The sequence below is a fragment of the Primulina eburnea genome, chromosome 3 (genome assembly GCF_022965805.1).
Source record: "Primulina eburnea isolate SZY01 chromosome 3, ASM2296580v1, whole genome shotgun sequence".
Lineage (NCBI taxonomy): Eukaryota > Viridiplantae > Streptophyta > Magnoliopsida > Lamiales > Gesneriaceae > Primulina > Primulina eburnea.
The window spans coordinates 39,749,081-39,821,169 of record NC_133103.1 but is presented as its reverse complement, the minus strand read 5'-3'; the positions used below and the strand labels follow the sequence as shown (position 1 = coordinate 39,821,169).

Here is a 72,089-nt window from a genome sequence, read left to right as displayed (position 1 = left end):
TTTTTTGAAAGTCTTTCACCTGAATCACCAACAAATTCAAGACATGGAGGCTAGGTTATTATTTCTTTTATTTCTTTAAAAATAAACTTAACCTAAATTTCATAATTAACATTAATGTGCTTGATTAATTAATTGGGCTAGTCCAACTAGTTTAATTAATTAATCAAAGTCCATTACTAACTTTAATTATTTAATATGTTGGACTTGTACTCCTACAAGCCCGTTAAACATATTCTCATTATATTTAATTTAATAATTAATAAACTCAACTTTTGAGTTTAATAAATTAAATTAATTATAAATTCAACATTTGAATTTATTATATAAATTGTAAATTCAACTCTTTGAATTTTATCACCTCCAAAATTTAATATTTAATAAACCCAACTTTTGAGTTTAATAAATTAAATTATCAAATTTTATAAATTCAACTCCTTGAATTTATTCTCTCCAAATTTCATAAATTCAACTCCTTGAATTTACTATATCATAATATAAATTCAAATCCTTGAATTTATTTTCTTATGGGAACAAACAATCCAGTACTTGTGTGACCCTCAATGGTTCAGGGATACAGTTAGCCGTGAGTTCACAACTCTTTGTGATTCAGGACATAATCCTTTATTCGGGCTTACCCTAGTTAGCCCCATTCTTTTCATCAACACCTTGATTAAGAATGTGTAGTGACCCGTTCCAGAATCACCTACTAGTTGAGAACTAAGCATGCAATTAACCTAATAACAATAATCAGAGATAACAGCGGAAAAGTCAACAAAATAATGGTTATACAACCCAATCGAAGTCTAGAATAACTCAAAATAAAATATCCAATACAACCATATCGAATCAAAATAATACCGATAAACTAAACCAACCAGCTACTCAACGTCCTCCTCCTGCTCCTCCTGAGCTGTCCAACCTGAGGCCTGCCCCGTGGGAATGGGGTGTCCAAGAATAAACAAAACCGAGGACGTGAGCGATAAGAACGCCCAGTACAAAAGTATGAGTATACAGACCTATATGAAATGCACATGCTATGATCATGATACCGGGGTAGTCAAGAAACAGGAGTCACAAAAGGATCTCAACAATGCTCAGTCTAGAGGCGCCAAGTGGATAGTGCCGCGCGGTCCAACCTCTGGGTCACTGCATCCACTACAAGACAGACGTGGACCTAAAATGTCCCGGACCACCGAAGCCCTCCCGACCCGTCGGCCACTGTGTACTCTCGGTGTCCATGCGTCCACAAGACAGGGCTGAGCGGCCCCAAGATATAGCTTATCTCGAAAGAGATACAGCTCAACAGTAAAGGCTATCTCGAAGGAGGTACGGCTCAACATGAAATGCAACGTGCAGTAATAAACGTGACATAATAGCATGCATCATATGACATATATCAATGCACCACATAATCATGCAACACATATAAGAATGTATACTCAACCAGGATATCTCGGATAGTACTTTCGTACCTCTATCACAGCAATCCTAATTCACTGGAACAACCAGACAACAGGTCTAATCCAAGCCTATTCATCAAGTGAAAACCATCACTAAACTTATCTACCAGACTTAACTAGATAATCCTGAGATAAATACTGATAAAATTCCAAACCTTCGTCCGTCGCTAGCCCGCTGATGCCGCTAGCTCCCAACTAGAGCACAGCTCTGCTACAAGACCAGCAGCTCCCCGCTAGTGCCCAAATCTCGGAACAAGACTAGAACCTGTCAGAAACGACTGAAATGCTATGGAATTCTCTGAATTGGCGAGTCAAAATGAGGAAATCCGACCACTATTTATAGGCCATGTTCGGATCGTCCGAACCCTCTTCGGAACGTCCGAACTCTTACGTGTCCATCGGCTCTTGACAGCTCATGATCGGATCCTCCGATCATACACTTCGGACCGTCCGAACATGCACGTGTCCAGCTGCTCTTGACACCTCATGATCGGATCCACCGAACCCACCTCGGACCTTCCGAACTCTTCGGTGCTTCCGAACCATCTTCGGTCCGTCCGATCATGACTCGGTCAAAATTACACATTAAACCTTCTTAATTACCATTACTCCGTTAATTACCCAATTTGGAATTCGGGCTACTACATTCTCCCCCCCTTAAAAACGATTTCGTCCTCGAAATCTAGGCAAGAGAATAAAACACCATTGTAATACACTGCAAATATTCTTTATTACAACTGTATAACAATTACATCCCAGGCTGATCCTGGTTCAGCGCAAAAACCTGACCTTGGGCACGAGGTCGAAGATTCGAACTACCCATTGCCTGACCCTGTCTCCTCTGCTGAACAGTCGTCTGGGATCCAGAACCGGATCCTGCTCCACCTCGCAACTGAGGACAATTCTTCTTAATATGCCCCATCTCTCCGCACAGATAACAAGCTCCTGCGGCTACTCGGCATTGCTCCGATGGATGGTTCTTCCCACAATGCACACAAGCATCCTTCTTCTCACCAAAGCGAACATCACCGCTAGACCTTGATCCAGATCCAGAAGAAGAAGAACCTGACTTCTTGAAAGACTGAGGTCGAGGGCTCAAAGTATGCGAAGGTCTAGAAGAAAAAATAGCCCTACCACGCTGGAGACTGATCTCTGCCTGGCGACACCGGTTCACCAACCCATCGTACGAAGTAGGATTATCACAGACAGTGACTCGATCAAAGATCTCCTGATTAAGGCCCTGGAGGAAATAATCATACTTGGCTTCAGAACTGCCACTGATATGAGGAGCGAAGGGTAACAACTCAAAGAATTTCTGCTGATACTCATCAACAGACATACTCCCCTGCTTAAGGTTCAGGAGCTCAATCGTCTTGGCCTGGCGAAGGGCTGGAGGAAAGTACAGCTGCATGAACGCTGCACGGAAATCGACCCAAGTCGCTCTACCCTGCGACTGAACTATCGGCGCAGAAGTTGATCGCCACCACCTGCGAGCACGGCCCTCGAGAAGAAAACTAAGGGTCTCCATCTTCTGCTCATCGGTGCACTGGAATGCGCGAAAACAACTCTCCATGCGCTCTAACCAATCTTCCGCATCATCGGGAGTCTCACCGCCAACTAAAGGCTTAGGCCCCATCTGCATGAAACGATGCATATCGAAACGCCTAGGACCATCCCAACGATGACGATGCTCACGATGACGTCTATGATCGTCCTGGTCACCCCATCGACCTACACTCCCCTGACTACTCCCGTCACCAAAGTGGTCAGCCATTGCTACAACATAGAATGGGGAAACTAGTAAATTGGTCAACGGAAATCCCAAAACAGAAATCTATATCCCAAAATCGTATGCATGCTCTGATACCATAAATGTAGTGACCCGTTCCAGAATCACCTACTAGTTGAGAACTAAGCATGCAATTAACCTAATAACAATAATCAGAGATAACAGCGGAAAAGTCAACAAAATAATGGTTATACAACCCAATCGAAGTCTAGAATAACTCAAAATAAAATATCCAATACAACCATATCGAATCAAAATAATACCGATAAACTAAACCAACCAGCTACTCAACGTCCTCCTCCTGCTCCTCCTGAGCTGTCCAACCTGAGGCCTGCCCCGTGGGAATGGGGTGTCCAAGAATAAACAAAACCGAGGACGTGAGCGATAAGAACGCCCAGTACAAAAGTATGAGTATACAGACCTATATGAAATGCACATGCTATGATCATGATACCGGGGTAGTCAAGAAACAGGAGTCACAAAAGGATCTCAACAATGCTCAGTCTAGAGGCGCCAAGTGGATAGTGCCGCGCGGTCCAACCTCTGGGTCACTGCATCCACTACAAGACAGACGTGGACCTAAAATGTCCCGGACCACCGAAGCCCTCCCGACCCGTCGGCCACTGTGTACTCTCGGTGTCCATGCGTCCACAAGACAGGGCTGAGCGGCCCCAAGATATAGCTTATCTCGAAAGAGATACAGCTCAACAGTAAAGGCTATCTCGAAGGAGGTACGGCTCAACATGAAATGCAACGTGCAGTAATAAACGTGACATAATAGCATGCATCATATGACATATATCAATGCACCACATAATCATGCAACACATATAAGAATGTATACTCAACCAGGATATCTCGGATAGTACTTTCGTACCTCTATCACAGCAATCCTAATTCACTGGAACAACCAGACAACAGGTCTAATCCAAGCCTATTCATCAAGTGAAAACCATCACTAAACTTATCTACCAGACTTAACTAGATAATCCTGAGATAAATACTGATAAAATTCCAAACCTTCGTCCGTCGCTAGCCCGCTGATGCCGCTAGCTCCCAACTAGAGCACAGCTCTGCTACAAGACCAGCAGCTCCCCGCTAGTGCCCAAATCTCGGAACAAGACTAGAACCTGTCAGAAACGACTGAAATGCTATGGAATTCTCTGAATTGGCGAGTCAAAATGAGGAAATCCGACCACTATTTATAGGCCATGTTCGGATCGTCCGAACCCTCTTCGGAACGTCCGAACTCTTACGTGTCCATCGGCTCTTGACAGCTCATGATCGGATCCTCCGATCATACACTTCGGACCGTCCGAACATGCACGTGTCCAGCTGCTCTTGACACCTCATGATCGGATCCACCGAACCCACCTCGGACCTTCCGAACTCTTCGGTGCTTCCGAACCATCTTCGGTCCGTCCGATCATGACTCGGTCAAAATTACACATTAAACCTTCTTAATTACCATTACTCCGTTAATTACCCAATTTGGAATTCGGGCTACTACAGAATGTCAGAACTCATTTCTGATTGCACCCATCGGATCATGGTAAGAGCGTCTAGTAGCATCGTCCCATGATCCCCTAGGTATCACTGATAGTGCCTGCAAGAACCAGTCGATTATGATTAACGTACAGTACGGTCCCTTCATCTCATATATCCCGATCGAATCTGCAACCATTTGTTCATCGAGGGTTGCATATTAATTCGATAACTATGTGATAACTATAATAGTGGCATCGTGTGTACTATTTGGAGAACTCTTTCTCCAACGTACATCTCGTACTCTGGCCAGAGATTCCATACACTATTATTTCATTAGATCACATAGGATATCCACACCCGTAGGTGAGCGGTGAATCCGCGACTACAATGCACTGGCTCCTATATGTGTCGCAACTGTGCCCAACCTCGCCACATGATGACTCTCCTGGAGCCGGTAAACGTGTCAAAGCACAACCCTAGCATATAGAGCCTCAGTGTTGTCCCGGGTCGTAAGGACTAATGGTGTACAATCATAACCACGGACTTATCCTCTCGATGAATGATAACCACTTGGAAAGTCCGAGGGAGGGTTGTTCGGTATAATCATCAAATGACTACCCATCTGCATGTTTGGACATCTCCATGCCCTTACCAAGAAACACAGTGCACAACATCACAGATGCTAGTCTCGAACTCAAGCGACCTTTATCCATGTTTTAGGCGGCTGAATCGACTAGGAACGAATTTAGAATATGCAGTGTTTACAAATGAGTTTCAACATCGAATTACGATTCATTTGTATTAAAGCATAATCAAGGACTTTATCTATGCTATTTGCATCGGTATACATATAAAGTATAACAAGACCATATAAAGTTAAATTATATTAAAATAAAGATTGTTTATTTCACTTGAGTCAATAAATTCCCTAGCCAACGGTTGGCTTGTAGGGCATCTACTCTAACAATCTCCCACTTGCCCTAGAGCCAACTACCCTTAATCCCATTGCTTCGCGATGCTTTTCAAACAATGGTCCTGGCAAGGGCTTTATAAGTGGATCAGCAACATTATCTACAGAAGGGACTCTTTCAACTGATATGTCTCCTCTTCCCACCATCTCCCGTATGATGTGGAACTTCCTTAGCACATGTTTGGATCGCTGATGAGACCTTGGTTCCTTTGCTTGCGCAACGGCACCAGTGTTGTTCTAGTACAATGGGACTGGATCAACTCCATTAGTAATAATACCCAACTATTGGACAAAATTCCTCATCCAAACTACCTCTTTGGTTGCATCAAATGCAACAATGTATTCAGCTTCAGTGGTGGAATTCGCAACAGTTTCTTTCTTGGAACCTTTCCAAGAGACAACTACACCATATAGCATGAATACAAAACCAGAGGTCGATTTTGAATCATCTATGTCACATTGGAAGCTAGAATCTGTGTAGCCTTCCAATTTCAATTCTCCTAAGAATATCTTTCACGGCCTTCCAATGCATTGGACCAGGGTTCGCCTGATATCTGCTTGTAACACTCAAATCGTAAGCAACATCAGGACGTGTCGATATCATACCATATATGATACTACCAATAGCTGACGCATATGGAATACATGTCATCATCTCTATCTCTTCATCAGTTTTGGGACACATAACTATAGATAGAGTAATACCATGACACATTGGTAAGTATCTTCTCTTGGACTCTTCCATAGAGAATCGTTTTATAATGGTATCGATATAGGTGGCTTGGGTGAGTCCGAGCATCCTCTTTGATCTATCTCTATAGATCTGTATTCCCAATACGTAGGATGCTTCACCCATGTCTTTCATGGAGAATTTACTTGCTAACCATACTTTAGTTGATTACAATAATCCTACATCATTCCCCATGAGTAGGATATCATCAACATAAAGTAATAGGAATATCACTGCACTCTCACTAACTTTCTTGTACACGCATGGTTCCTCAGGATTCTTAGCAAAACCAAACTCTTTGATAGTGCTATCAAATCTGATGTTCCAACTCCTTGACGCCTGCTTGAGACCATATATTGATCTCTGAAATTTTGCATACCTTATGCTCACTTCATACTGATGTGTATCCCTCAGGTTGAGACATATAAGTTTCTTCTTTGATGTCTCCATTGAGGAATGCAGTCTATACATCCATTTTCCATATCTCATAGTCATACCATGATGCTATGGATAGTAGTAATCTAATGGACTTAAACATAGCAACTGGTGAAAAAATTTCCTCATAGTCAACTCTTGCCTTTCAGTATAATCTTTTGCAACCAGCTTTGCTTTGAAGGTCAATACCTTCCCATTCACCCCAAGTTTTCTTTTGTAGATCCATTTGCACCCTATGGGAACGATTCCCTCAGGTTGATCCACCAATGTCTAGACTTGGTTTGAATACATAGAGTCCATTTTTGACTGCATGGCTTCAAGCCATTTGGTTGAATCAGTATCAGATATTGCTTCCTTAAAGTTCATTCGATCATATCCAACACAAGACTAATCAAGGCCTTGTTCGTGAAGAAGCGTATATCTTGCAGGTGGTCTAATAACACTATCAGACCTTCTAGGAGCTTGTACTTCAACTACTGGTTCTTGGGAATTGGGTTCAACTTCTATAGTTGAGGGAGTATCTTGAATTTCTTCAAGTTCTATCATATTTCCTTTTCTATCTAATAGAAATTCCTTTTCCAAAAAAGTGGCATTTCTTGAAACAAATACTTTTGCTTCATTGAGATGATAGAAATAATATCCAACAGAATTCTTTGGATATCCTACAAAGTAGCACAAAGTGGATCTACTATCCAATTTGTCTCTCACTGTCTGCTTCACGTAAGCAAGACATCTCCAAATTCTCATGTAAGAATATTTGAGAGTTTTTCCCATCCATATCTCATATGGTGTTTTATCCACTGCTTTAGTATAAACATTATTCAACAACATTGCCGCAGTTTCAAGCGCAAAGCCTCAAAATGATTTAGGCAATTTAGTGAATCTCATCATTGATCGAACCATGTCCAACAAGGTTCGCTTACAATATTCAGAAACACCATTCAATTGTGGTGTTACTGGTGGAGTCCACTGTGTGAGAATCTCATTCTTTTTTAGATAACCCAAAATTCAGCACTTAAGTATTCTCCACCTCTATCAGATCGAAGTGTCTTAATACTTCTTTTCAGCTGATTTTCTACTTCAAATCTGAAATTTTGAACTTTTCTAATTCTTCAGATTTGTGTTTCATCATATAAACATACCAATACCTCGAATGGTCATCAGTAAAGGTAATGAAGTAGGATTGCCCATATTTTGTGCTAACACTTAGCGGGCCACAAACGTCTGTGTGGATTAAATCCAGTAGACCATGTGCACGTTCCACGTTTCCATTGAATGGAGTCTTGGTCAATTTTCCTTTTAGACAGGACTTACAAGTAGGTAGAGAATTTCTGTCTGACAAGTCAAACATGTTTTCTCCCACTAGCTTGTGCATCTTTCCTTGGGAAATATGACCTAGTCTAGCGTGCCATATTTGTGTGGGATTTGGATCATCTAACTATCTTTTGGTTTTTTTTGAAATAATGTTTACTTTGACATTCACCTATCATTTCCAGAATATTTCTGGCGCATATAATTTCTTATGTCTGGACTTCTTGCAGTGAAATAAATATGTTCTGACTTATCGGACTTTGTGGGCCCTTTAAGTGTTCTTCGGAGTTTGCCTCTTATTGGGTTTGTTTTTTCTTGTGAGGGGCGGACCATTTCTTTTCCTTACCTTGTGGGCCATTTTTCGTCTGACGAAAAGTCCATTAGAAAAACAATAATTTTCTATTTTATAGTGATCTCATAAGGTATAAACGTAATGACTAGCTCTTCAAGGCTATCATCTATCTTATTCAATTCACCATAACCCCGTCAAATGAGGAAGAGAAATACAACAAATTGATGTTATCCAGTAACTCGTTAGGAATCTCATATTCCAAGCCCACCACATTCTCAATAAGCCCAGTCATATGTACACCACGCTCATGGGCCAAAGCCCTATCTTGCATGCGTGTAGTCATGAGCTCCTTGAAAGTGGTGTGCATAGTTTTATGCACCATGCAACTCTTGCACGTGCATTCGAATGTCAGCAGCATTCAAAATTTCCTCAAACTGTCCCTACAGTTCATTTGACATAGAATCGAGCATGTTACACTTTAGCTTGTATACTATGGTCCTACCATCTTGCATGCTTTGTCAGTTCAGCAGGACTAACATTAGTATGTATGCCATTTTCTCCGAATTCAGAACAATTTTCTCAACCAGTCTTGAAAATTAGATTCGGTTAGCTTTTTAATAACAAAATTGGATTATGTGACGAAATCGAAAATATACTAATACGGAAACAGAATAATGGTTGCTGATTATTTTAAAATAATTTTAAGATATAAAATATGGATTTTATTTTATAAATCTCCCTCTCACTATTTTGACATTTTCACCACCCTCTGATGAAAAGGGGAAATCATATTTCCTCAGTGGGCACGTAGAGTCCAATTATCCAATTATAATCTCGAATAATATCAGCCAATTATAATTTCTAAAAGGTAGAGTCCAATTGCATCCCTATGCAACCTCCGCGTGTTTTGCCTCACGTTTAATAAGGACCCAATAATATGACGTCGTTTATTTTCGCGTGTCAAACCAACCCATCAATATTGAATTGTAGTAGATGGTCGCCATAAGTTCCCCCAATAATATGAGCCGAAGTCATGGGAGTTCCACTCAATTCACATCATATGTCCGGTAGAAGTCACAGCTTTCCGGCGTACAGGCCTCCCCAATAATATGAGCCAGACACTGTCCTGCGGGTAGCGATCAACATGCAACCACGGTTGATGGAAGGCAAGGAAAAATTAAACTCTTTTAATTTTTAATTTTCCGATTTGATATAAATTTTGAATCATATTCAAAATGAGGGATTTTAATTTTAAAATTGTCTCATCACTTTATTTTAAAAGTCGTGTGCCATGAGTTTGTATGTTTGCCGGATTCATGCAACTATATTATCTAATAATATACATACATGCATACTACTATATATCGCATATATATCATAATATGACATTCAACAATAAATAAGGATGATCGGTCGCCAAAACTATTAGATCCATGTGAGTCATACATGGATCCAGGTCCAACCTAGGTGAATGCATGAATGCAAATGCAATTATACAAGAGCTTCCAATATTTTACATGTCTTCATCTCGTTAATCGGGCCCAGCATCTTCCAGTCTTGATCTCCCACTATTTCTAATAATTACATTTAAATAGCCATGGCACATAAGGGATACATCTCATGGGGTGGGAACGGGCCATAAACCAGGCTCACTTTAATAATATCAAATATTAACAAAATGAATAAAAACAGTAAAATATCCTAACATACACCTAACACATTGGTCAAGCCTCTCGATCATCCTTCATGCATTTAATATCGAATATTAACATCAATTTGACTAAACAATTTAATTAATTGATAAATCATATATCTAATAATTTTATTACTAACCACCACAATTATTAAAAAATTTAATAAATTAAATAAACTCCTTTATTTAATTTCCAATTAAATCAATAATAATTGATTTCTTGTAAAAACTCATTTTTATCATAAATAATTAAAATCATATTCTAATTATTTATTTCACAAGAAAATTATTAATTTTCCAAAAATTAATTTCCAAAATAAAAATTGAATCAATTTTACCCAAAAATTTGAAAAATCAGAAAATCGCACCCCAGGCCCAAACAATTCAAGCTCATTATTCAGCGCGCTTCCCGAGACGCTCCCGGGCAGCCGCCCGCGCTGCCCGCACGCAGCCCGAACGTTTCGGGCAGTGGCGGCAGCCCCTGTGCGCGCCGGGCGCACAGGTGCGCGCGACGCAGCGCGGCGCGTGCGGACGTTCCACACGCCGCGCTAGCGCAGCCGTCGCGTCCGCACAGCGCGCTAGTGCGGCCGCCGAGCGCTGTGCGGACGCTCCGCACAGCGCGCGCGGCCGTTGCGAGCCCCCGTGCGCGGCCCTGCGCGCACGGGCTGCCCGGAACAGTTCCGGGCAGAAACGAAATTTTTATTTTATTTTTTCGAAAATCTGGAAAAATAAATTTTCATGGTGCCATAATTTTCTGAAAAATTTTCTTGTGTGGTTAGAAAAAAAAAATTATTCAATATCAAAACCATACGATCTAGAAAAAAAACTTGGCTCTGATACCACTGTTGGATCTCGGTTTTCTACACGCCCAAACGCAGCGGAAGTTTAAACTTTTTATTTATTTTTGACAATCAAAATATATTTTGTTTTGGGCGCTCGTATGATTTTAACAAAAACATTCATAGGGAGTTGAAAATTATACCTTTGTGAATTAAATCACTTGGCTCCAACTAATCCGGTAAGGACGGATTAGCTCTTGATGAATCCCTACGAACTTTTTTCGATTCTTCTAATTAGGTTTACGACTAGAAGATTTGTTCCTCTTCTAAATTGCACTAGAAATTTAGAAGAACTTTTACGTAGAGAAAAATATTTTTGAGAGATGATTCAAATCTCTTTTCTTGAAATAGTGACCAAAATTATTTGGAGGATTTTTTTGAAAGTCTTTCAGGTGAATCACCAACAAATTCAAGACATGGAGGCTAGGCTATTATTTCTTTTATTTCCTTAAAAAGAAACTTAACCTAAATTTCATAATTAACATTAATGTGCTTGATTAATTAATTGGGCTAGTCCAACTAGTTTAATTAATTAATCAAAGTCCATTACTAACTTTAATTATTTAATATGTTGGACTTGTACTCCTACAAGCCCATTAAACATATTCTCATTATATTTAATTTAATAATTAATAAACTCAACTTTTGAGTTTAATAAATTAAATTAATTATAAATTCAACATTTGAATTTATTATATAAATTGTAAATTCAACTCTTTGAATTTTATCACCTCCAAAATTTAATATTTAATAAACCCAACTTTTGAGTTTAATAAATTAAATTATCAAATTTTATAAATTCAACTCCTTGAATTTATTCTGTCCAAATTTCATAAATTCAACTCCTTGAATTTACTATATCATAATAGAAATTCAAATCCTTGAATTTATTTTCTCAACAGGAACAAACAATCCAGTACTTGTGTGACCCTCAATGGTTCAGGGATACAATTAGCCGTGAGTTCACAACTCTTTGTGATTCAGGACATAATCTTTTATTCGGGCTTACCCTAGTTAGCCCCATTCTTTTCATCAACACCTTGATTAAGAATGTCAGAACTCACTTCTGATTGCACCCATCGGATCATGGTAAGAGCGTCTAGTAGCATCGCCCCATGATCCCATAGGTATCACTCATAGTGCCTGCAAGAACCAGTCGATTATGATTAACGTACAGTACGGTCCCTTCATCTCATATATCCCGATCAAATCTGCAACCATTGGTTCATCGAGGGTTGCATATTAATTCGATAACTATGTGATAACTATAATAGTGGCATCGCGTGTACTATTTAGAGAACTCTTTCTCCAACGTACATCTCGTACTCTGGCCAGAGATTCCATGCACTATTATTTCATTAGGTCACATAGGATATCCACACCCGTAGGTGAACGGTGAATCCGCGACTACAATGCACTGGCTCCTATATGTGTCGCAACTGTGCCCAACTCGCCACCTGATGACTCTCCTGGAGCCGGTAAACGTGTCAAAGCACAGCCCTAGCATATAGAGCCTCAGTGTTGTCCCGGGTCGTAAGGACTAATGGTGTACAATCATAACCACGGACTTATCCTCTCGATGAATGATAACTACTTGGAAAGTCCGAGGGAGGGTTGTTCGGTATAATCATCATATGACTACCCATCTGCATATTTGGACATCTCCATGCCCTTACCAAGAAACGCAGTACACAACATCACATATGCTAGTCTCGAGCTCAAGCGACCTTTATCCATGTTTTAGGCGGCTGAATCGACTAGGAACGAATTTAGAATATGAAGTGTTTACAAATGAGTTTCAACATTGAATTACGATTCATTTGTATTAAAGCATAATCAGAGACTTTATCTATGCTGTTTGCATGGGTATACAGATAAAGTATAACAAGACCATATGAAGTTAAATTATATTAAAATAAAGATTGTTTATTTCACTTGAGTCAATAAATTCCCTAGCCAACCGGTGGCTTGCAGGACATCTACTCTAACATAGTTGAACTTAAATCTGAAGTTGATGCTAGATTTAGTGATGATGATGGTATTCCATTAGTTGATGAGTCGGAGGATGTTAAACAATGTATAATGGAAGCTGAATCATTAGGTGGAGGAGCAATTATTGTACATACATTTATTGAGGGACAAAATGTTTCATTTGTTCAGTTGAATCCACATGTGCTTGAGGATCAATTGATGTCTATGAATGAATTGAGTGGGAAGAAATATGATACGGTCGAAAGAAAGAGAGAACAAAAGAGTGAGATGGCCATAAAAAAGAAAAAAGAGATAAAAGAAAAAGAAAAAGGGGCCAAAAGAAAAGAAAAAGAAATTAAAGGCCTAAAAGAATGAAAAGAGTGAGGTAGAGAGTTACTTATTCTTGAATAGACCATTTCATGTACCTTTGTACAAAATGGTTTATCCATATTGTGATGATATAGCCGGTTCAACTCCGAGCATTGCCATTTCTTATTTGCAGGATCTTGGAGCTGTCATGACGAGGAGGCAAATGGGTCTTGTTGAAGGGAGAACCCGATGGGCTGAGCCGCACGAATGCAAGCGCGATCGCAAGGAGGTAAGGTTAGTAGCCAACGCAACGACTATGAGGTATGAGCTATTTCCCCCTAGTAATTATTTGAGTTTTAGTTTTTATGGGTTTGATATTAGTGAGGAACCACATGCTTTAAGTTTAGATATTATTGATGGTGATCCTTCACAATTTGTCAAATTGATGAGTCTTTGTTATAACAATGAATTGTATGCATTGTGTTCAAATCTTTGTGATGAGTTAAATGTTTACATGGGTAGTACGCCTAGTGTGTTCTATTTGCATGATTCCAACGTGTTTGATGAAGACTTTGGGAAGAGCATGAATGAATATATGAATTTCTTTGTTCATGATGAATAAATTTTTAAGGAGATTAAATTGTTCATGTTATGCTCATTTTATGAGTTACCCGCTAGTGATGCATAATGTTATGATTTCATTATTGATAAGATGCATGAATTTCTATGTTGGTTACATATGAAGAGGTATATCGAAGGTGTTGTGACGAGGGTCTTGCATGTATGAAGATAGCAACTAGGCTAGGGTGTGACACCTCGACCCAATTACAATAAAATACAGCGGAATTTAAAATTTTCTTTCAAATGGAAGGAGTTTCAAAATACATTACCACAAAATGTTTAAAGGTAACTACATGATCATTTGAATGATATAACAAAAATACAAAATATCATTCCTATGATCATGTTCCACAAATGCTTGCAAAATAACATCTTCCTTCCAAATTCATATGCATATGACTCCGGGCCACAATCAACGTCCTGGTCCGTCACTCTTAGCTGCATCACATGAAATAACTGAAATGAGTATAAAACTCAGCAAGTGGAACTCTTACATAACAATGAACATAACATACTCTAAAATCATAACTTTGAAAACATAAATACCATCAACTCTGAAATAAATATCATAGCAATAGCATAGCAATAAGATGATATTTCTCTTTACTCTGGTTGGATTGATATCAATAGTATCTCTGGCTCTGGTGCTCGTATCCCTATCGATATAAACCGATAACTCTGAGGGATATAAGCCTATGGTCGTTGATCAACTAATTGCATGCAATCTCTGACTATGTATCTATCAATCCAATAAAATATTTGAAACTCTCTCTTGGCATTTAAACAAACACTTTGCATACTCTTTCTTTTCTCTTGTATTCCCTTTTCATAATTGAGACATTAAATTGTCTCCAATATACATAACAATGAAATCAATACATACTCAAGAATCAAATGAAGGGAATAGCATATTAAAACCTTTGGAATACCATACATATATTATCATGTGAGCACAAGAATGAAATTCCACTTACAACCACTTGAAACACTTGAATCTAAGCTCTTGGTACACCACCTACAACATTAATCCATAAATAAAACCATCAACATCTCAATAATCAAACACCCATGACAATTAACCCATAAATCCAACTCATCCAATATACCCATATCATATCTCTTCCAATACCAAGAAATAACTAAACCAAAAGACTTACCTTAGTTCCTTGAACAACCAAGAACCTTGATCTCAACTCAAATCACCAACTAAATCCAAGAATCAAAGGTAGGAAATGAAAGAAATGAAGGAAACCCTAGTCTCCAAGGAGAGAAAAACGAAAAAGAGGAAAGAGAAATGAGGAAAAGTGAACCAATCATCCAAATAAGTCACTTAAAACCTCGAGCTGTGCGTGACCGCGGGTGCACTCCTACCAATACCGCGGGTGCGCTGAGCTCACGGCCAACCACTCAAAATTCTAAAAACAGCGACCGCGGGTGCGCTCTTATCCTGACCGTGGGTGCGGTGCATCACCACGGGTGCGGTGTCCTCTCTACCGCAGGTGCGGTGTTGCTACGGCAATTCTCCCCAAAATCATGAATTACGACCGCGGGTGCGGTCCTGCACTGAGCGCGGGTGCGGTCTGGTCACGGCCAAGAACAATACCAAAGCAACTAAAATCGAACCGAGGCGCTGAAACAAAACAACTACTAACAACGAACGCCAACAAGGCCACAAAACAATAATAACTAACCATGCTATAACCCATAAACACAACTCTTAACATCTAAATCAAATAACCCAATAAACATATTAGACTTAAACCGTACCGTACACCAGGCTCGGCTATTACAATCTCCAATCCTTAAGGGAATTTCGCCCTCGAAATTGACGTCACTGCACGAACAACTCAGGATACTTCTCTCTCATCTCCTCCCCTGGTTCCCACGTGGCCTCTTCGATCAAATGATTCCTCCAAAGGACTTTAACAATGCCGATCTCTTTGTTCCTCAAAACTCTGACTTTGCGATCCAGAATCTGGACCGGAACCTCTTGGTAGGTCAAATTCGGCGTCAAATCCAATGGCTCGTGGTGAAGAACATGGGAAGGATTCGCAATATACTTCCTGAGCATCGATATAACTCTATCAAGATCTGGCGGTAGGGCTAACCTGTAGGCTCGATCACCAACTCTGTCCAAAATCTCAAATGGGCCAATGAATCTCGGACTCAACTTACCCTTCTTGCCAAATCGCATCACACCCTTGAGAGGTGCAATCTTCAAAAACACATGGTCGCCAACCTCAAACTGCAACGGTCTGCGACGCACATCTGCATAGCTCTTCTGCCTCGACTGCGCAGTCTTCATCCTCTCACTGATAACGGCAACAACATCGGCTGTCTGTTGGACCAACTCTGGACCCAACATCTTTCTCTCGCCAACCTCATCCCAAAACAAGGGAGATCTACACTTCCTGCCATAAAGTGCCTGATACGGTGCCATGCCAATCGTTGCTTGGTAGCTATTATTGTACGTGAACTCCACAAGAGGCAATTTGGAATCCCAGCTACCTGGATAATCAATAGTACAAGCTCTGAGCATATCCTCTAGAACCTGAATAACTCTCTCTGATTGACCGTCGCTCTGGGGATGATAAGCTGTACTAAACGCTAACTGTGAACCCATAGCTCTGTGCAAACTCTTCCAAAACTCTGAAGTAAATCTGGGGTCACGATCAGACACGATCGACACTGGAACACCATGAAGTCTAACGATTTCAGCTACGTACTCTTCGGCATACTGATTCATAGAGTACGTCGTCTTGACTGGAAGAAAGTGCGTTGACTTGGTCAACCGATCAACAATAACCCAAATGGAGTTAAAACCCTTCTGCGTCCTAGGAAGACCAGTCACAAAATCCATCGTAATATGCTCCCATTTCCACTGAGGAATCGGCAATGATAGCTATGTCCTAGCAGGTCTCTGGGGCTCAATCTTCACCTGCTGACAAGTTAGGCACTGAGAAATAAACATGGCAATATCTTTCTTCATACCTGGCCACCAATAGAGTCTACCAAGATCCTGATACATCTTAGTGCTGCCTGGATGTATCGAATATGGCGCGGTATGAGCCTCTGTCAAGACGTCTCGCCGAATATCATCACTAGCGGGAACACAAATACGGCCTCTGAAAGTCACCAAACCATCTCCATTCAATCCAAACTCTGAGTTACCTTTCTCCTCTGCTCTAGCTCTCAACTCTGTCAACTGAACATCAACAGTCTTCTCTCTACGGATCCTGTCCGTCAAGGTAGCCCGAATGACCAACGCTGAAAAGCGAGCAATGGTCCCCGGAATCACTAAATCAATCTCCTCTCGCTGCAAATCTATCAACAACGGCCTCTGAAATAAAGAACTCAAAGAAGAACTCGACTTACGGCTCAAAGCATCAGCGACTACATTCGCCTTCCCCGGGTGGTAACTGATCGTCACGTCATAGTCTTTAACAAGCTCTAACCACCGCCTCTGTCGCATATTGAGCTCTTTCTGGGAAAACAGATACTTCAAGCTCTTGTGGTCCGTGAAAATCTCACACTTTTCGCCATATAAATAATGTCTCCAAATCTTCAAGGTGAAAACCACAGCTGCTAGCTCCAAATCATGCGTCGGATAATTCTTCTCATAGTCTTTCAACTGGCGAGAAGCATAGGCTATGACCTTACCACGCTGCATCAACACTGCACCAAGACCCTTCTTCGATGCATCAGTATACACAACAAAATTCTCTGAACCACTGGGCAATGAAAGAACATGAGCTGTCGTCAACTTCTCCTTCAACTCTTGGAATGCACTCTGACAATCATTGGACCACTCGAACTTCACAGTCTTCCTCGTCAGATTGGACAATGGCAGGGCAATCTTGGAAAAGCCTGAAATGAAACGACGATAATAACCTGCCAACCCAAGGAAACTGCGTACCTCAGATACAGTGGTAGGAATAGGCAACTTCTGAACCGCCTCAATCTTCGTAGGATCAACAGCTATGCCATCCTTTGAAACAACATGGCCTAGAAAAGAAATCTGCTCCAACCAGAACTCACATTTCTTCAGCTTAGCAAACAACCTCCTCTCTCTCAACAACTGAAGAACAACTCTGAGATGCTCTGAATGAAGCTCTCTGGTCTTGGAATAGATCAAGATAGCGTCGATGAAAACAATGACGAAGCTATCCAAATAAGACTTGAACACACGGTTCATCAGGTCCATAAAGACTGAAGGGGCATTGGTCAGACCAAAAGACATCACAAGAAATTCGTAATGACCATACCTGGTCCGAAACGCCGTCTTAGGGATATCAGACTCCCTAACTTTCAACTAATAATAGCCCGATCGAAGATCAATCTTCGAAAATACTGTAGCCCCATGCAGCTGATCAAACAAATCATCTATCCGTGGCAACGGATACTTATTCTTGATAGTTACTTTGTTGAGCTCTCTGTAGTCAATACACAGCCGCAACGACCCATCTTTCTTCTTGACAAAAAGAACCGGAGCTCCCCAAGGCGAAGAACTCGGTCGAATAAAACCCTTGTCTAAAAGATCCTGCAACTGCGCTTTCAACTCCTTCATCTCGGTAGGGGCCATCCTATACGGAGCCCTAGAAATAGGAACCATACCTGGAGCTAGATCAATCACAAACTCAACATCCCTGTCCGGCGGCAAACCCGGCACATCATCCTCAAAAACATCAGCGAACTCTCTCACCACATCAATATCATCAATATTCAACTTAGCCATTTTATTCACATCAACAACAGAAGCCAGAAACCCCTCACAACCTCTACACAACAACTTCTCAGCCTCAAGACAAGAAATAAAAGGAAGGACCAGCGAAGTACCTGCACTGGCGAGCAAACCTTCCCTATTGCCATCATCTGCAAAAGTCACCGTCTTAGCAATGCAATCAATCACTGCACGATAGGTCGATAGATAGTCCATGCCAAGAATAACATCAAAGGCAACCATCGGGATAACAATCAAATCAGCACAAACCACTCGCTCATCAATACGAACAGAGCACGCAAATACAATAGACGTCGGGCACAACACGTCCCCCGAAGGCAATACAACATTCAACTGGAGGGGAAGAATGGAAGGAACTATACACAAAGATCTCAAAAATTATTCAGACATAAAAGAATGAGTAGCACCAGTATCAATCAATGTCGTAGCTACTCTGCCTGAAATTAAAATAGTGCTAGAGATCACAGAAGAATCATGGTTTATACCTTCCTTTGTCATGGTAAAGATGTGTCCCTGCACCTTCTCTTGGCCCGCTCCTCTTGGACAATCTCTGGCAATATGGCCTGCAGTGCCACATCGATAGCAAGAATGGGTACCAAACCTGCACTCTCCCCGATGATGTCTGCCGCATTTGGGACACAAAGGCTTATCTGAATCAGCTAGAGCTGCTGGTGGTTTAGGACTCGGCTCCATCTTGCCTTTCCCCTTGAAACGATCCTTGCCTCGCTGAATCAGACCTTGACCCTCTGAGCAATGGCCTGATGCCTCGCTTGCCTCTCCCTAGCAATGTCTTTCTCGTCCTGCTCAGCCAACAAAGCCTTGGACACAATCTCTTTGAAAGTCACAGCTTTAGACATGTTGATATCCCTCCGAATCTCTGCTCTAAGGCCTCGAATGAAATGAGCGCCTTTATCTTTGTCGTTGGAAGCAATATACGGGGCAAATAGACAACCCTCCTCAAACTTCAAGATATACTCATCCACATTCATGCCTCCCTGTCGAAGCTCCAGAAACTCAGTCACCTTCCGTGCTCGGAGAGCATCTGGGAAATACTTGTCGTAGAACAGATCAGTGAACTCTGACCACTTCAATGCTGGAACGTCAACACCAACCTTCGTAGCATTCCACCAAATGCGTGCAGCTTTAACCAACATGAACACTGCACAACTGATTCTGTCCTTGTCCGCATAGTTGAGATGATCAAAGATATCTTCAAGAGCTTTGACCCACTCTACTGCTACCAACGGATCAGTGCTCCCTTCAAACTCTGGCGGATCCATCCTCTTGAAAGTAGTAAAGATGCCATCAGTACCAACTGGTTGAACTACAGGAACTCTACCTTGACCTCTACCTTGACCTACTCCTTGCAATCGAAGCAACTGCTGGATTTGTTCGCTATGAACCTTGGCTTGCTCCTTCAACAACTTGCCGAACTCATCGACAACTCTAGAAGAAGAACTATCCTCACCCTCTACGGCTTTCCTCTTAGGAGGCATAACTCCTACAATGTGCTCACACAACACAAATCAATAGATAACAATGAATAGATGTAGAAGAAGACATACCCGGACAATTGAAAGTAGACGAAGTCATATGCATTGGTCCGAAGAACGATGCTCTGATACCACTAAATGTGACACCTCGACCCAATTACAATAAAATACAGCGGAATTTAAAATTTTCTTTCAAATGGAAGGAGTTTCAAAATACATTACCACAAAATGTTTAAAGATAACTACATGATCATTCAAATGATATAACAAAAATACAAAATATCATTCCTATGATCATGTTCCACAAATGCTTGCAAAATAACATCTTCCTTCCAACTTCGTATGCATATGACTCCAGGCCACAATCAACGTCCTGGTACGTCACTCTTAGCTGCATCACATGAAATAACTGAAATGAGTATAAAACTCAGCAAGCGGAACTCTTACATAACAATGAACATAACATACTCTAAAATCATAACTTTGAAAACATAAATACCATCAACTCTGAAATAAATATCATAGCAATAAGATGATATTTCTCTTTACTCTGGTTGGATTGATATCAATAGTATCTCTGGCTCTGGTGCTCGTATCCCTATCGATATAAACCGATAACTCTGAGGGATATAAGCCTATGGTCGTTGATCAACTAATTGCATGCAATCTCTGATTATGTCTCTATCAATCTAATAAAACATTTGAAACTCTCTCTTGGCATTTTTAAACAAACACTTTGCATACTCTTCCTTTTCTCTTGTATTCCCTTTTCATAATTGAGACATTAAATTGTCTCCAACATACATAACAATGAAATCAATACATACTCAAGAATCAAATGAAGGGAATAGCATATTAAAACCTTTGGAATACCATACATATATTATCATGTGAGCACAAGAATGAAATTCCACTTACAACCACTTGAAACACTTGAATCTAAGCTCTTGGTACACCACCTACAACAATAATCCATAAATAAAACCATCAACATCTCAATAATCAAACACCCATGACAATTAACCCATAAATCCAACTCATTCAATATACCCATATCATATCTCTTCCAATACCAAGAAATAACTAAACCAAAAGACTTACCTTAGTTCCTTGAACAACCAAGAACCTTGATCTCAACTCAAATCACCAACTAAATCCAAGAATCAAAGGTAGGAAATGAAAGAAATGAAGGAAACCCTAGTCTCCAAGGAGAGAAAAACGAAAAAGAGGAAAGAGAAATGAGGAAAAGTGAACCAATCATCCAAATAAGTCACTTAAAAACTCGAGCTGTGCGCGACCGCGGGTGCGCTCCTACCAATACCGCGGGTGCGCTGAGCTCACGGCCAACCACTCAAAATTCTAAAAACAGCGACCGCGGGTGCGGTGCATCACCGCGGGTGCGGTGTCCTCTCTACCATGGGTGCGGTGTTGCTACGGTAATTCTCCCCAAAATCATGAATTACGACCGCGGGTGCGGTCCTGCACTGAGCGCGGGTGCGGTCTGGTCACGGCCAAGAACAATACCAAAGCAACTAAAATCGAACCGAGGCGCTGAAACAAAACAACTACTAACAACGAACGCCAACAAGGCCACAAAACAATAATAACTAACCATTCTATAACCCATAAACACAACTCTTAACATCTAAATCAAATAACCCAATAAACATATTAGACTTAAACCGTACCGTACACCAGGCTCGGCTATTACATAGGGTTTTATGACATGCATGACTTAATTCTTAGTCCTAGTAAGCAATATACTTACATTTGTATGATACTTGCTTTGGTGTTAACTAGGTCTAAGAAGGGGAGGAATTTAATTTTTGTGATACTTAATGATATATTATCATTTGGTGTGTGGTGAAGTTGATGAGTTTATAGGAAAGGCAACAATGATGTTTGGATTTCCAGTGCTGAAGGAGAGAGCAAATGATAAAGTCTACAAACTTGAGCTTAAAGGTAAGCATGTTGATAATATCATCCTTGTTATTACTAACTTGCTTCGTTTTTGTGTAGGAGGACAAGATTTGAGGACAAATCTTTTTGAAGAAAGGGAGTATGATATGAATCTGGCCGGGCATGGCGTTCAAAGGATCGGTAGGAGGATTCGTGATGCATGGGAGTGTGTTCGGAGGCCAAAGGAATATTATTCAAGCATTGTTGAAGACGGCCGAGCGTACATGGATGTGCACACGGACCTGCACACGGGGTCCGTGCCCTTTACAGTCAAGGATGAAGAATTCCAGTGTCTACACGGACCCGAGCACGGACCAGTACACGGGGTCTGTGTCCTATGATATTTGCGAAGACCGAGTGTACACGGATCCGTACACGGAGGTGGACACGAGGTCCGTGCCCCTTGTTTCCAGCTGAAGGTGATTTCCCGAGAGTAACGGACCCGTACACGGAGGCCTACACGGGGTCCGTGTTTGAGACGGCTGAGCGAGAATATTTTCCTTCTTTAGAGTTTTAACTTTTTGGGTAACTAGATTTGTGATATCTTTTCATTATTAAAAAGTGTTTGGACGAAATTTGAGACACAATTGACATATTATTGAAATTTTTATCAAGTTTAGAGTTTTCTCTCAAACTTTTTCAAAGCTTCGCTTTGTAACCAAAATCAAACTTATCAAAGTTTTTAACTTTGTTGCGTTTGTCGATCGTGCTTGTGCGGATTGTCCTAGACTCGTTCTTTGAAGGTTCATTATAGTTTTCGATTGTTTATTTCGTGATTATTGTTTCTAAACTTTTCATATTTTAGAGGTGAAAATCACAACACACACTTGATTCAAAAGATCGGGACAACACATCGATCCTTGTTCGATATTAAATTGAAGGCGCAATTCATATTTAATCGTGTTTGCTTTTTATTCGTACGTGGATTCGTATCATTATATGATGGTGTATCATTTAACTTTTACAAAACAAAGTAAGTGTCTGAGCAGATCATTTATGTGTATACATGTAGTGAGTGCTATCACATAGAAGAAGAAAAAATTGGCTTCATTGCAAAGTAGATAGCCTTTCTACCATTTTACATCAAGGATTAGCACCTGGGAAGAGACGCGCAATGAGGGCAACTTTGTAAATGAAAGATTCGATAGTTATACCATGCAAATGAATCTGCGGCGATAAAATGTCTGATCTGTTAGAGTAGATGCCCTACAAGCCAACGGTTGGCTAGGGATTTTATTGATTCATCTGTAATAAACAATCTTTATTTTGATATAATTTAACTTTTAATGGTTTCGTTATACTTTATCTGTATTCTCATGCAATCAGCATAGATAAAGTCCTTGATTATGCTTTAATACAAATGAATCGTAATTCGATATTAAAACTCATTTGTAAACACTGCATATTCTAAATTCGTTCCTAGTCGATTCAGCCGCCTAAAACATGGATAAAGGTCGCTTGAGCTCGAGACTAGCATCTGTGATGTTGTGTACTGCGTTTCTTGGTAAGGGCATTGAGATGTCCAACCATGCAGATGGGTAGTCATATGATGATTATATCGAACAACCCTCCCTCGGACTTTCCAAGTAGTTATCATTCATCGAGATGATAAGTCCATGGTTATGATTGTACACTATTAGTCCTTACGACCCGGGACAACACTGAGGCTCTTTATGCTAGGGCAGTGCTTTGACTCGTTTACCGGCTCCAGGAGAGTCATCAGGTGGCGAGGTTGGGTATAGTTGCGACACATATAGGAGCCAGTGCATTGTAGTCGGGGATTCACCGCTCACCTGCGGGTGTGGATATCCTATGTGATCTGATGTAATAATAATGCATGGAATCTCTGGCCAGAGTATGAGATGTACTTTGGAGAAGGAGTTCTCCAATAGTACATGTTGTGTCACTATTATAGTTATCACATAGTTATCGAATTAATATGCAACCCTCGATGAACCAATGGTTGCAGATTCGATCGGGATATATGAGATGAAGGGACCGTACTGTACATTAATCATAATCGACTGGTTTTTGCAGACACTATCAGTGATGCCTAGGGGATCATGGGGCGATGCTACTAGACGCTCTTACCATGATCCGATGGGTGCAATCAGAAATGAGTTCTGACATTCTTGATCAAGGTGTTGTTGAAAAGAATGGGGCTAACTAGGGTAAGCCCGAATAAAGGATTCTGTCCTAAATCACAAAGAGTTGTGAACCCACGGCTAGCTGTATCCCTGAACCATTGAGGGTCACACAAGTACTGGAATGTTTGTTCTCGTTGAGATAATAAATTCAAGAATTTGAATTTATATTATATAATATATTAAAGGAGTTGAATTTATGATAATTAAATTTTGAGAGAATAAATTCAAGGAGTTGAATTTATAAAATTTGATAATTTAATTTATTAAACTCAAACGTTGGGTTTATTAAATATTAATTTTGGAGGTGATAAAAATTCAAGGAGTTGAATTTATAATTCAAATAATAAATTCAAATGTTGAATTTATAATTTATTTAATTTATTAAGCTCAAAAGTTGAGTTGATTAATTAATAAACTAAGTGTGAGGCCCGGGGTCGAAGAGGGCGGGGGTTATCGTCGGTGCCATCAGTTGCACGGACAATGAGCGGCTGCTGGCAGGCTTCTAGGTGGAGGGAACATGAATGAACCGGCCCACACGGGAATGAGAGGGATTCCGAGACTGTTCAATGTAATGGACTGTATAGTTGAAGAGGGATTAAAAGATTTGATTTGTACTACTCATATCACGAAGGTGCATCTTCTTTTCGTTAGCTCATCACATAAGAACTCCAAAGTTAAGCGTGCTTGACTTGGGGCAATTTTGGGATGGGTGACCTCCTGGGAAGTTTCTCAGGGTGCGTGTGAGAGGACATCAGCACGCTGGAAAGACCCGTCTTGATACAGTGAGGACAATCATCAAATCTGGGGCGTTACACTAAATATGGTGGATAATATGTTTAATGGGCTTGTAGGGATACAAGTCCAACATATTAAATTATTAAAGTTTTAATGAGATTTGATTAAATTAATTAAACTAGGGACTAGACCAATTAATTAAATGAAACCCATTAATTTTAATTATGTAATTAGGCTATAATTTAATTATAAATAAGACATGCAAAGAAAAAACCTAGCCAAGCACCACATGATTTTCGAGGATCACACCTCTAAAAGAATAAAAAATCGGCCACTTCCTCTTGAAGAATGTTTGAGCCGCCTCTCAAATTTAGTGCAAATTAGAAAAGGAACATATCTTCTAGTCGTGGACTTGATTCGAAGATTGAAGAAAGAAGTCTCTTTAAGAAAGTTCGTAGGGATTATCAAGAGCTATCTCCGCTAACCCCGGAATAGTTGGAGCCGTGTGAATCGTTCACCAAATGTATAAAATTTCAACACCCTATGAATGTTGTTGTTAAAATCATACGAGCGCCCAATGCAAAACATATTTTGATTGTCAAAATAAATAAAAAATTTTAAACTTCCGCTGCGTTTGGGTGTGTAGAAAACCGAGATCCAACATGATCCTCTTGGTGGCCATGGGCTTCAGGATTTCGCCTTCCATTCTTGCTGCCACATCAGACAAGGCACGTTCAACAGGAGGCCTCGTTCTCCACTCGACTAAAGTATTCCAGTGTGTATCATTACTTCTGATCCCTCTTTCAAGTTCCAAATGGAAGCGAATTATGGGTAATGCTCTGATCCTTTCCTTGAGAGATCTCAAAGAAGAATTGGGATCGGCTTTTGAGTTGAGATAGCACCGCAATATTCTTTCAAGAAACGCTATTCTAATGCTCAAAGAGCTAGAAGGATGCGTCAGTTTCTCATAGTTTGGCCAGATGTAGCATTTATTAGGCAATTATTTGATTGAATCCTCGGAGGAAATGCAGAAGGTTGTTGATCTTTGTATGCAACAACAGAAGCAGATCCCATTATAGCAAATGGTTGGTAAAGCTGAGCATGAATCTGACCGAATAGATACAACCCTCTTCCCTTTCCTATAGGCGAAACTACCATAAAAGTTGATTACGGTTAGGAGTAAGAAATATGGAAATTTCTTCCACACTTTTCGCTTCTAAACTGATGCCTTCACCAACTGATATTCGCCTTAGACCAGAGTGTGAAGCGTTTGACTGCAATACAGTGGCGATAAAACAAACTAATTACAAACACTTATAAAATCGCAAGCATTCAGATTTCAGGACCAATTTAAGGTTACATTTTCGAATGGTTAGTTCCAAATTTACTTCAATAGCCCAAATGTAGCATAAATATGATTCAGAATGCCTGATCTCGATGATAGAAAATGGAAATTGAACCAAACTACTAAAGCCCATAAACAATTCTCACCTACAACAAGAGGTGGCGATATTCACCACCATGTGCCAGAAAATTTTAAATTGGCTTCCTAGGCCTCGTGCTAATATTTCAAAAGAAAATATACTGCTATTTAAAAATTGAAAATTTAAACAATAATCCTAGTAATAGCACTTGTTCAACAAGTCAATAAATTGGAAAACTGATTGATCACTTGCTTCATAACAAACTCATATGTGGATTTTGATGACACTGTGAAGCCCAAGACGAATTAACTTCAGAATGCGGACACCTGTAACAGAGGGTCTTACACCCCATCATTTAAGAGAATAGTCATCAAAGAACTAATGATTGGTTCATATGTTCTCATAACTCAAACAAAAACACCTCCAGCATCAACGCACATCCAAATCTATGCTTGGTTTGGACTCCACTACACTCCATTGGCTACACATTTCTTGTTAGAGATAAATGCATTTGAACACAGAGTCAATGGCTTTAAGATCAAGAATTAAATACTTATCCAAATTAACTGCCCGGTAAACTCGGTTGGGAATAAATATAGAAAGTGGACTAGGTCAAGTTATAGTAAATGGAAGATGAGTTCACGTATCGATCCCATAGAGCCTATTATTTAAGTACTAAGATTTAAATTATTCGATTTAATCTAAGCAAACGATAACGAGTGATTTGTAGATAATTTAAACTAATTAAATTAAACTAAATTATGCTAAATTAATAACTAAGATCAAATCTGCTGAACATGTTGGAACTTGGAGATTTTCAATTTCAACAAAATGACCGGGAACACACAACAGTACCAAACCTTGATTATTGTCGCGCATCGGAATTATTTAACCACAGATTATTCGATGTCACAATGAAATTCTCTAATTTAACTATAAATCTATTTCTGGAATTTATAATCCTATTTTCATTTAACAGTCCAATTATTTCTAATTGAATTTATTTAAACAAAAACGCATTATTTAATGATGGAATCACAGCTGTCGCCTAAAATCGCACATTGAAACCGAATACTATTTTTAATCGGTTTAACCGTGTGTTGATTAATATTTTTGAAGCTAAATTTCATCTATTCCTTTTCGAGTCAAGATCGAACAACGAACATGTAAATAATTGGCCAAATTAAATGCAAGTAAATTACGCAAACATTAATCAATAGCATAAAATTAATTCATAAATAAAATAATCCAATGAATGAACAAAATCAATAGTTTGTTCCTATCGTGGTCCTGATCACAATAAAAATACTCCATAAATTCAAAACTAGAAGAAAATATAACATTCGAATTCATGATTGAAACTAATAAAATAAAGGAGGAGAAAATCCCAGCGATGACGCGCGAATCTTGCGTGTGAAGTGCGTTTTATTACCCTTTTCTCCCAATCCCTAGCCATCTTCAAAGTGTCAAAAGTCTCAAAAAAAGTCCCCAATATCTTAGGTTTTCCTCTTTTATATTTTTCTTCCAAAAAGCCCAGGCAAACATGTTATTTTCAAGACCATAATTAATATCTTCCCAAAATTTACAAAAATGTGCGCCAAATCTTAAGCTGATATCAAATGGCACGGACCCCTTGTAAACTTTAGGGTCAGGGTCCATTCCTATTCGCTGCAAAATTCTGTCCGGAAAACCATAGACACAGACCATGTGTAAGGATCCGGAGTAGGGTCCGCGTAGACTCTGTAATTTTCATTCTCGGAAGATAATGGACACGACCCCGGGTACAGGTCCGGATTGGGGTTCGTGTAGAGTCTGTAGTTCTGCTCTTTGGGCTTCTATGACGCGGATCCTTACACGGGGTCAATGTAGGGGTCTGTGTCAGCTCTTTGTGCTAATTCCTATTTTTCTGGATGTTTCTGACATGGAATTGCGAAGCTTGACTTTCTTTCTCTTTCGTTGGCTTTTATCACTTCTTGGTCAAACATGCAAATAGCAATAATAAAACGAATTAAGCGCAAAACTCGGAATAAAAATACCACATAGGCACGAATACAACGAAATAAAGTCCCAAAAATTCTATAGAATTCCTGCTTATCAACTCCCCGACACTAACCCTTTGTTCTTCCTCGAACAAATCAAACATGAAGTAAAGATGAGAAATATCTTAGATTCAGAACTCAAGTAATATAATCAAAACTTCTCCCCGGTCAGAAGATCATGCTTCGAATATCACAAGATTCGTTATCATCGCAACTTAAGATTCAAACATTACCCAATAAAGATCAACAGAATGAGATGTGTGTAGTGTGCAAGTCAGAACTCATACTCATCAACAGGTACTTGGTTTCAGGAACACTTATATTCATTTATTTCTGAAACGCCTCATATGCTTGACTTTCATACCCATCTCTAATAGGTCTTTTCAAGCTTATAACGTAGGGACAAGGTTCAAGGCTACAATAAAAGGCATGGGAATCAAAAGTGAGAGAAAATAAACATATTCTTGCAGCGCATTCATCCAATCTTGAAGTTGCCATCACTTATTGTATTTTTACCATCTTTAGAGCTCTATCATCTCCTTTCTTTTTCATTGTCCTCCAACTTTCACCCACAGATTTCTCGGTTGTCTTCAATACCATACACTTTTCCCCCTCTCTTTTTTTCATAATGATTTATCGACTCCTTCAAGCATATTTCTTCAACTCATTAGAGTATCTTGAATATTTCAACGTGTATAGAAGGTTTATTTCTCTCAAACGTAGGTAGAAAAAAGTGTATAGGATAAAATTCACATGGTTGATGTGGGACATTGAATAAATTACGAACACACAATTCGATTTTTACAGCCGCAAGAAGGGTTATTAGAGACAATAAATGATGTATTGGGTAGCCTTGAAAGGCTTAAACGGTCCAAAGATTGCCTAAATCATCTCTAATTTACCATCGTTCGTATTTTCGATTTGAGGGATAATCAGTCGAGTTCTAGGTTGTTTCTTATTATTTTTTTTAAGCTCACCTTGCACTAATTCACCATCAATGAGTAAAAGTCTGACCACGTGCAAGGAATGAAATGTCAATACAAAACTGGTTCATGTCGGACTCTCTCCTCTAAACTACTACTACTCTCATTCAATACTAGTCATGAAACGATTTCCCGGGTGATCCAAAATTTAAAAGATTATTCTGGTTATCATGTAAAACAAGAGTTCTTCCTTTAGATATAGTCGCATCCTACGTGAAAAGTTTGTTAAGTGTTGTGCAACGATGTGTAACAAAACTGGGCCACACCCCCACATTTTGAAATCAATACTGCCCTCAGTGTAAAGAGATGAAAAATCAAACTAGCAAGAAAATTAAAGCAAAAACATTTCCCTTGAAAAATGTCGAGTAGGCGGAGAAAATGTGGTAGAAATCATAAACTCCTGAAATTTACGATATCGAATACACCAAGAAACGTAAAAAGAATAGGAAAGGCCCACAAGCACACGAATAAACCAAAAGAGGATAAGCATAAAGAATAAAATGGTCCAAAGATAGTAAAGTAATGGAGTCACTGAATAAGTCCCATAAAACCAACATCAAAATATGAATGAAATGATCTTAATGAAAAAGTTTATAAAGTCCTCCACAAGTCCTAAAACAATCAAGCTTAACTACTCGTCGTCGGAACCCACATCCAAATTCTCAATGGACGATGTTTTGATCATGCCAACATTTTGTTTTCTCCTTGTAAAGCTTGGCGTTCTCATAAGCATCCAACCTAAACTCATCCAATTCATTCAGCTGCAATACTCTCTCGTCACATGTGGCTTTATCATCAAAATTCAAGAATTTAGTAGCCCAATAAGCCCTATGTTCAAATTCTACGGGTAGCTGACACGACTTCAATTCCCATACAATAATCTAAAAGGGGACATGCCAATGGGGGTTTTAAAAGCAGTGCAGTAAGCCCAAAGTGCATCATCCAGATTTCTAGACCATTCTTTCCTTCTAGTACCGACAGTCTTCTCAAGAATGAGTTTTAAGTTCTCTGTTCGATATCTCGACTTGGCCACTAGTTTGAGGATGATAAGGTGTGGCCACCTTATGTCGGACCCCATACTTTGCCAACAGACTATCAAATTGACGATTACAAAAATGAGTACTCCAATCGCTAATAATGGCTCTAGGTGTACCAAAACGTGAGAAAATATTTTTCTTGAGAAATTAAACGACAACCCTAGAGTCATTAGTTTTGTATGCAAGTGCCTCCACCCACTTAGACACGTAATGTACAGCCACCAAAATATACTTGTTCCCAAAAAAAACTGGGAACACACCCATGAAATCTATACCCCACACATCAAATATCTCACACACCAAAATACTATTGAGAAGCAATTCATGTCTCCTAGAGATATTACATGTGCGCTGACAATTTGGACAGATTGTAGCATATTCATGTGCATCCTTAAACAGAGTAGGACAATAAAAACAAGACTGGAGGACTTTTGACGCAGTTCTAGTTGCCCCAAAATGGCCTCTGGCCGGACCAGCATGACAATGAACAAAATTTCACTTACCTCTTCTCGGGGAACACATATACGGATTATACCATCTGCACATATTCTAAACAAATAAGGATCCTCTCAAAAATAATATTTCAAATATGAGAAAAATTTATTCTTTTGCTGATAAGTAAAGTGGGGAGGAATGAACTTAGTGGATAGATAATTAACAAAATCGTCATACCACGGTAAACTGGTGACCTCAAAAAGTTGTTCGTCCAGGAAGTCATCGCGAATAATTTCATTGCCTTGACTTGGATTCTCCAAACGCGAGAGATAGTCCGCAAATTGGTTTTCTCCCCCCTTCCTATCGATTATCTCCAGCTCAAATTCCTGCAACAGAAGAATCCAATGAATTATCCTTGGTTTTGCAACTTTTTTGGCCATCAAGTATTTCAAGGCTGAATGGTTGGTGTGCACTACAACTTTGCTCCCTATCAAATATGATCTAAATTTATCCAGAGCAAAAACCACAGCAAGAAGCTCCTTCTCTGTAGTGTCATAGTTCAGTTGGGCAGGTGACAGTGTCATACTAGCATAATAGATGACATGGATGCATTTCTCCCTCTTTTGCCCCAAAACTGTCCCTAGAGCTGCGTCGCTTTCATCACACATCACCTCAAATGGTGATCCCCAATTAGTCGCTATCATCACGGGTGCGGTGATCAATTTCTTCTTAAAAACTTGAAATGCCTGCACACACTCATCGGAAAAATCAAAGCGCATATCTTTTATCAGCAAATTGGTTAGTAGCTTAGCAATGCAAGAAAAATATTTTATAAAGCGTCTATAGAACCCTGTATTTCCTAGAAAACTACGCACTCCTTTGATTTTTGTTGGGGCTAGGAGTTTCTCAATTACTTCAACTTTGGCCTTATCAACATAAATCGTAGTTTCTGAAATTTTGTGCCCCAACACAATTCCCTCTTTCACCATGAAATGGCATTTTTCCCAGTTTAAAACCAAATTTGACGCCTCACATCTCTTCAAGACTTTAGACAGGTTGATCAAACAAGTATCAAATGAGGAGCCAAATACAAAAAAATAATCCATAAATATTTCAATAAAATCCTCAATCATGTCGTGAAAAATTGCCATCATGCATCGTTGGAAAGTTGCTGGTGCATTACATAGACCGAATGACATTCATTTATATGAAAATGTCCCTTAAGGACATGTAAATGTGGTTTTCTCCTGATTTTTAGGGTCAATGGGAATTTACATATTACCCGAATAACCATCCAGGAAACAGTAGAAAGAATGTCCAGCTAACCTTTCCAACATTTGATCAATAAAAAGGAGGGGGAAGTGGTCTTTACGGGTGGCGTCATTAAGTTTTTTATAATCAATGAAAACACGCCACCCTGTAACTGTTCTGGTAGGAATTAACTCATTGTTCTCATTCTTTACGACAGTGATCACACCTTTTTTCGGAACAACTTGTACTGAACTTACCCACCTACTGTCAGAAATCGGGTAAATAATACCTGCGTCTAGTAGCTTTATCACCTTTTTCTTGACCACCTCTTCATAGCTGGGTTTAGACGCCTTTGAGGTTGGGTAGATGTCTTTTGGTCGGCCTCCATCAGAATTTTGTGCATGCAAATGGATAAACTGATTCCCTTGATGTCTGCAATGCTCCAACCTATGGCTTTGATATTTTCCCTCAGAACTCGGAACAGCTTTTCTTCTTCCGTCCCTGTCAAAGTGGAGGAAACTATCACTGGCAGTTTATCGTTATCTAGGAAAAATAGATATTTCAAGTGCAAAGGAAGATGTTTCATCTCTAGGATTGGGGCTTCTTCAATGGATGACTATAGAGGACTTGGGACATGCCCATGCTCCCCGATCTTAGAGTTTACCGTTTTTGAAATCGGTCTGCCAGCTTCCAGATAATGAATACATTCGTCCAGCTCTTGACTTCCCAATTATTGTGGGCTTGAATTGATCAAACAAACCTCCAAAGGATCCTCACACATTAATCCTTGCAAACCACACTCAATGAACTTTTTAAGAGCATCAATTCTAAAACAATCAGATGTATCATTGGGGTATTTGATGGACTGAAAAACATTGGATATCATACTCTCATCATTCAGTCTTAAAACTAGCTCACTCTTATGCACATCTATCAAGGCCCTTCCGGTGGCTAATAATGGTCTCCCTAAAATAAGAGGAATCTCTGGATCCTCTTCCATGTCTAATACAACAAAAGCAACCGAAAAAATGAACTTGTCAACTTTTACTAAAACATCCTCAACAACTCCCCTTGGATATTTAATTGATCTATCAACCAATTGTAGAGAAATTGTAGTTGGCTTCACTTCACCTATTTTCAGCTTTTCAAAGCATGAGTACGACATCAAGTTAATGCTTGCACCTAGGTCACATAAAGCTTTACTAAAAAATGAAGTTCCTATGGTACAAGGAATAGAGAAGCTACCTGGGTCCTTAGCTTTTTCAGGCAATTTATTTTTTAAAATTGCAGAACATTCCTCCGAAAGCTTCACTATCTCAAAATCCACAAGTTTACTCTTGTTTGATAGAATCTCCTTAAGAAATTTTTCATATGAGGGCATTTGAGCTAAAGCCTCTTTCTCTTTGCGCCCTCGGACCTTTGCTTGGATGACCCCTTTTCTTTCACGTCATTTTTCAACATCAACTACCTCTTGCTTCATGGGAGACGTAACTGTGACTGCATTTACACCTTTCGGATTCTTTTCTATGTCACTAGGTAGTGAACCCGAAGCTCATGTAGCCATTTGTGTCGCAAACTGCCCTAGTTGAGTCTCTACTCTTTGCATCATGGCATCATGATTTTGCCATCTCATCTCATTTTTGGCAATTTACTTGGCAAGCATATCCTCAAGATTTTACTTGCTATCTTGTGGCTTGAAACCGAGTGGCATAGAAGGTTCAGTACCTTGCGGAAGTTTAGGTGGTTGTTGAGGAGGCTTTTGTTGTGTAGGATGTTGTGGAGGATTGAAATTTGGTTGCTCAACAGGATTTTCTGATGGCCTCCACCCAGAATTCGGATGATTCCTCCAGCCTGGGTTATATGAGAAACTGTATGGATTATATTGTTGCTGAACTTGGTTTCCCACAAAATTCATTGAGTCCCCTCCAAAGCACTGTATTCCCTCACAAGACATATTTGGCATGAATTGCATGTCACTAGATGATCCACCAAATATCTCAGTGTTTCTTTGAATTTGATTTACTGGCTTGACTGGTATTGATCTATTTTCTTGTAACTGCACCATCTGATGTGTCAATCCATAAAGCTTTGCTGTGATTGCTGTCAAAGCATCCATCTCAAGGAATCCGACTTTCTTATCCCTTCTGTTGTCTTTCCAGCATACATTTATTTCTACCATATTAGATATGATTTCAAGCGCTATAGTTGGTGTTTTCCTGTATAATCTACCGTTCGCTGCTGCATCAAGCATAGATTCCACATATGAATCCACCCCTTAGTAGAACGTCTCAACCTGCTGCCCTATCGAGAAACCATGTCTTGGGCACAATCTCAACATCTTCTTAAACCTTGCCCATGGTGAATTCAATGATTCCCCATCTCTCTGTCTAAACGATGTGATTTGATTTCGTAATTGTATAATCATAGTTGGGGGAAAATACCTATGCATGAAGACCCCCAGTAATCCTGATGCGAACACGGATTTACAAGCCCCAAGAAAGCATGGGATCCCTTAGAGTTGCCAGAGGGACCAATCACGAGGGGACGACTGAAGAGATTCAAGGAAGCATTGCAGGGGCTTATGAGCAAGGATGAAAGACTTACAAGCGAGGTGCAAAGTGCTGAAGGGTTTGTGATGCAGGGGAGTAAGTTTGGGAGCCAAATGAACATTATTCAAGTGATAGATGAAAAGGAGTCCAGAAGCATCGGCGCTCGAGCGGCCAAATATTACCGCCCGAGCGCCACACTTACTGTCTGAGGAGAAAAATTTTAGAACGCCTCGCGCCCGAGCGGTCACATTCTACCGCCCGAACGCGAGTAGTACAGAACCCTCGATGCTCGAGCGGTCAAATTCTACCGCCCGAGCGCAAGTCATTTTCGAAAAATTATTTATTTCCTTGATTAGAGTCCTAATTATTTTGGCAACTAGATATTATTTTCTTTTGAGTATGTAAAAGATATTGCACGAAATTTTAACACAATTCAAATTATTATTGATAGTTTATCAAACTTGTGAGATTTTTTTCTCAAACTTTTTCAAAGCTCCGCTTTGTGTTCATCAAAAATCAAACTTATCAAGGATTTATTCTTGTGACGTTTGTCGATTTATTTCATACGGATTGTCAGGGACAAGTTCTTTGAAGGTTCGTCTGTTTCTCAATTGGTTTAATCGTGAATATTTGTTGCTAAGTTTTATAATTTAAAGGTGAATATCAGAAATCCATACTTGATTCAAAAGATCGGGACAACACGAATTCTTCGTTCGTTATTGAATTAAGGGAGCGATTGTTATTTAATCTTGTTTTCTATTCGTTCGTACGAGGATTCGTATCATTTGGTATCAGAGCTTAGGTTCATTGAATTCAAGTAAGTTTATCGCTTTATTATCTCGTTCTATTATCAGATTTGTTATCCTTTCGTTTCTTTTTCAGATCTGTCTTTCTAGTATATCGTTCTTCGTCAGTTTCTGAAATATTTGGTAATTTTTTTTGTTGGGATTTTCGAGGAAGTACTCAGAAAAAAAAAAAACGAGTACCAAAAATCCGAAAATTCACCAATATTTCTTTTTGGTATTTTGTTCTATTCTTTTTTGTGAGTCACATACAATTGTCTCACACAGTAAAAAAAATATTGATCTTCAAATTGCTTGTCGACGCAGTCCAAGTGAATCGATCTTAATTGTTCACAAGTTGAACTTGATTGTTTGATATCCAAATATAAAGCTTAAGCACACTTTCGAGAATACTATCCAATTTGAGTGAAATTACTTGAGTGCGAGTGAATTTTCTTTGGAGGGCCTAGTGAGTATTTGTTGTGAGCAAAAAAAAAAATAAGAGAGGAGAGACGAGCGAACTTTCTTTGGAGTGATCGTGAGCATTTGGGTGAGGAATATCTATTATTTCTACTTACATTTTCTTTCAGGTACAACTCTAAAAGTAAATGGAGAGAGAGGTAGGAGATAGTTCAAAACAAGGATTATCTAAGGTTCAAATGGAGGCGTTGTTTGGGCATTTTAGTAGGATGATGAGGAACAAATTGGAGCCCTTACATGAGAGGTTGGATAAGCTTGAAGCTAGTGCTAGTGGGAGTAAATCTAAGCCTAAAGATTTGGGTAGAGGAGAAGATGAAGAATATGATTTGGGAGGAGACGAGGAGAGCCAAAATGAGAATTGGGGTAGGAATGGAAGAGGTAGAGGATTTGGTAGAGGAAGAAGAGAAGCTGTGCGACGTAAATATGATGAGAATAGGGAAGATGTCAATATGGGTAGTATTAAGATGAAAATTCCATCATTCCATGGGAAATCTGACCCGGAAGCATATTTAGAATGAGAAAAGAGGGTAGAGTTTGTGTTTGAATGTCACCACTACTCCGAACAAAATAAAGTTAGGTTGGCGGTGGAGTTTCTAGACTATGCTCTCATTTGATGGGATAAACTAGTGACCACTAGGAGGAGGTATAATGAGAGATTCATTGAAACTTGGGATGAGATGAAGAAGGTCATGAGGAACAGGTTTGTGCCCAATCACTATTGCAGGGAGATGTTTAAGAGGCTACAAACTTTGAGGCAAGGATTAAAGGGAGATGGAAGTAGTAATGATTAGAGCCAATATAGAGGAAGATAGTGAGGCAACCATGGCACGTTTTCTTTGTGGTTTGAACAGGGAGATACATGATCAAGTGGAGCTTAGGCACTACTTGGATCAAGACGAGATGGTGCAAATGGCCATAAAGGTGGAGCAACAACTCAAGAGGCGAGGAGTAGGCCGCACCGATCAAATTGGGGGTTCATCATCTTCGTGGAGATCAAATGTGGTGAAACGTGAGGAGAATGAGGTGGTGACCAAGCCCAAGATTGAGACCAAACAAGAGGCGCCTAAACAAGGAGTGCAAGGTAAATTTGAATCTCCTCACTAAATTTTTTAGGTGTTAAGGGTTGGGTCATATTGCTAGTGAATGTCCAAATAAAAGAGTTATGATTTTGAATGAATATGGTGAATATGAGTCTCAAAGTGAGAGTGATGACGAGGGTGATGATGATGAGATGCCTGTGTTAGAGGATCCTGATGAGGGATATGGGGCGGTTGTAGGTGAAGCACTAGTGACTAGGTGTATCATGAGTGCCCAAGTCAAGGATGAGGAGATTAAGCAAAGGGAGAAATGATTCGATCCTGTTATCTTGATTTCTCGAATCGAGAGATCAAATCCTTTTGTAGCCAATAATCTATTAATAAAAATAGAAAAGCTTAATAAAAAAGAAGAAAAAAAATAATAGTAACTTGGTCCCGTGCATCCACCATTATACCCACAATGATCGGCCATACGATTTCTATTCATAATGGTAAGGAACATTTTCCTATTTATATAATTGTATTCCGGAAGCTCGTATCATTGATCCTGATAAACCCCAATTTAGTGCTTCTTCTGCGCCAATAATGCCTACGCCTTCAACTCGTTCTAAAAAAATAGGTCGTTCGAGCTTTTCCTGGGAGTATGGCGTGGGTTACTTCAGCGCCGTAGTTGTTCCATACTAGATTCTTTGTGAATAGCAAGGTTTGCAATCTTATCATAGATGAGAGAAGTTGCACCAATGTGGCTAGTAGTGAGATGGTACAAAGTTGGGTTTACTGACATTAAAGCATCCTCAACCATATAGGCTTCAATGGTTGAATGATTGTGCGGAGGTGAAGGTGAACAAATAAGTGTTGGGTCTTTTTCTATTGGTAAGTACATTGATGAGGTCTTATGTCACGTAGTGCCCATGCATGCTTGTCATATCTTGTTAGGTAGGCCGTGACAATATGATAGGCGAGTGACACATGATGGGTACAAGAATAAGTATTCATTTGTATTGAAGAAGGAATCCATTCCTTTGTCCCCAAAGCAAGTGTTGGAGGACCAATTGAAAAAAAGGAAGAGAGAAGAGGCCGAAAAAAATAGTGAGAACAAAAGTGAGATGGTCCTTGAAAGAAAAGATGAGATTGCTGAAAGAAAGAGTGATTAAAAGAGTGAGATAGCCATACAAAACAAAAAAGAGAGGAAAGAAATTGAGAGTGTAATGCCCGAGATTTAATCATTATAATCAGACGTTGATTAATTGACATGATTGAGATTATAAGAACTCAAATGAACCGATATGACAAGGCCGAGCGTCGTTGCACTTGTTAGCCAAGTATTTGGGCAGAAACTTCGGCGCTCGAGCGGTAGAAAAGCACCGCCCGAGCGCCAAGGTATCACAAGTTATTGCTCGGACAGAAGGTTCGGCGCCCGGGCGGTAGATTTCGACCGCCCGAGCGCCAAGGGTGCGACTTGAAATTTCCGGACAGTATGTTCGGCGCCCGAGCGGTACATTTCGACCGCTCGAGCGCCACCTAAGAATCATGAAATGTGCCACGTTTCATAAGGCATGCAAGGTAGGATATATATATATATGTTAGTAAACGATAATCCTCAGCAAATTAGAAGAAAAGAAGATCGAGGATTCTCCAAGAAAATCCTTACGCCTTTTGTGCGAAATCCGCCGGTCAGATTTTGAATCCGACTTCGGTACTGTGTTCCTATCAACGCAGGCTACAACTGAACGTAAGTTTTGTTACGTTTAGACATGGTTTGACTGTATGATGTTGTCAGAACTGAATATGATTCAAATATGGTGTTTCTGCTATCGTAGACATTATAGAATTGAAGTCAGATTAAAGAACAGACTGCTTCTGTAATTGTTATGATTTTTGGAAAGAGATTGACTGAGATTCTATATCAGAATTGTGTTAGTATTCAGAGTATGAATTATATTGACACAGATTATATGTTCTAGTATTATATTTGTGATGTTCAGATTGACGGGGTTATTCAGATCGTATTGTTATGCCGTCGAAACATCAGTTGAGTTAGATTGATCAGATTCAGATATGATTTCGATTAGATTGTGATATTATTGATATGAATCAGATTGTATCTTGTTCAGATATTGATCAGATTATGTACTGAGTTGAGTATTGATCAGAACAGATTGTGTCTTGAGTTATTCACTGATACAGCGTATTCGATATTGTCATTTCAGATTTGATATGGACAGAGTTGAATACCAGACTTCGTCTTCGTCAGACAGGGACGACAAAGGTATAATTCATGTGATATTCGGGAAGCATAACTCAAATTAGATTAATTTGAGTTTCCCAATAAAATCACATACTAGATTATTGTTTATATTGTTACCTGATTATGCTTTGAATATAGAATTGTATTCAAGCAGGTAAGATAATTGTGATATTCAGTTATGAATATGATTATGCTTTGTTTACAGATTGTTATTCATTGCATTTAAGATAGGAAAGTCTTGACAGCCATTGTCAGACTTCTAGACGTTCGGTGTATCTCAGCTTAGGAGTAGCCATTACTCCTATTGCCAGCCGTCGATACAGCTCGGACCGAAGTCTAGGAATAAGATGTACAGTCGCCCCGAGTGGTTGGGTAGGTGACAGCCAGTGACGTCTTATTCACCCCGGGATCCCTAGAGTTATAGATTGAGTCGAGTCTAGATATGATTTGATTAGGACTGCATGCCTACATGGATGTGGCTCCTAGATCATGGGACCCATCGTTATTGCTTTCAGTTGTGCTAGCATGTTTTTATGATTTAGATTGTTTATATGCATGTTTATCTGATTTGAGTTGCATGCTTAATTTCATAGATTATGAGATATATTGTGTTTCTACATGACGGCATGTTTTATGAATTAGTTTAGTTATATACATGCTTACCATGTTTTATACTGGGATTTATTCTCACCGGAGTTATCCGGCTGTTGTCTTGTTTTGTATGTGTGCATGACAACGGGTGGGGCTGGATCAGGGTCGAGATGACGATGAGAGAAGATGAGTTAGCGTGGTGATTCCGGACTTGTAGCAGACTTGGTTTATTACTTGAATTTAGTAACTGAACCTTAGATTTAAGTTGTACAGTATTGTACCTTTATACTGAAATGTAGTTTTTATACAGACATGTATATTAATTAGATTCCATTACCTTCCGCATTTATATTTTAAAAAGAAAAATTTTTAGACCCTGTTTATCAGAACTGATAATTAAATCCCAACGATGATTAAGAAGATTATTAGCGTCCGGGTCCCCACAACAGGTGGTATCAGAGCCGATAGTTCCTTTAGACTTAGATTATCAGAACGATAGATCCTTTAGATCGAGATAGTCAGAGTTGATAGATCTTTTAGACTGAGATAGAAGAGAATGAGCGGGGTAGATTGAATTTTCTTTCCTTGCATGTGATTGCTAGCATGAGAATTATTTCAATGTTGACTACATTGTGTGTGCTAGCATGATTTACTGCTTTCCCTATTACATGTTGCTTGTTATCTGAGTTGATTGCAGCATATAATTACTAAGCCTGGATCAGAACCGAGTCTGAATCAGAGGTATATGATCAAAGGAGGGCTGAGACAGATTGTATAGAGTATGTACTGATTTGTTTGATATTCAGATATACCGCCTCGGAGAATTCCAGAAAGGGGTAGTACTTCTTTTGAACAGATAGATGCATCAGAAACTCAGATAGAAGCAAAGTTGGCAGAACTTCAGTTATTTCAGCCGCTGATGTTGAGTGGTATCGAGACATCGGAAGATTGTCAGAACTGGTTGGATGACATAGAAATACTATTTGACTTAATTGCTTGTACAGAGGAACAGAAAGTTAAATTGGTAAAAAGAAAAATTACCTTCCGCATTTATATGACATAGAAATACATAAGAAAAATTGCTTGTACAGAGGAACAGAAAGTTAAATTGGATGACATAGAAATACTATTTTATACAGACATGTATATTAATTAGATTCCATTACCTTCCGCATTTATATTTTAAAAAGAAAAATTTTTAGACCCTGTTTATCAGAACTGATAATTAAATCCCAACGATGATTAAGAAGATGATTAGCGTCCGGGTCCCCACAGAGAGGAAAGAAAATTAGAGGAAAGAGGCCAAAAAGAAAACATATATGGCCCAAAAAAGTGAGTTGAAACATATGTTGCACACACATGAACCACTTGTGTTGATTCTTTATAAAGAGATACTCTTTAACACAACTGATATAGCCGAGTCCCTTCCGAGCATTTTTGTTCCACTTTTGCAAGAATTTGACGATATATTTCCGGAGGAGCTACCTCAAGGACTACTACCATTGAGGGGGATTGAACACCAAATTGATTTGGTACCCGGGAGTGCATTGCCAAATTGCCCATCTTATAGGAGCAATTCGGAGGAGACTAAAGAGCTTCAACAGCAGGAAAGTGAGTTGTTAGAAAGAGGTTTTGTGCGTGAGTCCATGTCACCTTGTGTTGTACCTGTTTTACTAGTTTCTAAGAAAGATGGCTCATTGCGTATGTGTGTAGATTGTAGGGCAATCAATAACATAACCAATAAGTATAGGCATCCCATACCTAGACTAGATGATATGTTAGATGAGTTTCATGGTGCATGTATTTTTAGTAAAATTGACTTGAAGAGTGGTTATCACCAAATTAGAATGAGAGAAGGTGATGAGTGGAAAACTTCTTTTAAAACCAAGTACGGGTTGTATGAGTGGATGGTTATGTCTTTTGGCTTAACTAACGCTCCTAGCACCTTTATGAGGTTAATGAACCATGTCTTGCGTGCATACATTGGAAAATTTGTTGCGGTTTACTTTGATGATATCCTAGGGTATAGCAACGATTTGGATGAGCATGTTGACCACTTGAGACTTGTGCTAATCACACTATGGGCTGAAAACTTAAATGCTAACCTAAAGAAATGTGATTTTTGTACAAGCAAACTTTTCTTCCTTGGTTTTGTAGTAAGTACATAGGGGATACAAGTGGATGAAGATAAGGTAAGTGCTATTCGAGATTGGCCATCGCCTACTACTGTTGGTCAAGTCCGAAGTTTTCTTGGACTTGCAAGCTTCTATAGGAGGTTGTAAAGGATTTTATCACATTGGCAGCTCCGATGACGACGGCAATCAAGAAGAACGTTCCATTCCATTGGGGCGAGGAGCAAGAGAAGTCTTTTAATCTTATTAAGCAAAAATTAATAAATGCTCCTTTACTTGTTTACTTGATTTCTCTAATACCTTTGAAATTGAATGTGATGCTTCAGGTGTAGGTATTGGTTGATTCTTGATGCAAGGAGGTCGACCGGTGGCATACTTTAGCGAGAAACTCAATGGAGCCGCCTTGAATCCCACATATGATAAGGAGTTCTACGCACTTGTGAGGACTCTAGAGACGTGGCAGCACTACTTGATCCCTAAGGAGTTTGTGATTCATATGAATCATCAGTCTCTAAAGCACCTTAAGGAGCAACAAAAGCTGAACAAGCGGCATGCCAAGTGGGTGGCATTCATAGAGACATTCCCCTACATAATCAAATACAAACAAGGTAAGGAGAATGTGTTGCAAACTAGATTCTGGAGTTTGACAAAACATGAATCAATCGATTAAATCAACTGATACGCGCAAGCAAATTTGGCAACTGAACTTATCAACTGAAATCAGCTGATACAATGATACAAAGTAAACTGATCAGTTGGAACTGATCAGTTAAAACATTCAGACGAATGCCTTAAAGTCTCTCAACTGAAGATGTCTCGGGAAAGAATAAAGAAGACATAACAGATTACCAGAGCGCCGCACAACAACCAAGACTACTTAAAACAACGAATTCCGGACAAAGCAATCAAGACGCCGAATTACAATAAATGAAGCAAACAATATTGAAGGAATAATCAAGTGGAAACCAACGGATACAAAGATTCAAATTTATCTCAAGATTACCGTTGGAAAAGAAGAGTATAAATATGGCAGAAGAAAAAGAAGAAATAACGATCACTCAATCTTAAACTTGTTGTTACTCTGTTAAAATCTTAGCTCACTCTCATTTGAATTACTCGTAGCAATCAAGGCTACAATCTGAGCTTATTAGCACTCTGTAAAAGTTGTTAGATTCAATTGTTCTAATATCAGTTACGCATTGAGAATATTGTGTAGAACTAAGAGTTTCAGTTTTGGCAGTAGTAAGTCCAAACTGAAGTGGGTCTGTACAAGTGTTGTACTTGATCAAAGTCTTTTAGTGAATATCCTATCCTTGTGATAGAAGGGTTGATGTAGGAGTAATTAAATTCTCCGAACATCCAAAAACAACTCTTGCATATTTCTTTCAGTTTCGTATTCTATATTTCAGTCAGTTAATTTTCGCTACTACTCTAGTTTAACTGATTGTTATTGACCAACAAGATTCCAAAATTCAGTTTGTCACCAACATGAACTAAAATATTATTAAAGAACAATTTTAATTGTAAGTGTTTATTCAACCCCCCCTTCTAAACACTCTTGTTACGACAACCGATCCTATCAAGTGGTATCAGAGCGGTTGAATCTTGTTCTTGAATACTTCTGATCTATAAATCTGCTAGCATGACTTCATTCAATAAAATTCCTACGTTCTCAAGAGAAGTTTTCGATGACTGGAAAATCAGAATGCAGGCTCACTTAGCTGCACAAGATGATGACATGTGGTATGTCATAACAGACGGACTCATGAAGATTCTCAAAGCAAACACAGCAATTGCCATAACTGTAGGGGCACCACAGATAATTCAAAAGCCCAGAGAAGAGTGGACAACTGAGGACAAAAGAAAAGCCAATCTTGACAATGTGGCCAAAGATACTCTGTACAAAACACTGGACAAAGCAACATTCAACAAAATAAACATGCAAAACAACAAAAGAAATTTTCGAAAAGTTGATTCAGTTATATGAAAGAAATGACCAAACAAAAAAAAATAAACTCTCTGTTGCTGTTCAGAAATTTGACAATATCAAAATGAAGGTTAGAGAATCAATGAATGAGTATGATGAAAGGGTGAGCAGTATTGTAAATGAATTAAATGCACTTGGAAAGTGTATACAAACAAAGAAGTTGCACTGAAAGTGATGAGAGGCCTTCCAAAGAATGTGATGTCAAAAATATGGCCATGAGAGAGTCTAAAGACTTAAACCAGATCGAACTTCATGATCTATTCGCTGATTTAAAAGCTTATGAATTTGAATTGCAGAACAGAGAAGGAGAACCATCTACTCCTACAACTACAACTTCTTTAGCAGCTGTCAGAACTGAACCAACCAGTTCAGCCGAGAAATCTGCTGATCAGTTAAGCAATGATACTATGTCTTTATTCATCAAAACGTTTGGGAGGTTCATGAGAAAGAACCAAGGAAACTTTCAGAAGCAATACCAGAGAAATAATTCCAAAGAAGAAACAAATGCTTGCTACAATTGTGGCAAAACAGGTCATTACATTGCTGACTGTCCTAAACCTAAAAAGGACAGTCAAGGATCAACTGACAGAAGAAAGAAATCACATGAGCATAAGCGAAGACCCAGAGATGATAAGAAAATCTACAGAATGAAACATGAGGTTCTATTAGCTGAAGAGAACAAATCGAAATGGGCAGAAACTGATAGTGACGAATCAGAACTAGAAAGCTCATATAGCTCAAGTGATGAAGAGGAAGTCAAATGTCTAATGGCCAATGATACAGAAGCAGAATCTACAAGTCAACAGGTATTTGATTTTAGTTCAACTGATTTTACACGAGAAGAACTCATTTAACATTGCATGAAATGGTAAATGAGTACCAGAAACTTGCATCATCATTTGAGGAAATAAAGTCAAAGCAAAATGATCCCATGGACAATAAAACCAAAACTGATGAATCAGTTGATGGGTTGAGTCTAAAAAGGGAAATTGCTGAGTTAAAAGCAGAGAGAAAGAAAGATCAGTCGCTGATCCAGAAATTGATCCTTGAAAATTCAAAACAGATTGAACTCATTCAATCTTGGAATAAGTCGTCTACTGCACTGAATGAGATGCGGAATTCACAAAAATCAGTTTCTGATAAAGCTGGTTTAGGGTTCAGTAATCAAGGAGAAACGTTTTCAAATGATACTCAACCAAAGCTGACAAATGAACAAAGGGAAGTACATTCACTTTGTCAAATCAGCAGTGGTACAAGAACAAATTGAGTCCAGTAAACTGACTGAACAACCTACTGAGAAGTTGAACAAGGCTAGAAGATATGAGATTGGATATAGTCAAAAGCTTTCAATTGATTCACAAAGCGGGTCATCAAAAAGATTTCACAAAAACTATTCGAATGGCTATATCAATTACTATAACTGCAAGCCAATTCAGAAGAGATACAGATTGAACAATCAGTTGAATAAGACTAAACCACATACTGTATCATCTGTACACTACTCACCAAGCACACAAAAGCCGAGAAAGACCATTTGGAATACAGCTACTGGAAATTCAGTTAGACTAATCCAAGTATGGGTTCCAAAGGGACTAATAAGTTTTGGACCCAAATAGATATGGGTACCAAATCATATTATGTGTGTGCTTCCAGGTAACAGGTACAAATAAAAATTCAATATGGTATTGGACAGCGGTTGCTCACGACATATGACAGGAGATGCAAATATGCTATCTCAACTGACCAAATATAGAGGTCCAAACATCAGTTTCGGAGATAATTCCAAAGGTAAAACCGTGGGTAAGGGTAAGCTTATCCATGGTAACTTTACTATTAAAGATGTTTTATTAGTAGAGAATCTGAGGTATAACTTGATTAGCATCAGTCAGTTATGCGACAATGGATTCTCGGTACAATTTGATAAAAACTCATGCTCAGTTAAAACATCAACTGATGAAATCATACTAACTGGCAAACGATGTGGAAACACATATAAAGTCAGTTGGAATGAACAGCCTCATGCACCAGTATGCTTTATTGCTTCAAAATCATCTCAAAACTGGTTGTGGCATAAAAGGTTAAATCATCTAAACTTTAAATCCATTGCATATCTGAGTAAACATGAACTTGTAACTGGTTTGCCCAAAATAAATTTTTCAAAAGAAAAACTTTGCTCAGCATGTCAGTATGGAAAACAAGTACGATCTTCTTTCAAAAACAAGGGCTGTAAATCTTCGTCCCGATGCTTAGAACTATTGAACATGGATCTCTTTGGTCCAATACCAGTCATGAGCTTAGGGGGAATGAAATACACCTTGGTGGTCGTAGATGATTTTTCAAGATTTACTTGGGTTATCTTTCTCAAATCCAAAGACCATACGGCTGCACAACTGATTAAACTCTTTAAAAGACTTTTAAATGAAAAATCAGTTGGAATTGATCGAATCAGATCTGTTCGAGGAACTGAATTCATAAATCAAACACTTTCAAGCTTTCTAGAAAATGCTAGAGTCAAGCATGAGCTCTCAGCAACAAGAACTTCTCAGCAAAACGGTGTAGCTGAGAGAAGAAATCGAACCCTTAAAGAAGCTGCTAGAAAAATGCTTGCTGATTCTGGTATTTCTTAAAGATTTTGGGCAGAAGCATTAAACACTGCATGTTATACTCAGAACAGATCAATGATTAATAAGAATCATATGAAAACACCATATGAGATCTGGCATGGAAGAAAATGTATAATCACTTATTTCAAAATATTCGGCTGTAGATGTTTTATTCATGATAATGGTAAAAATTACTTAAAAACATTCGATGCCAAATCTGCAGAAGGAATATTCCTTGGATATTCATCAGTTAGTATAGCTTATAGAGTCTTCAATAAGAAAACTTTAAATGTTGAAGAATCTGTGCATGTTGATTTTGATGAAACTGTACTAACTGATAAGCCAACTGATCAAGTTGAGCTAGCTGATCGATTTACAGATATCAGATTGGAAGATGATGACAAAGATGAAAGTCATAATGATCAAAACATTTTTCAAACACCAGAACCAGAGATATTTGATCAATTAAATGAGCAGGAAGTCAATGCTGACAATCAGTTATTAAAGCAAACTGATAAAATTCAAATACCAGCTGACGAGGCATCAACTGAAGCTGAAAACTGCATTCAGTTACCAACTGAAGAAGTTGCTGATGCAACAAATACAGAGTATAGATGGAGAAAATCACATCCACCACAACTGGTAATAGGAAATCCATCTGACCCAGTAAGAACTCGCAATCAAATGTTAAATTTATTTATTCATTCAGCCTTTGTCTCACAAATGGAACCAAAGAAAACTGATGAATCTCTTGCTGATACTAACTGGGTAAATGCTATGCAAGAAGAGCTGAATCAGTTCACTCACAATAACGTCTGGAAATTAGTTCCAAGACCAACTTGAAAAACCATTATAGGTACAAAATGGGTGTACAAGAATAAACTAAACGAGGACGGTTCAGTTATACGCAAAGACTAGTAGCACAAGGATATAGGCAAGACGAAGGAATTGACTACGATGAGACGTATGCTCCAGTTGCAAGATTGGAAGCAATCAGAATATTTCTTGCTTATGCATCTCACAAAAACTTCAAAGTTTACCAGATGGATGTGAAGAGTGCATTCCTAAACGGTCAGTTACAAGAAGAAGTATATGTTGAACAACCTCCAGGTTTTGTAAATCACAAACTTCCTGATCATGTATACTATTTGAACAAAGCATTATATGGTCTTAAACAAGCTCCCAGGACTTGGTACGAAACTCTTTCAAAATTCCTAACTGAACATGACTTTACAGTCGGATCAATTGATAAGACCTTGTTCAAATTTACTAAAAATAATCATATTCTATTAGTTCAAATTTATGTTGATGACATAATATTTGGGTCAACTAACCCCAAATTGTGCGAAAAATTTTCTAAGTTAATGCAGGACAAATTCGAAATGAGTATGATGGGTGAACTGACATTTTTTCTTGCACTGCAAGTGAAGCAACTGGAAACTGGTATATTCATTAGTCAAAAAATATATACAAAGGAGTTGCTAAAGAAATTTGGTATGGAATCATGCTCAGCTGCAACTACTCCCATGAGCTCATCAGTTAAACTAGATACTGACGAAGGGGGAATATCAGTAGAGGCGACATTATATAGAGGATTAATAGGTTCATTGTTGTACCTAACAGCCAGTCGACCTGATATTGTTTTTGCTGTCTGTATGTGTGCCAGATTTCAAGCAAATCCTAAGCAATCACATCTCTCAGCTGCTAAAAGAATTCTGAGATATCTTAAGGACACGCAAAATGTTGGGCTATGGTATTCCAAAGACTCCACCTTCAATTTAGTTGGATATTCAGACGTAGATTATGCAGGATGTAAGCTTGATCGCAAATGTACAAGTGGATCTTGTCAGTTCTTAGGAGACAGACTGATCTCTTGGTTCAGCAAGAAGCAGACATCCATAGCTACCTCAACAACAAAAGCAGAATATCTTGCTGCTGGTAGTTGTTGTGCACAACTGATCTGGATTCAGCAACAACTGAAGGATTATGGAGTAACGTCAACTGAATCGCCCATATTTTGTGATAATACCAGGACAATTGCCATCACTTATAATCCAGTTCTTCACTCAAGGACCAAGCATATAGATGTCAAGCATCACTTCATTAGGGATCATGCATTAAAGAAGGATATTCGACTAGAATATATTTCAACTGAACAACAAGCAGATGACATCTTTACAAAACCATTACCCGAGGCTAAGTTTTCTTACTTTCGAAATATTCTTGGTTTAATTGATTTATCTTATAAATTATTAGTAATATTGCTTCATTAAAAGAATTATATGCAGAAAATAAGAACACAACAAATTGAAAATAACACTTCATTAAGAATACCAACGTTCCCATTTTACAGAAGATATCATGGAATCATATGAATCTAGCCACGCCCTAACCCAATCATTTAACTCATAAATTAGAACTCTAGCAAATGCCCTAGATTTCGAAATATTATCAACAACATGCCATTCCTTCAATAGCATCGCCTCCAAAAGACATTTCTCTTCAACCAAATCCCTAACATGTCTAACTTCAAAACGTTCAAGGTATTTCAGTGCTCTTGCCTCCTGAGCACGAGTAGGAATAGCACCATGTTCACTCACCTTCTTCAACTCATGAATCTTTTCCCATGTTGACATCACCTTCTGAAAAACATATATCTCCATCTTTCTCTTGATATTTTTTAAACGAGGGGTTGACTGCTCAGTAACATGAACATGAGTGCTGTTGCATGCATCAGAATCAGACATATTGAAATATTTTTAAATTGATATTGCATCATATTTTTATCACTATCATCTTATTTATAGGAAAATGAGGTTGGAGAAGCTGAAGAGTCTCAAGTCAATTAATGCGTCTTTCACATTTACCAAGGACTTTAAGTTATCAGTTGTTCATTGTCAACTGACACCAATTTGAATTCTGTTAATAGTTGTTTAAATAGTCCCAGTTCATGATCAACATATGACAGTTAGTTTCTCATCAGTTCATTTGTTTACATATCACAACTGATGAAATATATTATTTGCAGAAAAATAGAGTTAAAATCAGATAAATATTTCATTACTAATAAATGTTGGTTTGGATTACATCATCATACTTCTTCTCCACAACAATTATCCAAAATTTCATCCAAACAGATAGAGAAGAAGGAGCAGTCATGAGAAAGCTGTGAGAATGAGCTATGCGCCTCAGGATCTTCAATTCCTTGCGGAGCATCAGCTGATACATGTGATCGTCCTTGAAGACGTCCACCCACACAGCAATATTCAAGTGCTTTCGAACTTGATTCAGTTCTGCCACCAATTCAGGAGTGATGGCCACTCCAGAGTTGTATAAGAGCTCAAGCTCCTGTAATCGCTCCCAGTAATGCAGACTTTCATAGAAGACTTCATCTTCTATCTCGGCCTTCCTGGCCTCCACAAAAAAGGGAGAAAGACTTGAGTCAACTGTATCAGACATTTTTTAATATTTTGGATGATATGTATTAAACTAATTGAGCCATTTCTATTTATAGCAGAATATCAAGAAAGCTGAAGATTCATCAACGTTTCAGCAAAACCAATAACCTCTCTGACTCTTAAAATTATTTTGTAGCACAACTTTAATTATTATATGCACCAATCTAGGAGAAATGTCAGTTTTTAAAGAAGTTAACTGGAAGACAATCGTTTGAGAATTCTCAACTGACTTGAATCAGTTTCCAACTGATCGTTCAGTTTGAAAATTTTACAAATCTTCTCACATAAGTTAACCAATTAAAAACTTATTATATTCCAAATCAAATGACGTGACTAAATTTTTATGACGTGGCATATTTTAAAACCGCTCATTATTATATACACACGATTACAGCACACGTGCACACATTTTTATTCAAAATTTTTTCCTGGTTGACACGTGTCCAGAATTTGAACATTCACGAACAAAAGCATTTTGCTCGCGTCATTTCAGTTCTATTCTTCACAATTACAATCAGTTTCTAAGAGTATACAAATTTCAGAACTTATTCTCTTCAATTTGCAGATCACTACACTTTCTGAAATGGCAAACGAGATCCCAGCCCATATTTTGATGCGATGATCATCAATTTTAACTCAGTTCTATCGATTCAAGAAGCAGACGTTAAGAATGTATTTCTAAAGCTTGAGTCGGCAGGTCTCAGGATGTTCTCAGGACAATCTTCTCAGAAGATATACCTCAAGGAGGTCAATGAATTCTATCGGAAGGGATTTATCACTGCTAATGACACTATCTCTGTGACTATCAATGATCAGTTGCTACTCCTTTCTGAAGAAGCTTTCGGAGAAATCTTCTCTCTGCCAACTGATGGTTATGTCAGCTTTTCTGAAGTAAAAACTCAGGATATTGAAGAAATGCAGTCTCGATTATCTGCTGATGGACTGAAAATCAAGGTTTCCGATCCAAAGAAGGAACTGAAACCAGAAATTCAGTTGTTAGCTGATATCGTGGCAAAGGGAATATTAGCAAAAGCCGGTTCTTATGCTGCTCTTACACTCGAAAAATTCCAGGTAATGACCATAATCATGGGTGAAAAGAAAGCAAATTGGAGATATATTCTTTTTAACATATTGAAGAATATGCTCAAGTCATCCAAACAGTCATGTGGCTTTTCAATCCAAATCAGTTATCTTTTGAAACTGAAGGGTTTGGTAGCTGAAAATGCTGAAACATCATCAAAATTCAAGGTCTTTACTGCCAAAAACACCTTGCCATCAAAAACCAAACTAGAGGTTGAGCCATCACCAGTCAAGAAGACCAAACCAGGAAAAAGGAAACTGATTCTCAGTGAATCAGATTCAGGGAAAACTCCTTCCCCTAAGCTTGTCAAGAGACCAAGGACTCAAAGAACCAAACAAATAACAACAATGGAAGTCATTCCACCTGAGAAAATTATTCAATCCGCTGCTCAACAGCCCATTCAAGCTATCCCTTTGCAAGTAGTCTCACCTGATGATTCAGTTACCAAAGCAAAGACACCAGCTAAGGTAAGAGCTCCCTTGACTCTTGTAAATCGCCCTACCATCCTGCCTAGAGCCAGATCTAAAAGAGTAATATTAAGGGAACCAGTGCACTCCACACATTCTGGAATGGATATTCCTCACATTCTCTCAACTGACAAAGGAAAAGGCAAGCTGGTTGAAGAACCCCGGCCATCCAATGTCATTCAAACACACATTGACCTAATTTGGGAACAAGTCAATGCATTTGCCACATCACAATTAAAATCTTTTGATTGTTGGAAAAGCTTCAGAACAGAAATCTTTGCCAAAGAACTGAAGCATAGATCTCAACTGAAAATGTTCATCAAGCTAGAAGCGATTGTGATGAAAGTAGTCAAAGCTGCTACAATTCCACAGGCATTAGAAAGGCAGAAATATTTCTTTGATCAGATTCGCGTCAAAAAGTTAACAAGAATGGTAGCAAATCTGAAGTCCAACTACAATCCAACAAGTCCAACTGCATACAATGATAGAGCTGTGTTCACTCAACTGGATACAGATCTTAGTAGTCTGCAGAGTTAAATCATATTTTGGGAAGAAGATCAGGAACTAGTTCTTCATGACAAACCCCCCAACTCAAATACTGAAAAAGATTTATCCTCCTCTCCACAAAAAGAACCATCTCCACAACAGGCAACTGAAAAGCCAGTTCAGGGAATACCTCGATCCTCACAGACAAAACATCAGCTATATTCTGAAGCAGAACTATCATTGGCAAACATTGATGAAATCATTCAAGCTGTTACCTTGGAACCTCAGCTAGAGGGAATACAATATGACTCAGTTAGCCATTCAGCTGAATAACCAGAGCAAGACATTAAGATATCATCTGAAACACCAGCTGAGTAACTTATTGCTGAAAAACTTATATCTGCTCAAACTGAAGTGCCAAACCAAACTTCAGAAAAAGAAATAACTGAATCGGAAAAAGCTCAAACTGAAGCACCAGTTCAGCTAGAAAGTTCTGCTGAACAAGATATTCAAACTGATGAACAAGCAAAACCCTCAGAACAAGAAACTGCTGAACATGTAGAAGGTCAGTTGCTCACCGAATCACAGGAGCAAGAACAATGTTCAGTTAATTCTCCACAGGAGGCCCCTATGTATGAACCATCCATCTCCATCATTAAGCCAGACAGTCCATTTCTTGATCAAAACCAACGTTCATCATCTCAAATTCAAGAAAATATTCCAGCTCAGCCTATGGCTGGAACAATGGAAACTAATCAAGCATTAGTTCTTTTTGGACAAACATTGAAGCATTCAGAAACGCCCAGTCAGCGACCTCCAATTCAATCCACAGAAATGGATGTTGTTCTTGAAGAAATCCAGAACATACAGTACAATATGCAGCAGATGCTCGCTGAAATCAAGAAAATTGAATTAGAACAACTGTCTCATACTGTCAAATTAGATTCTTTGACTGAATTTGACTCGGCAAAACTAAACGCTCTTCAAGCCAACATGGATTCTCTTAGCAAAACTGTGCGTGAAATAAAGAAGAGGCTAGTTAACTCACTCTTTACAACTCAGGATGTAACCAGTCAGAGAGTTGAGCGACTGGAAACCTCTATTTCAAATCAAATAGAATTGCTACAGACCTCCCTCACAACTGTTGCCTCAAGTATCTCATCAGATGTACAACTTCTTTCCATTGACGTTCGAAAGTTATCAGACAAAATGGAGTTGTTTGACAAAAAGGGAGAAGAACAGCAGCTGAAGAAGAATTAATCAGATTATCTGAAGAAAAATTAATCAGATTATTAGAATCAACTGATATTATATTCTCAGATTTTATGTTATCTACAAGGAATCCAGTTATTTTATGATTCAGTTGCGTAATCTATTATCTACAAAGAGCTCAGTTATTCGATCTTAAATCACTTGGTTTTGTTAAACACCACAAAGAGGGAAATTGTTGGAAACTAGATTCTGGAGTTTGACAAAACATGAATCAATCGATTAAATCAACTGATACGCGCAAGCAAATTCGGCAACTGAACTTATCAACTGAAATCAGCTGATACAATGATACAAAGTAAACTGATCAGTTGGAACTGATCAGTTAAAACATTCAGCCGAATGCCTTAAAGTCTCTCAACTGAAGATGTCTCGGGAAAGAACAAAGAAGACATAAAAGATTACAAGAGCGCCGTACAAAAACCAAGACTACTTAAAACAACGCATTCCGGACAAAGCAATCAAGACGCCGAATTACAATAAATGAAGCAAACAATATTGAAGGAATAATCAAGTGGAAACCAACGGATACAAAGATTCAAATTTATCTCAAGATTACCGTTTGAAAAGAAGAGTATAAATATGGCAGAAGAAAAAGAAGAAATAACGATCACTCAATCTTAAACTTGCTGTTACTCTGTCAAAATCATAGCTTACTCTCATTTGAATTACTCGTAACAATCAATGCTACAATCTGAGCTTATTAGCACTCTGTAAAAGTTGTTAGATTCAATTGTGCTAATACCAGTTACGCACTGAGAATATTGTGTAGAACTAAGAGTTTCAGTTTTGGCAGTAGTAGGTCCAAATTGAAGTGGGTATGTACAAGTGTTGTACTTGATCAAAGTCTTTTAGTGAATATCATATCCTTGTGATAGAAGGGGTGACGTAGGAGTAATTAAATTCTCTGAACATCCAGAAACATCTCTTGCATATTTCTTTCAGTTTTGTATTCTATCTTTCAGTCAGTTAATTTCCGCAACTACTCTAGTTTAACTGATTGTTATTGACCAACAAGATTCGAAGATTCAGTTTGTCACCAAACTGAACTCAAATATTATTAAAGAACAATTTTAATTGTAAGTGTTTATTCAACCCCCCCTTCTAAACACTCTTGTTACGACAACCGATCCTATCAGAATGTAGTGGCCGACGCACTTTCACGGAGGTATGTACATTAGAATCTAAGATTTTGGGGTTTGAGCATGTGAAATAATTGTATGTGTTAGATGAGGATTTTCATAGTGTGTTTGAAACTTGTATGCATGGTCCACATGGAAAATTGTACTTGCATAATGGTTTCTTGTTTAAAGAAGATAGGTTGTGCATCACTAGATCATCCATTCGTGAATTACTTGTTAGGGTGGCACATGGGGGTGGTTTGATGGGACATTTTGGTGTGGCTAACACTTTAAGTGCATTGCATTAACATTTCTATTGGCCACACATGAAACGTGATGTTGAGCGTGTTTGTGAAAAGTTCATAACTTGTAGGCAGGCTAAGTTTAGAACACAACCACATGAATTGTATACACCACTTCCTGTCCCTAGTGAACCTTGGTTTGATATTTCTATGGATTTTGTTTTGGGGTTGCCTAGGACAAAGAAGGGGAGGGATTCAATATTTATTGTTGTTGATAGATTTTCAAAGATGGCGCATTTTATTGCTTCTCAAAAAACTGATGATGCATCTAATATTGTGGATTTCTTTAGAGAGGTCGTTAGGTTTTTTGGCATACCTATGACTATTGTTTCTAATCGCAATGTTAAATTCTTGAGTTACTTCTGGAAGACTTTATGAGCTAAACTTGGCACAAAATTGTTGTTTTCTACTACTTGTCATCCTCAAACGGATGGACAAACTGAAGTTGTTAATAGAACGTTAGAAACACTTTTGCGTGCTATACTTGAGAAAAATTTAAAGAATTGGGTAGATTGTTTACCATTTGTTGAGTTTGCTTATAATCTTTGTGTGCATTCTACTACAAAATACTCGCCATTTGAAATTGTATATGGTTTTAATCCTTTGACTCCATTGGATTTGATGTCTCTACCTATGAGTGAAAGGTTAAACATGGACGACAAAAAGAAGGCTGAATTTGTTAGGGGGTTGCAGGAAAAGGCCAAGGCCAACATTGAACGAAAAATGAGCAATATGCCAAGCAAGCCAACAAGGGAAAGAAGAAGGTGGTATTTGAGAAGGGAGATTGGGTGTGGCTAAACTTGCGGAAGGAAAGGTTCCCCGATAAGAGACGTTCAAAGCTATAGAGGTGATGGACCATTTCAAGTCCTTGAAAGGATCAATGACAACGCCTACAAACTCGATCTACCAGGTGAGTATAATGTGAGTTCTACTTTTAATGTTAGTGACTTGTCATTGTTTGATGTAGGTGACGAACTAGATTTGAGGACAAATCCTTTTCAAGAAGGGGAGAATGATGCAAACACGGATGTGCAAGCCCCAAGGAAAGAATGGGATTCCTTACAGTTGCCAGAGGGACCAATCACGAGGGGACAACTGAAGAGATTCAAGGAAGCATTGCAGGGGCTTATGAGCAAGGATGAAGGACTTACAAGCAATGTGCAAAGCGCTGAAGGGTTCGTGATGCAGGGGAGTAAGTTTGGGAGCCAAAGGAACATTATTCAAGTGATAGATGAAGAGGAGTCCAGAAGCATCGGTGCCCAAGCGGCCAAAGATTACAGCCCGAGCGCCACACTAACTGTCCGAGGAGAAAAATTTCAGAACGCCTCGCGCCCGAGCGGTCACATTCTATCGCCCGAGCGCGAGTAGTACACAACCCTCGGCTCTCGAGCGGTCAAATTCTACCGCCCGAGCGCGAGACATTTTTGAGAAATTATTTATTTCCTTGATTAGAGTCCGAATTATTTTGGCAACTAGATATTGTTATCTTTTGAGCATGTGAAAGATATTGCACGAAATTTTTAATACAATTCAGATCATTATTGATAGTTTATCAAACTTGTGAGATTTTTCTCTCAAACTTTTTCAAAGCTCCGCTTTGTGTTCATCAAAAATCAAACTTTTCAAGGATTTATTCTTGTGGCGTTTGTCGATTAATTTCATACAGATTGTCAGGGAAAAGTTCTTTGAAGGTTCGTCTGCTTCTCAATTGTTTTAATCGTGAATATTTGTTGCTAAGTTTTGTAATTTAGAGTTGTATATCACAAACCCATACTTGAGTCAAAAGATCGTGACAACATGAATTCTTTGTTCATTATTGAATTGAGGGCGCGATTCTTATTTAATCGTGTTTGTTATTCTTTCGCACGAGGATTCATATCAAATCCATCCCATGTAGTGATAGAACCAGCTGGAAGGTCTAGAAGCCACCCCATAGCTTTTCCTTGCAGGGAGAATGGGAATAGTCTGAGTCGAATGGCATCACTACTCACCCCATTGCACTTGATTATATCACAGATCGGCAGAAAATTCTCTAGAAGTGCATTGGGATCTTCAGAGGGCGATCCTCCGAATTTGACTTGGAGTTGAATCATCTGGATGATGGTCGGCTTAAGTTCAAATGTATTCTCTTGAATTGTAGGGACAATACTAGAGCCATAACCACCAAACGCTGGTCGATGAAGCTCCATTAAAGTACGATCATCCTCTTCTCCGGCCATATCTTCAAATTCTAGTTTAAGGTCTATTTCAGATTCCTCTTCAGATTCGAATTCAAGAGCCAAGTTGTTGTTTCTTCGAGCTCTACGGATGCGGCATAGAGTGCTTTCAATCTCTAGATCGAGTGGCGCTAGATTTTTGAAGCCATGAGCACGGCTCATATAACAGGAGCTAAACTCCTGAAATCAAAATTCAAGTGCACAATTCAAGCTTCTAAAGAGTGTACAAATCTGAATCAAAATTAATTAAAATACCAAAGATTTAAAAATTAAAATAAAAACATAAGAATAAATGCCTAGTCTCACATTAATAATTTATCCTATTATTAAACAGATATTCCCCGGCAACGGCGCCAGAAAATTGACCGGTAAATTCGGTTGGGAATAAATCTAGCAAGCAGACTATGTCAAGTTATAGTAAATGGACGATGAGTCCAAGTATCGATCCCACAGAGCCTATTATTTAAGTACTAAGATTTAAATTATTCGATTTAATCTAAGCAAACGATAACAAGGGATTTGGAGATAATTTAAACTAATTAAATTAAACTAAATTATGCTAAATTAATAACTAAGATCAAATTTGCAGAACAGGTTGGAACTTGGAGATTTTCAATTTCAACAAAATGACCGGGAACACACAACAGTACCAAACCTTGATTATTGTCGCGCATCGGAATTATTTAACCACAGATTATTCGATGTTACAATGAAATTCTCTAATTTAACAATAAATCTATTTCTAGAATTTATAATCTTATTTTAATTTAACAGTCCAATTATTTCTAATTGTTTTAATTAAACAAATATGCATTATTTAACGATGGAATCACAGATGTGGCCTAAAATCGCACATTGAAACCGAATACTATTTCTAGTCAGTTTAAACGTGTGTTGATTAATATTGTTGAAGCTAAATACTATCTATTCCCTTTCAAGTCAAGATCAAACAACGGACATGCAAATAATTGGCCAAATTAAATGCAAGTAAATTACGCAAACATTAATCAATAGAAAAAAATAATTCATGAATCAAATAATCCAGTGAATGAATAAAATCAATAGTTTGTCTCTATCGTGGTCCCGATCACAAAGCTACTCCATAAATTCGAAACTAGAAGAAAACCTAATATTCGAATTCATGACTGAAATTAATAAAATAAAGGAGGAGATAATCTCAGCGATGGATCGCGAATCTTGCGTGTGAAGTGCGTTTTCTTCCCCTTTTTCTCCCAAGCCCTAGCCGTCTTCAAAGTGTCAAAAGTCTCAAAACAAGTCCCCAATATCTTAGATTTTCCTTTTCTATATTTTTCTTCCAAAAAGCCCAGCCAAACATGTTATTTTCGAGCCCATAATTAATATCTTCCCAAAACTTCCAAAAATCTGCACCAAATCTTAAACTGATATCAAAGGGCACGGACTCCGCGTATACGTTAGGCAGGGTCTGTTCCTCTTCCCTACAAAATTCTGTCCGGAAAACCATAGACACGGACCCTGTGTAAGGATCCAGAGTAGGGTCTATGTAGACTTTGTAATTTTCATTCTCGGAAGATAATGGACATGGACCCCGGGTACAGGTCCGGAGTGGGGTCCCTGTAGACTCTGTAGTTTTCTTCTTTGGGCTTCTATGACGCGGATCCTTACACGGAGTTCGTGTAGGGGTCTGTGTTAGCTCTTTGTGCTATTTCCTATTTTTCCTGGTGTTTCTGACATGGCATTGCGAAGCTTAACTTTCTTTCCCTTTCGTTGGCTTTTATCACTTCTTGGTCAAACCTGAAAATAGCAATAATAAAACGAATTAAGCGCATCGGAATAAAAATGCTAGATAAGCACGAATGCGACCAAATAAAGTCCCTAAAATGCTATAGAATTTGTGCTTATCATTAACATATCACCAGTAAAAAAGAAAGTATTGCCAAGATGGAAAACAAACGTACCAGTAACATGATTGACAGCTGACCATCATCTCCCATAACCTGTAACTCAAAAGGACCCTCAATTTTAAAACTATCAATTACAACCTCTGACCCAATTTTTTTAACCAAAGACCCAAAGTCTGATAATAATTTCTTCTTTATCACCCCAAATTTCTTCCATTCTGAAGGCTGATCATGCATCTTCAGAATAATTTCACTCTTCGCAACTCGAACACGAAACTCATATCTCTGAACTATATCATACTTGGCTTTCTTTACTTTCAATTCTGATAGAATATCCTCCAATGCCCATCTCTCTTTCTGAGCAATGACGTTCAAAACATTCTGAAATTAAACAACAAAAATAGTAATTAACCGGCAGTAAGGAATCAGAAATTCGATCATATTCCCAATCTTGAATTGAATGTAGATATCCTCACATCCGCATTCAATTAAACATTTTCGTCACACAATATCTCATCAACTTATTATCAATAACAGTAGTAACAATAAAGAGTGGATCAAATAAAAATATATACCAAGAATCTCACACTAGGACAGACCAGCAGGGATCCATTGGAGTCATACGAAAATCATTTCCTTTAAAGTGTTTCACCACCAAACTTCAAAACTACACAAAAAATATCCCCAAACAAATTCCATAGTTTGAATAATATAGCTAGTTTAAGAAGTAACTAGAGGTAAAGAAACTGAATCAGTAGGAGCAATTATCATGAAGAAATGAAGAGATATACATTCAAAATTTTACAGTAACTTGTAAAAAATGAGTGGGTTGAGGGCTCAGCTCTGATTCAGAGACGGCAGTTACTTTGGGGAAGAGGAAGTGGGAGAGATTGAAGGGTAGTGGCGGATAGATGATTGATGAGTGAATCCTCGGAAGGGTTTGCAACGGCTGTGAGTATGTGAGTATACACAAGTCTATGAATATCTGGATCTTTTGAATTTAAATCATAACTGATATTTATAGGAAATAATTCTCATGATTACCTTGTTTTCAATGCCCATTTACTAATTATAGTAAGATGGATGCCCATACCATATTTCTGAAAAAAAATTTGACATGCCAAACCTCAGTGATTCTGATGGTAATGATTGCCAAGAATAAAGTATCACATACTGACTCACTTGAGTAAGATGCTACTTTCTAGGTAGCCCGGGTGGAAAGCCACCACCCGGGAACTTGTATAAAAGCTAGGGCTTCTGGTATCCCGGGGTGAGAAATGACATACACGGCTACTGACGAGCTCTTCCTGTAGGCATAACCAGATTTGGGCTATCCATTTAATATCACGGGCCATCCATGACTCGGGCTCTTCTGGGGGTATCACCACCCCTCCCTTAAATAGTCGGGCTAGAGTCCTACTAGTTGTCCCGATAAGTCATGGTTGGACTTCAAATGGAAAGATAATCAATTCTTATAAAAGGATCGGAGCTTCATGCCTCTTGGACATGAGATAAAGTGCAGGGGCCTCATGTCTCCCGGGCTTTGAGATATAATGTCAGAGCCTCATGTCTCCCGGGCTTAGAATATATTTGTCATTTAGTATTCTCAGTCAGTAGTGCTGATGTCATAATGACATGTGCCCTAGAATCTGAACGGTCCAAAACGCTTCGAATTCCGAGCATGCGAACAGTCTGAGTCACCTTGATTTTCGAGCATGTCCTTTCATCTACCCGCACAATTTCCAAGACGCTTCTTGATCGTCCGATTTATCTTTAGATGAACGGTTAAGATCATTCTCCTTTGCTTATATAAAACGACGAACCCCCTTCATTTGTTACTTTCTTTGCTCTCAAATTCTTTCTGCAAAAACTCCTTCATACCTTCGGCGAGCTGCATTCTGGTTCCGATGATTCCAAACTTTCGATCATCCTACCATCAAATCATAAGTTTTCATCTTCATTTTCCTCTTAAAATGTTCAATTCCACTTCTTCCAACTCTGGGAAAATGCGCGTGGCTCATCTGATTATGAGCCTACCACGATGCCTCTGATTTACCTCCTTCTCCTTCTCCCTCCCCAAAACTTTTTTTTACCCACCTTTCTTTAAAACCCAAAACCCTAAAGTCCAAACCTTCTTCTGTTGGCCCGTCTCGAGCTCCGAAAAGGGCAAGGGGAAGGGCCAATCCCGTGCTTCCAGCCCTTCTCATTCTGTAATGACCCGAATATTTGTTTTGAATGAAGTATTAATTAAGAGATAATTAATGAGTTGTTAATTAAGTTTTAAAGAATTGATAATTCGGGATTAAGCTGTTGGTATCCACCGGATTTTAAATGGATAACCCGACCTACTTTGGATTACATTATCTCGAGAAATCCAACTAGACCAATGAGATTCTGACATGTGGCAGATAAGATTGGTTCAGATTTTCTGAAATAGTCCGGATGCAGCCTATAAATGGAAGCTGATTCTTTTGTTTCTTTCACCGCATTCTTCAGAGAGAGTTCAAGTTATACCATAGTTTCTAGTCAGTTTCTAGGGCACTTTGGTGTCGGGAAGTTTCGGAGCTAGTGTCGACTCGAGGAGGGTCGGTGAACTGAGATCGAGACATTATCAGCGGGCCGACGACGGACGTAGGTATAATCCTAAATCCTTAGATAGTGATTTAGGGATCATTAGGGAGATCATTGTAGCATGTTTGATCTGGTTTGTTAGTGATTTCATTACGTTGGTATTGTCTAGTTCAGAGCTTTCTGTCAGATTGTTTTAGTGAGGTACGTGATGTACTGACTGAGATATCCAAGCGTAGTATACACACTTATATGCTGCATATTTATCTGTTGCATGATACATGTTTTACTGCTTTGGCATATTATGCATGACATATCATGTTGAGCCTGATATCTTTTGAGATATACCTCGTTTGTTGGGGCCGCTCAGCCCTATTCTGTATTGTGGACGATGGGGCATCGAGAGCTACAGTGTCCGACGGGACACGCGGGCTCTGATGACCTGGACATTGCAGGTCCACGTCTTGATGATGAGTGTGGGAGCCAAAACATGCCTAGGGCAGATCAGAGACTACACACTCAGGCACCTCTAGACTGAGCATGAGATTCTTGATTTGATCCTTGATATCCGAGCATATTGCATTTTGCATGCATCATATCAGTTTGTATACTCGTACATTCTCGTATTGGGCGATTGTCGCTCACGTCCTTGTTTTCATCTTGGGCACCCCATTCCATGGGGCAGGTCTTAGGTTGGACGGTTCGGACAACCAGGGCAGTGGCTAGAGCATTTGGGTTTTCGGTGGTGATCCAGTGGAGGTTTTCTGTGGTTTATCGTTTTCTCGTTCAGAATCATGTGTTTTTTATGGTTGTATTAATGTTTAAGACTGCTATTATTGTTTTGTTTTCATTTGGGTTGTAAGATGATTAAATATTTGGTTTCCGCTGTTTAATTTTGGTTATTAAGTTTAATGTTGCATGTTTATTAGTCTGTTTAGTAGTGGCTCGGGTAAGGGCGCTACACATTCTGAGATTCTAGGAGCCCTTGGTTTGATTCAATGATCAGCACTTTGCACTCGGGAGCGGACGAGGAACTTAGGACTCATGGCTCTAACCCTTCTTCTTTCCCTATCTTTTTCCCCGGCCCTTCTGACAGGGCCAACCACCTTCCTCCTGACTTCATCACCTTTTTTAAGGACTAGGTTAAGAATGGTCTTAGATTTCCCAACCTCTCCTTCTACATCGAGATTGCCAAGTTTTTTGGTGTACTTGTAAACCAACTTCACCCAAATTCCTTCCGAATCATGGCTAACACTTATATTCTTTTTAGGATGCATAATCTTCTCATCATTCCTCTGATTTTACATTACTTTTTCATATGCCGGATGGGAGATAATGCTTTCTCCTTGTCCGCAGGCTAAAATCTCGCTTCCTTGATGATATCCTTTCTAACCAGAAGGGATGGAAAGGCTGATTCTTTTACATTCACCTCCCGGCTCCCCTTCCTTTTCTAATCGGTTTCCTTCCCACTGTTCCTTCACAACACTCTCTTCCTTGATCTCATAAGTTTGAGGAACCTTATACCCAAAGCTATGAACTGGTGGAGGGTCAAAAATACTCTTCTTCCACACTGATCTCCGAGGAGAATTTGACTACTTACGGATTGAGTGCTCGGGTAGAAGATCCTATCAACCGGGTAATAGATGAAGTAGCTGGCTCGGGCGCTCAACCTGGTAACTTCCAACTCTGAATTCTTTCCTTTATTTCTCTTCATTCTTCTATTGTACCCTTGACTTTTTAATTGCTTAACTGTCTCCCTTGTTTTTGATAGATAACTCAAAAAGCCAAGAGGCCTTCACCAAGAAATGGGCGGCTGAAAAGGAAGCAAGGGAGAAAAAGCTGGCAGCCTAAAAAGCGGCTGCTGAGAAAAATAAAATGGTCCTGCCCATGCTTTCAGGGACCCGGTCATCTGCAGTCGAGGAGGAGGTGGCCAGGATAGATAGCTCCACCCTAGCTGAAAATCAACAAGAAAGGGAGGTGACTCGGGCTGACTCCAAAGAAGACTCTGAAGATCATGTTCCTCTCATCCAGAGGAAAAGAAAGGCAGTGTCAAGCCCAGAGCTTGTTCTTCTAGAGGCCAACAAAGGAAGAGACCAGGGCACCTCCCAAACAACTTGATTCACCCATCCTCTACAAATCCCACTACTTAACGAGCTCCTCCAATCAAACCTGCCTTCCCGAGCCAATCTATTTTTTGAGGGAGCCACCTCTACCGGAGTCAAGCTCCTCAAGCAAATGTTTCTTCCTGTTGAGGAGGCACATTTGAAGAGGTCCTTCTTGACCCCCTAGCTCTTCGAGGGATCAAACCAAATCCTTTCCGTAAGTCCTCCTGTTTTTTTTTTACTAACCCCTTCTGAACAGGGTGTTCAAATGCTGGTCTCTACCTTTGAAGATGTAGCAGCGGTAGCTACAATAGAAGGTGGTCGAGCCCGGGCCACGCAAGAGCTTCACGAGCAACTCCAAAGAGAGTTGTCCCGGGTTTGATCAATTCACAAAGAAACAGTTGGCAGGATCCAAGCTGCTTTAGATAAGTCTAACCAGCAATTGAAAATAACTCAAGCAGATCTAGCAAAGGCCCGAGAGGATGCTGATGACGGCCTTGTCCGGGAAAATACCCTACAGAGGAATATATATGCCTTAAAATCAAGGAATGATTCATGACCAATAAGGTAAAGAGACAAATGTCTTGGTCAATTGCTGCTGAGGATGCCCTGACTGCTTCCAAATATGATCGGGATAAGCGACGAACCTCATTTCTCCAGTCTCCCGAGTTCAAGGAGGCAGTTGAAGATCGGGCCTACACTTTCTTCCAGACAGGCTTTGATAAATTCCAAGAGCAATGTGAGGAAGTCGGGCTTCTTCCGGAAGATAGGGAAGACTTTCACGATTTTGGACGGGCCATAGCATCCCTTCCCAAGGATGCTAAAGAGGAGGAGGACCAAAAGAAGAGGAGCATCCAGGCTCAAGTCCCATAGATTTAGAGTAGGATTGTAATCTTTTTCATTTTAATTTTCTTGATTTTAATCCTGGCCTTCAGGCTCTTTTATTAATACAATCCTTTACCTTTCAATTGTCTTGCTCTTCATGAATAGAATGAGCATATTTTCAAAATATCATGCCTTAGAAATAATTGAATTCTTATATTCATATATTGCTTCTGAATGTTAAATCTCAAAATTTTTCTAAATGTTGGAAAATAACAAGTATTTTGAATAAGTTATCAAGGTGGGAGCCCTGAGCCAGGGTACAGATCCCTGTCTTTTTGAGTGGTCGAGGTGCGGGGCCCCAAGACAGGGTACAGAGCCATGGGGTTAATGAATAACCAGGGTACAGAGCCCTGGACCAGGGTACGGATCCCAAGACTGTGTGAGTGGTCGAGATGCGGAGCCTTGAGCCAGGGCACAGAGTCTTGGGCTTATTGAATGGTCGAGGTGCGGAGCTCCGAGTCAGGGTACAGAGCCCTAGGCTTAATGAATAACCATGGTACGGAGCCCTGGGCTAGGGTACAGTTCCCGTGACTTTGTGAGTGGTCGATGTGTGGAGCCCAGACCTAGGGTACGGAGCCCTCGGCTTATTGAATGGTCGAGGTGCAGAGCCCCGAGCCAGGGCACAAAGCCCTGGGATTAATGAATAACAAGGGTACAGAGCCCTGGACGAGAGTACGGATCCCTGAACTTTGTTAGTGGTCAAGGTGCGGAGCCTCGAGCCAAGGTATGGAGCCCCGGGCTTAATGAATAAACAGGGTACAGATCCCTAAACCAGGGTACGGATTTCGGGACTTTGTGAGTGGTCGAGATGCGGAACCCTGAGCCAGGGTATGGAGCCCTAGGCTTAATGAATAAGGTACGGAGCCCTGGGCCAGGGTACAGATCCCGGGACTTTGTGAGTGGTCGAGGTGTGGAGTCCCGATCGAGGTTACAGAGCTCTGGGATTAATGAATAACCAAGATACGAATACTCTGGGCCAGGGTACGGATCCCGAGAATTTTTGAGTGGTCGAGATGCAGAGTCCCGAGCCAGGGTATAGAGCCTTGGGCTTATAAACTAACCAGGGCCTCATGCCTCCCGGGTTTAATAGATCACGGGGCCTCACGCCTTTTGGGTTTAGATATAATATTGTACGCACTTTGAAAAAGAATTTCATTATCACTTCAAATAATGTGTACATTTCAAGCATAATACTTTTTCAAGTGGAAAATATTCCATGGTCACTTAAGAGAGCGTCCTTGAGCATCCTCCAGATAAAAAGCTCTTGAGCTGACTTTTTGGATTATTTTTAAGGGTCCTTCCCACCGAGCCTCAAATTTACCCACATCTCCAACTGGATTGACTTTTTTCATTACCAGATCGCCTATCTGAAAGTCTTGGATCCAGACTCGCTTGTTATATGATTTCATAACCCGACCCCGATAAGATTCCATCTAAATAATAGCATGTTCTCTCTTCTCTTCTACCAGATCTAGCTCCATTGCCCGGCTCTGATCAGTACCCGAGCAGAACATTTCCAAATTTCCACAGGTAGGACTGCTGCAAAACCATCTACCAAATTGAAAGGAGTTTCTTGAGTAGGTGCTCATGGTGTAGTCCTGTATGCTCAGAGAACAATAGACAGCTCCTCCACCCAGTCTTTTCCTTTGCCTTGCAGCCTTGTTTTTAAAGCATGTACAATAATTTTATTTATTACCTATGTCTGCCCATTTGCTTGAGGATAAGTAACGAAGGTGAAAGACCTAGTATTTTTCATTTCTTGGCCCCATGTCGTTATCTCCTTTCCTTAAAACTACCTTCCATTATCTGAAATTAATATCCTAGGAACCCTGAACTGGCATACAATGTTCTTCCACAGAAACTTCAACACCTCTTTCTCAGTGATTCTAGCCAAAAGTTTAGCCTCAACTCATTTGGAGAAATAATACACTGCTACCAAGAGCAATCTCTTTTGAGCTCGAGCAATTGGGAAATGTCCCACAATATCCATATCCCTCTGGTCAAAGATACAAAATGCCCAAATAGGTTCCATAGGAGTGGCCGGGCTGTGTTGAAAATTAGAATTATGTTGAAAATCATCACATGCTCGTACCACTCGAAAAGAATCTTGGCTTATGCTCGGCCACCAAAATCCATCTAGCATTGCTTTCCGAGCCAACGTTGTTCCTCCGAGATGCTCCCCGCAACATCCTTCATGTATTTTCCGGAGGACATGTTCCAGCTCTCCCATAGCTAAGCACTTTAACAAATGTCACTGGTATGATCTCCTGTATAAGATGTTATCTAAAAGAACGAACCTGGGAGCTTGTTTTTTGATCTTTTGAGTTGGAGCTCGGTCTTCAGGTAATATGCTATAAGCAATGAATTTGATCAGAGGTGTCATCCATGAATCCTCTTGCGCTGGCAGCACTTCCTCCTCAGTAGAAATAATCATACGAGTAACATGCAATATGTCTCTAGTATTGATTTCTGACAAAGATGCGGCCATTTTAGCCAGGGCATATGCTTCACCATTCTCATCTCGGGGGATCTGCTCAATACTCCAATCCACAAAAGATTATGTGTGGTTAATGAGATTTAGATATTTGTGCATTCTATCATCCTTAGCTTCATAAACTTCCTTTATCTGTTGAGTGACCAATTGTGAATCGGAGTAAAGGATTATTCGAGAAGCTCATATTTCCCTGGCAACACGTATTCAAGCAAGTACAACCTCATATTTTGCTTCGTTGTTGGTCACTCGGGAATCAATTCTTAGAGCCAATTTAATTTTTTTCTTCCGGGGGTTCTATTATCACCACTCACACTCCACATCCGGTTAGACTCACTGCTCCATCCACAAATACTCTCCACACCTCTTCCTCATCAGGCTGAATCTTTTCCAAAAGGAAGTGTGACATGGCTTGTGCTTTGATGGCAAGCCGAGACCTATATTCAATATCATACTCTCCCAGCTCGACTGTCCACTTTATCATTCATCCAGAAAACTCTGAATGAGTCATGATCCTCCCAAGAGAACTGTTGGTGAGCACAATAATTGGATGTGATAGAAAATAAGGCCATGGTTTCCGATAAGTCATGACAAGAGCCTGGACTATCTTTTCCACTTCATTGTACTGGAGCTCGTCTACCCTGAGAGCATGGCTAACATAATACACGGGCCTTTGGTCAGAGCCCTCTTCTCGTATAAGAACTGAGCTGACAAGATACTCTGTGGTGGATAAATAGACAAATAATTTTTCCCTGGGCTCTGGCTTTACCAAGACTGGAAGCTCTGCCAAGTGACTCTTGAGATCTTTAAATGCCTGCTCACACGTCTCCTTCCAACCAAATTTTTGTCTTCCTCAGGATCTGAATGAATGGATAACTTCTATATGCAGATCTAGATATGAACCGAGAAAGTGCATCAATCCTCCCAGTTTGTTTATGTACATCTCGGATAGACCGAGGGGAGGACATATTCAATATGCACTTGACTTTTTCAGGATTAACCTCGATCCCTCGATCGGTAACCACAAAACTCAAAAATTTATCACTCTTCATGCCAAAGACGCACTTGGCTGGGTTGAGCTTGAATCCATAATACATAATAGTGGCAAATGTATCTTCCAGATCAGAAATAAAACAATAAATCTCTCGAGACTTTCCCAATATATCATCCACATATACCTCTACATTCATTCCCAACTGCTTCTCAAATACTCTGTTCATTAGTCGCCGATAAGTAGCTCCAGCATTCTTTAACCCAAAAAGCATGACTACAGAACAAAATGTGCCTCCCAAGGCAATGAAGCTAGCATTGTCTTGATCATTCTTGGCCATGGAGATTTGGTGGTACCCCTGATAAGCATTCATGAAACTGAGTAATTCATAACCAGAGGTGGAATCCACCAGCTGATCAATCTGGGGCAAATGATAATGATCTTTGGGGCAAGCCTTGTTGAGAACCCTAAATCCACACACATCATTCACTTACAAGCAGCTTTCGGAACGAACAACAAATTCGAGAGCAAGGTAGGAAATTGTATTTCTCGAATGTGGCCGGCTTGAAAAAATTCTCAGACCTGCATATCAATTACTTTGTCCTTCTCAGGACCAAAGTGTCTCTTATTTTGCTTCACAGGTTGGGATCCCAGAATGATATTCAGACTGTTCTCAGCCACCAGGGATGAAACTCCCACCAATTACTACTGTGACCAGGCAAAAATATCAATATTAGCTTTTAAAAAATTTAATAAACTGACTCGGGTGGATAAGTCAAGATCTCGAGCCATATGGATCTCTTTCGCTGACACAATCTCCACCACCTCCTGCTCTTCCTCTGATACAAAATGAACCTCCCCTTTCTCTGCTATCATTTCCATTTCCTCAACACAACTCCTCCCTTCTCCTCCATCCTTGCATTTTTCTGGTCTATCCGGACAGTATCTGTCACGCCCCGTGTCTGAAGCGTTTGTGACATCCGGCATTGTTTAACAATTACTTGAAAACAATTAGGCCTCGTATCGAAATGCCAAAAACCAGTCTTTTTCATAAAACAATATTGTCTTTACAACGACAATGAAATGAAAATTACATCAGAGTTGCAAATGCGGAAACTGAACAAAAAAAATAAAGTCTAAATTCTTGAACTTGTCTTTCGATCACCATCCCCAGAACGCATATTGCTCCTCCTCATTCAGTTGTTCGTCATTTTTATCTGAAATTTGTAAGGGGTGAGTGTTTTGGGAAACACTCAGCAAGTGGGAGTCGATCGATTTCCAATGATACATATAGAACTAAATCTTTAAAACATTTCTTTAACAAAATTTCAAATCTTATTACTTTTAACTCATCATAACAGAAACGAAACTAATATGAGCCAGAGTTATCAAACGATTCAGAGCAATTTAGAAACAGAACAGAACAATTCAGAACAGAACCGATCAGAACAGACAGAACATTGTTACTCATCTCATTTCCATGGACAAATTATTCCCAATATGTTAGTCCTCTAAGGGGTGAGGCCAGAACTCGGTTTTATACCCACCGGTGGGGGCCAGACAGAAATGGTTTTATACCCACCATTGGGGGCAAGAGCAGAATCACGATTCTCGTCTCATTTCAAATTTAATCGTAACAGTGTAACAAAGATTTCAGATTTTTATCGAACATAACTTATTAAAATTTTCAGATATAAAATTTTCAAACGAATTCAGCGGAATCAACGAATTTCGAAACATAGAAGAAAACACATAATCGATCGAAATTTTAAAAGACAAACATCATGCTGTTTTCGAAAATGGGGACACACATTCATGCATGTCATAACTTATATATTCAAGATTTAAAAATACAAACGAATATACATATCAAAAACCCACTTACCGTATCTTGAAGGAATTTTCTTGTTGAAAATCGGGCAGCACTTCGGCACGGCTCTAACAAACATTGTCTTCGATCGGGCAGCACTTCGGCACAAGGTTTCCGTACTAGACTGCACGAAAATCTCCTCCTTTCTTCTTGCTTGCTCGGCCGAATGGTTTAGGGTGAGGGGGGAAAGAGCCGAAATTTTTGAAGAGAAAGGGGAAAGGAAAAACCGAAATTACTGCTTGGTTTTTGGGGTGCATTTCTCTCAATCTAGATGCCATATTTATAGAAAAGTTTTGGCCCTTTCACTTAGACTTGGCCGAAATCTTGGTCACCAAGAATAGCCATGAATGTGGTTCAAAATCTCATGCACTCCTTAAATGTTACCTTGATTTCTGAAGGGTCATTTCCTGCACAATCGATATGTTCTAGCTCTTAGCTCCTCCCGCAGCTCCTTCATGGGTTAACTCAAAAGTTATTTCCTGCACATTTAATTTGTCCAAACTCTTGGCTCAACTTATAGCTCCCTTTTTTGTCTTGTTAGGACAAGCCTGGTTGAGCTTCTTCGAGCTGAAAGATCGAGTCCTTGAGCTGGGGTTTTATTCCTCCCGTGACACTACTTCGATGGATGCAATTACTTGTAGCTTGGCCTCCTGTTGAGCTAATCCCCGAGCTTTGAAGTTGCTTCCTCGAGTTAAACTTAATGAAAATCTAAGTTAATATTCAGGTTATCTAGTTGGAACGCAAATTTGCGAGCTTAGTTTGAGTTAAACTTCAAGTTCGTATTACTTACTTGATTTGCTTCCGATCGTAAAATCCCGGGTTCTCACAAACCTCCCTCCTTATTGAAAGTTTCGTCCTCGAAACTTGGATTAACTGGAGCTTGTGAACAAATAAGGGTATTGTGAGCGCATTTTCTCTTCAAGCTCCCAAGTTGCCTCTCTTTCAGTATGATTTGACCACTGTACCTTGACATAAGGTATTGTCCGATTCCTCAACACTTGGTCTTTTGAGTCCACTATTCGGGTAGGGACTTCTTCATATTTGAGTTCTTCATTCATGTTTCCTTCAATCATCAGTGGTGCAACCTTAAGTACATGACTTGGGTCCGGGACATATTTCCGCAGTTGTGAGATGTGGAAAACATTGTGTACTCTGGACATCTCAAGCGGCAAAGCTAGACGGTAAGCTAAGGTTCCCACTTTCTCCAGTATCTCGAACGGTCCCACATATCTTGGATCTTACTTTCCAGATTTACTGAATCGTACCACTCCTTCCACTGTAGAGACCTTGACATAAACCTTTTCACCGATCTCTAATTCCAACGGTCTCCTCTTCAAATCGGCTCAGCTCTTTTGTCTAACCTGAGCTGCCTTGAGTCTTTCCTTGATCATGGTTACTTTGTCCACGGTTAATTGAATAAGCTCTGGTCCGGTAACAGCTTTTTATCCGACTTCGTCCCAATATAGAGGCGACCTACACTTTCTACCATACAAAGCTTCATACGAGGCCATCTTGATGCTACTGTGATAGCTATTGTTATAGGCGAATTACATCAGGGGCAATTGTTTGAAAGGGAACGATTTAGGGAGACCGAAAGCACAACGGAAGCATAATTTTATTTTAAAATTTCGGCCCCCTTGCATCTTGTGTAGCAAAATACAACAAACACCAAAAACATGTCATACATAGGGTGTTTAGAAGTTTTACCTATCAATCTTTAAAAGATTGATTGTGGCTCCAACTTTGTTGTTAAACAACAAAGCTCTTGAATGGATGAAGATCTTCAAGCCTCCTCCTTACTCCAAAATTAAGCCCACCACCAACTAGGTAAATCCCTTCTTGTTTTGCACTAGAAAAACAAGAAGATTTTTCAATGAAAAGAAGTATTTTATTCTCCAACAATTTGAAGAACAAAAGAGAGAAAATGAGGGAGAATTCTAGGTGAATATTTCGGCCAAGTGCATTGCAAGAATGGGGAAGGAAGACTTGTCTTGGATGTCCAAAAAGCAAAAACACTTTTTTGCATGCCATGCCTTGATATCCCAAAAAGTAGTCTCCAACTCTTGATCTCTCCCATGCATGCATATTATATAATATGGTTTCTAATCAAATTAAAAACCTTGGACTAAATTTAATTATCTCAAACATATTTGAGACTAATTAAACATTACTTGAATTTACCCAAGTCCCACTAGTTAAATAATTATTTTAATTGAGCTCTACAAGACTCAATATAATTTAATTAATCCAACACTTGAATTAATTTAATTATTTGGACTCTACTAGGTCCACTAGTGTTTAATTAATTCAACACTTGAATTAATTTAATTTAGTCCATAAT

The 72,089-nt window shown here is 39.3% G+C and overlaps 1 protein-coding gene across 1 annotated transcript; it reads right to left on the bottom strand.

The window, feature by feature from the left end:
- Positions 1-23,046: 23,046 nt before the first annotated feature.
- LOC140827353 (uncharacterized) lies at positions 23,047-59,903 on the bottom strand. The gene is made up of 5 exons (XM_073190004.1): positions 59,886-59,903; positions 59,653-59,790; positions 58,899-59,222; positions 25,646-26,257; positions 23,047-23,285 (listed from the first exon to the last, which is right to left on the bottom strand). Exons 1-4 carry the CDS (start codon positions 59,901-59,903, stop codon positions 26,135-26,137), a joined length of 603 nt encoding a protein of 200 aa, XP_073046105.1. The 3' UTR covers positions 23,047-23,285; positions 25,646-26,134.
- Between the last annotated feature and the right edge of the window lie 12,186 nt (positions 59,904-72,089).

What these genes read in the sequence shown, in the direction of transcription:
- LOC140827353 (XM_073190004.1), bottom strand. An exon ending in AACCCACTCATTTTTTACAA is followed by an intron (nt 59,223 to 59,652) that starts GTTACTGTAAAA and finishes GTTTAATTTCAG; the next exon opens with AATGTTTTGAACGTCATTGC. An exon ending in AGCTGTCAATCATGTTACTG is followed by an intron (nt 26,258 to 58,898) that starts GTACGTTTGTTT and finishes ACTGTATTGCAG; the next exon opens with TCAAACGCTTCACACTCTGG.